Source organism: Anabrus simplex, chromosome 7 (assembly GCF_040414725.1).
Source record: "Anabrus simplex isolate iqAnaSimp1 chromosome 7, ASM4041472v1, whole genome shotgun sequence".
In the NCBI taxonomy this organism is placed as follows: Eukaryota; Metazoa; Arthropoda; class Insecta; order Orthoptera; family Tettigoniidae; genus Anabrus; species Anabrus simplex.
In genome coordinates, this window is record NC_090271.1 from 192,999,154 (window position 1) to 193,071,242 (window position 72,089).

Here is a 72,089-nt window from a genome sequence, read left to right on the forward strand (position 1 = left end):
TAAATCCCGCAACAGGTTGCCTGCGAACGGAAATTAATATATTAAATGGTCAGAGATCCAGCGTTACCGGTGCACGTAGTAATAAAAATATCAACAGCTGGCAATAAACGAGGCTTACAGACAGGCCACGATTTACAAATGGGCGGATTCGCCATTTGTCCAGGGGCGGCGGCCGGCGGATCGAGTAATTATGGCCTGCGTGAATTACGTCTTAAATTCATTACACTCAAATTGCTTCTACTTTCCACAAATTATTCCAATTATTTTATTAGCCTGTATAAAACACTTTAAGTCCGCCTCTGTGGTGTAGTGGTTAGCGTGATTAGCTGCCACCCCCGGAGGCCCGGGTTCGATTCTCGGCTCTGCCACGAAATTTGAAAAGTAGTACGAGGGCAGGAACGGGGTCCACTCAGCCTCGGGAGGTCAACTGAGTAGAGGTGGGTTCGATTCCCACCTCAGCCATCCTGAAAGTGGTTTCCCGTGGTTTCCCACTTCTCCTCCAGGCGAATGCCGGGATGGTACCTAACTTAAGGCCACTGCCGCTTCCTTCCCTCTTCCTTGTCTATCCCTTCCAATCATCCCATCCCTCCCCTGTTCCGCATAGCAGGTGAGGCCGCCTGGGCGAGGTACTGATCATACTCCCCAGTTGTATCCCCGACCAAGAGTCTGAAGCTCTAGGACACTGCCCTTGAGGCGGTAGAGGTGGGATCCCTCGCTAAGTCCGAGGGAAAAACCGAACCTGGAGGGTAAACAGATGATGATGATGATAAAACACTTTAAACTATTCTAATTTTAAAACCTGCATTTAATGTATACATTTACATTTTATGAAAAAATTAAATAACTGCAAACGATAAGAAGGCATTATTTAACTCGTGCGGGTGCTGGGTGGGCAATTGTAGTTGGTGGCTAGGCAACCCTGTTAATCTATACAGCCACTGCCCAGTTTGTCATTGGCTCGTGACAGTTCGTGTGCGTGTTGTTGCTTACATTCGCTCACCGTCAACCTAATAATTTCATCTAGTCAACTCATTGTCTCGTGTAATTATTACATGTTTTCCAGTACTGTATAAAGTCTGTCGCCATGTTAAAATATGAATGTGTAATCGGTTCTGTTATTTATCAGTACGGTAATGGAAGGTCCTGCGTCAAAGTTACTCATATCAGTGCTTACATCAGCTGTTCCATTCTCCGTACACTTGAGTCGCTCTGCACTGACAAGGCTCGCTATTTAAATTTCCGTCCTTGGACACTTCAGGTGAAAAACGTCAGTCTTATCTACGTCCGTAGAGTAAAAAATTGAAACAGTCTACTACTCACTGACTCTTTTCTTACTAACTATGTCGCAAAATAGCTATAGCAGGTACTCAAAACACGCGACGCACGCTCGACTGAACACAATAGCCTCTCACAGCTTTAAAAACCTAGCAGGGAGATAAGGCGAAGCTTTTCGAGGATTCCCCGTTCATTCAGACCTATAAGCAGGCCCCGATTTCAAGTAGTTAGCGCCCTGGGCAAACAATACTTAGCCGCCACCCCCCCCCCCCCGGCTCGTTTTTCTGTCCCCCGAAAAAATTATTTACAAATTTAAGATTACAGTTTTCAAGATTATGACTTTTAAAACAGCACATTATGCAAATAAAGTTAATTCTCATAATTAAATTTATCAAGCTAAATAAAATCAACAGCCAAGTAAGAATCAGGCTGTTTTATTTTTATTTAAAAAGCCGTTGGTTCAGTTTCACAGTTTGTGTGTAAGTAAATAACTTTAGAAATAAGACACATATTAATTATCATTAATTTATTGTAATTTATTTCGATCACATTTAAAAATACAAGTTTTGTTTATAGGCTACTTGTATATAATACTGGCAAAGAAAGCAAAGCAAATTTATCTCCGTACAGGCCATCAAGGCCCTTGGAGGGGTGGAAGGTAAAGGCTTCCACTATCCGTAACCTCGCACTTGATGGGGTAGAGTGTTTAGCTCAACGCCCGGCCGCCTTTGCCCCCAGGAATTAACCTGGTATTCATTTTTGGTGTAGACTGAGTGAACCTCAGGGCTATGTGCACCTCCAGAAGTGGAAATCTCGTTTCTTAAATTTTACGACTTCCTGACGGGGAATCGAACCCACGTCCTTCCGGGCGTACCGAGCACGCCTTTACCGCCTCGGCCAGGCAGCCCCATGTATATAATACTACTTTATATTTAAAAAGTTTACTTGACTTTTTCCTGGCAAACTCTTGAACAATTTATCAAAAATGGTTTTCAAAGTTAAATCTTTTTCAGTGCACATAAAGACTAATGAGCTTAACTTTTCATTAAAAGGAGTTGCCCTCTTGGCATTTTTTACTCTGCTTAAAACTGAAAAATCCCTTTCTGCAGTACAGTTGCTTATTGGTAAGGTCAAAAACATCCTAACTGCAATTTCAAGGTTGGGAAAAGTCATCATCATCATCATCTGTTTACCCTCCAGGTTCGGTTTTTCCCTCGGACTTAGCGAGGGATCCCACCTCTACCGCCTCAAGGGCAGTGTCCTGGAGCTTCAGACTCTTGGTCGGGGATACAACTGGGGAGTATGACCAGTACCTCGCCCAGGCGGCCTCACCTGCTATGCTGAACAGGGGCCTTGTAGAGGGATGGGAAGATTGGAAGGGATAGGCAAGGAAGAGGGAAGGAAGCGGCCGTGGCCTTAAGTGAGGTACCATCCCGGCATTCGCCTGGAGGAGAAGTGGGAAACCACGGAAAACCACTTCCAGGATGGCTGAGGTGGGAATCGAACCCACCTCTACTCAGTTGACCTCCCGAGGCTGAGTGGACCCCGTTCCAGCCCTCGTACCACTTTTCAAATTTCGTGGCAGAGCCGGGGATCGAACCCGGACCTCCGGGGGTGGCAGCTAATCACGCTAACCACTACACCACGGAGGCGGACGTTGGGAAAAGTACTTGATAAATTGTTTTGTTTAATGCAAGAATACACTTTAGGAAAGTTTTCGAATCCCTCGATTTCAACATACATTTGAAAGTTTACACACTCATTTACAAAATCTTGAATGATGTCTTCAGGGTACGGAGAACTAAGTTTCAAAACAGCGTTCTTCACTTCTGATGATTCGGATGAGCAAGTCAGTAGTAGAGGTAACCCTTGAAATCTGGAAGCTACGGCTTCATATGCTTCTTTCCTTGTTGCTAAGTTTCCTATAAGTGTGTACATTATTTTAAGGAACACATTATTTTTTGAAATTTGTTCTTGCATCTAGGTCTCCTTCAATCCCACGTGGTTCATCTTCAGATACGAATGTTCCGTTTTCTACTCTTGAGTAGCTTGGATCCTCACATCCATCTATTTTCAAAGCAGATTGCTCATATATGTCAAACTCGTCCCTTTTCGCAGAGCTAAACAGTTTGCGAGTGAAGGTTTATACGTTTCGGAAAGCAATATTTGAATGTATAAATTTTGTAATGTTCGTATCGAGTGGGAGGAAACAGACACTGTCTCAAAACATTTTTTTTAATAAGGAACATTCAGAACGTACAATGGGCATATCTCTATCAGCTCTCTCTTGGTTTGAATCGTTCTTGAAAGGGAGATCTCAGTGTGTAGTATTTGACAAACAAAATTTTTCTAAGTGGTCTAGTGTGCATTCTGGCGTCCCTCAGGGTTCCGTGTTGGGTCCCGTTTTGTTTTCGCTGTATATAAACGATCTGCATTGTTTTACACTGTACAGAAGGGAAACCTGCGGTGATTCATTCACAATGTATGTAGATACCCGAGTGTTTAATATTTCATTGCCAGTGTTACTTGCGGAATATTAAAACAATACAGTGTCAACCAGCCGCAGGTGATCGCCTTAAAAATCGATAGGGTAATTTCTCTGTCGCATGTTAGTGAGCAGTGAGAAAGCTTAAATTGGATACCGGTACGTAATTTAGTCAGAAGGAGGTCATGATGAACTCTATCAAATGCCTTACTTAAATCGAATAATACCAGAAGCGTTAGTTCCTTTCTGTCCATTGCAAACTTGATATCATCGGTGACTTTGAGAAGTGCCGTCGTAGTGCTATGGGCTGTTCGAAAACCAGACTGAAATGTGTTAAGTATAGAGTATAGAATGAGTATTTAAATACGAAGTGAGTTGTTGGCAAACAATCCTTTCTAATCCTTTACCTAATATTGACAAAATACTGATTGGCCTGAAATCATCAAATTTTTGAGGAGAAGGAACTTTAGGAACAGGTCTTATATTGGCCATTTTCCATACAGCTGGAAATACTCCTGATTGTAAAGAGAAATTATACAGGTGAGCTATAACCGGAGTGATTATATCCAAACAGTTCATTAGGAGGGGATGTGAGATACCATCTGGTCCAACAGCCTTGGTATTCATGCTCTTAAATACCTTGACTATATCCTCTGGGTAGATGTACGAAAAGTGAAAGAGATCATGTTGAGGTTCATTTGTGTTCATGTAACTATGAATAATTTCGGATATTCTGTGAGAATTTTTCACTGGTGAGATCTTTAAGAAATAATCATTTTGCAATTCTGCAGATATGAATGAGGAAGTATGTTGCGAATTTTTCTTAGCAATACCTAGTGATTTTATAGTTCCCCAGAGAGCAGACGGAGTTGTTCTCTTACTGAACAAAGAATGCATGTGTTTGACTTTAGCATCACGGATCGCGAGTTTGGTTTTATTACGCAAGATGCGAAAGGTTTCAAAGTCTTCAGGTTTCCTGGTTTTGATGTGCTTTCTTTTTGCCTTGTCCCGCGCAGAGATTAATTTCTTTATTGTAGACGTTATCCACGGGTTAGGTGGGTGTTTGGCTCGAATTAGTTTTAATGGGGCATGCTTGTCGTACAACGCGGAAATTAAACTATTAAATTTGATGACTTTATCATCGATATTACGCTGAGAAAATACTTCATACCAGGGAGCGGAAATTACGTCTTTTCGAAAATCTTCAGGATTAAAACTACGGAAATCCCTAAATGTGATCCATTTTCTTTCATATTTGGGTGTCGATATAGAGAAGACAGCATATAGCATATCATGTCCAGAAAATCCACTCGCTGGGGTCTGCCCAAATTTAAGAAGGGTATCATTACAATTTGAAGCTATGGTATCGAGATTAGAATGACAATATGCAGTATGGTATGTGTCATCAAATGGTATTCTAGTTAAATTACATGAGTCAAGTGCATCATCGATTACTACAGTTTCCGAGGACCCTGATCCAAAATGCCCATTCATATCACCTGCAAGTATAACATATTTATAATGAAAAACGTAATTATACATCGCCTCTACAAACGAATCCATGAAACCAATTTTGGGAGGACGGTAGATGCATGAAAATAATACTTTACCTATAGGTAATTCAAGTTCTAGGAAAATATACTCTGGCTTACGACAATATTCTGCAGGGGAGGTGTGAACTATTTTACATTTTATATTGCTCCTCACGTACACAGCCACCCCTCCTCCTCTCTTGCCCAATCTCTCGTTTCTATATAGATTAAAGCCAGGAATGTTAATCTCTGAGTCCGGAATGGACCCCTTGAAAAATGTCTCACTTACAGCAATAACGTTAATATTTGAATCAACAAAGCAGTCAAAAAACTCATTGAAATGTACCTTATCAACTAATGACTGAGCATTTAAGTGAATTATTTTCAAATCAGAGGGATAGGTTTCTGATAGATCTTCAATGATTTTGTGAATTTCAGAACACTTAAGTTTAGAAGACATACTTGAATTTGGTCCTAATAAAATTACATACAGTTTTAGATTACCTGAAGCAAAGTAGAGAAGAGAATACTGAATAGAACATACTAATTTAATTTCAGCGAGGAGAGATCTTTTTAAGTTCGACAGTATTTCTCACACGGTGTTTAACACCCCCTTGTAGTACGATAATTGTGCCATCAGAAGTCCACACCTGCTTTTCGCCAAAGATGGAAATTGCCTGTTTCAACAGATGATGTCTGGTAGAGGTAAGATCTTCACGAATAGTCACCTTGGATCCACGTAACAGCCTCTTCGCACGGAAAACTGCCGATCTCTTGGTGTAGGAGACAAATTTACATATGATAGCCCTTGACTTCCCAGACCCAGGGGCACCAACCCTATGCGAGCGGTCAATATCTTCAGCGCTTAAGGGGACTTTCAATTTTTGGGCCACATTGAGCACTAAGTGAGTTGTATCCTCACCAGATTCTTCGGGCAACCCAAAAATTCGAATACTGTTTCGCCTTTGGTATTGTTCAATTTCGTCCATTTTATAATTCAATAAAGACTTTAATTCCAGAATTTCATTTTCGCGAGCTTTTAACTCATTTCTTAAATCCTCATAACTTTAGAATTGAAGTCTATTGTTTCTTTTAGTTCTTCACAAACTTTTTGTGCGAGAACTGTTACCAAGGGTTGAAGGAAGTCGCTATTTTGTAATAAGTTCCCCACTATACCTTGCACCAGGGTCACAATCTTGTCTTCAGTTAAATTAGTGTTACCTGTGATGTAGGAGGGCTCTGTGTTCGGCATATTGGTGTTGCCGCTAGTTGGTGTTGTGAGGGAGAGCTGCTCACTTACAGCTGACGATCGTGAGGCCCGGGTCGAGCCAGATTGAAGGGATTGCGCTGCTTCCTGCGAGGTGGTGGTGGTCCCGTCAGTCTCCGAGGGAGAGCGCTTGCGTTCAGCCGAAGGTAGAGTAGCAGAAGGGTGGAGGGTTGACCGTGTTTGTGAACGCTGTCTGGTAACAGTTGACAAGCGTGATGTGTGAGTCGTAGCTGCTCCCTGACACTGGACAGCTGAAGATCGCGCCACATTTCTTCTGTTTTTCTTACTTCCGGCCATACCTAACCTAACTTCGAAACTTATGGATTTAAAAGAAATAAATGCTATATTTCCACAACGAGATACACTGCCCTAACACATTCACAGGTCACTTTCACTTTACTAAATCAATGCTTGCACACAGGACCGTACTAAGAGTACTATACACCTTCAAAACACCTGGAATTATGAGCCGCAAATTACGCCACCATGACACTTGTGAGGAAGAAGAGGAGGTGGTTCATGCATGGTGGGGAACCGGTCAATTTCATCGTAGGCTTAAGCGACACCTAACATGGGTCTTCCATGAGCGATGGATTGGTCGGGGAGGGTTAAAAATGTGTCTTGTAAGTTCGCCTGACTTCAACCCCTTAGAGTTTTTCTTTGGGGTCATGTAAAGACCATGGTTAATGCGGTCCCCATAAATGATATGGATACACTGCGAGACCTGTGGTGAAATCCGGCAGCAGCTAGCGGTGTTCCAACGATTGCGTGAGTCCGTGTGACATAGGGTGGCAGGCTGTGTTGCAATAGATGGTGACCATATCGAGCACATGTTATGAAGAGTAGCCCATGTTTACCTGACCTTTTTTCTCTTCGTTTGGTAAATACTGAAACCTCTTTCAAGGAAATTCTGTATAGCAGGCTATTTTAAATCTACTGAACTATCGTGTGAGATTTTCTTAATTCACTTGATTTACAACAAAATGTCTGAGTGTCGTTTATATTACAGTATATCATCATCCCCCTTTTGCGCCACACGCTTCAAATGATTCTAAAAGTTTATTCAAAACTGAGAATGTATCTTTCAATGATTACCTCTATTGTCGGTTTGTTAACTTAATTCGCCCGATTCATCATCACGCGTACTTTATATGTTTGATAACAGAAAAGAGAGGAAGAGAAAGAAGGACGGCATTTATTGTACCTCAAAAGAGAAAAAACTAGACCACTTAGGGGAGGGAATATAAGAATGGGCTTTATTAGAATATTAAATGGTTGCCCAGAAAGACATACGAAGGAAAGTGGTACCCGTTTGTGCAATAAAGACGCAGGAGTAAATATTAATAAATATACACATTTTTATAGGAAAGAACATACTTTACACTACTTCTCCACATAATCTCCAAGCAAATTTAGGCATTTGTCATAACGTGGGACGAGTTTTTGTATTTCAGCGTCATAGTCATCCGCTGCCACCGTATTTCTAGATTTCATGTTAATTTTGTACTTTTACACGTATATGTTATCATTTGGCACACTCTTAGGAAAGATAGGATCATGACATTTGGCACGCACATTGACATGTGGCCATGTGATAGAAACATTTTATGATTCTAGCTGTCACATGAGTATCAAATATATGAAGTAGTATGTGACAACTGTACACAACTTCACCCCATTCAATGACTCTAACGCAATCAAACCATAAATATAGGATACTAGCTGATGTACCCGTGCTTCGCTACGGAATTCTACATTGTATACAGCATTCTAGGTTAGGTAGTGTACACGTTGTGAGCAAGATTGTATACCCTAGAAACGCGACGGGGAAGTCACCAAACGTCTTTTCTCATATGAAGACTGGGTTAGGAAATTTTCATTGTAATGATAGGCTCGCTTGCCTACCATCAGTCACTATCAGGTTGGGGAGTTTTCATTATAATTTCAGACACTCACTCTCCACCTGCCTTTTTAAATCCTCAGAAAGACTGTCTTAGTGGTTTTCCCAACTTAAATGAACATAGAAAATTACAATGACGTCAGTAGGAATGGCGCGATTTTAACAGTTCCAGAGCTGGAATGATCAGACCGCAGACACCCGTGATCACTCTTTTTTTTTTATCGGCAAAAGGGGGGGGGGGGTCGAATAGTGGAGATTCCCAGGGCAAGAACTATGTTTCCTAGGAGTATCCGATGAGTCGGAAAATCTCAGTTCACTACACTGGCGGAGATAAAAAAATATCTGACTTGGAGGCAAATTTTTCCTCCAAGCCAGAGGAGAAACCCCATCTTCGCTGCTAATTTGTAATGAAAATTAATGTAGATTTAATAAATGTGAAGAGGAAGAAACTTTTCTTAAGAAACGGCTCTTATCAGGGTTGAATTTTGAGTTATTTATGGAATTGTGTTGCTATAATTTGGAATAGGCTTCAATTGTATTTCTTTTTCCTAGTTGCTTTACGTCGCACGGACACAGATAGGTCTTTTGGCGACGATGGGACAGGGAAGGGCTAGGAGAGGGAAGGAAGCGGCCGTGGCCTTAATGAAGGTACATCCCCAGCATTTGCCTGGTGTGAAAATGGGAAACCACGGAAAACCATTTTCAGGGATGCCGACAGTGAGGTTCGAACCTACTATCTCCCGAATACTGGATACTGGCCGCACTTAAGCGACTGCATCTATCGAGCTCGGTAAATTGTATTTCTAGACCACTTCATACTACTACTACTAAGAAAGCATCTGTCAGTGTGCACACTGCTCATTCAAAACAGCGCGTCATAGTAGGGATGATGAACCAGTGTGCTGCGTTCCAGCATTATCAGGAAATATGTGAACCTGAGGAATGGCATGCTAAAGAACAAAGTTGTCTAACTCCTCAGCTATTTCCCGCCAGTATTCAGGCAGGCTGTTTTAATCGGTACGCAGTAGTAGTCCCATCTATTGGTGTTGAGTGTCAACATAAGAGACAAAGTACATCATAAAAACAATGGCCAATGTAATGTTATTGTTGATCAATGTTTGCGCTTTCGATATTGTAGGCCTTCACATTTAATTTTCTTCCGACTCTGAAGTACCACTCTTATCACAGTCGGTATGGTAAAACTGAATAAAACATAAATGATCGAAAACTGTATTCTCTATAACATTTGTTATGTAGTACTGTACGATAAGACCAATAACATACGCATTTAAAAATTAAATTATAGACGCCTTCCCCTAAACTACCATTTCATCCAGGCTGAATGAAATTATTTCTGGCTTAAACTGTAGTTTCTTATTCCCTGACTCTATGTAACGATATTCATTAAATTCTGTTTACCCATTTTCTCGTGGCTCGGCGTTGATATGGACTTTACAACAAAAATACAAATTCATGAATATCTGTGTTATCATAGCCGGTACGGTAAAAATGTATAAGACATAAACGATCGGAAATTTAATTCTATATAACTTTAGTTATGTAGTATTTATCGATACGACCACTAATAATATAAATATTTGAGAATAAAATGTAAGGCCTTCCCCTAAACTACCATTTCACTCAGCGTGAATAAAATGGTTTATAGCCTAGATTGTAGCGGTTTATCTCCCGACTTTATATACTGATTTTAATTAAATTCTCTTCAGCCGTTTTCTCGTGAAGCGTGTACATACATACATACAGACAGACAGATAGAAATTACGGAAAAGTAAAAAGAGCATTTCCTTGTTATTGAGGACATGGCCGATACAGAAATACCATTATTTTTAATTTCTGAGCAATGTACAGACAAAACTCTTATTTTATATATATAGATAGATAGGTACGAGAAGATGTCATGGGACCAGCCATGTAGAACACTGAACGAGGCGTCTGATGGTGAAGTCCGTTTGTAGATATGTCGTACAGTTTCAAAGCAGTAACTCTCGAAATAAAGGTCTGCACTTCTAGAATGTGTCTGTACATAGACTATTTTGACGATATTTCCGTACAGTTATCCGTTTCAGGTGTAATAATGACCATCTGCATATTTTTAGCTTTGGTGTCGGTGTGTCTGTCTGTTTTTCTGTTTGTTTGTTTGTTTTTCCACCATACTTCATATTTATAATACACCTGTCCTTGGGTCTGTTTTAGGGCAAATATTGTCCGGCTTCATGGCTAAATGGTTAGCATGCTGGCCTTTGGTCGCAGCGGTCCCGGGTTCGATTCCTGGCAGGGTCGGGAATTTTAACCAACATTGGTTGATTTCTCTGGCACGGCGGCTGGGTGTATGTATCATCTTTATCCTCATTTCATCCTCATCATGATGCGCAGGTCGCCTAAGGGTGTCAAATCGAAAGACCTGCACCTCATAGCCGAACATGTCCTCGGACACTCCTGGCACTAAAAGCCATACCGGTACGTCATTTCATTTCATTTCATACAAATATTGTTCGTAAATCCCTGAACTGTCTGGGGGTTTACATGAAACGGAACCGTGATTTTGCACTCCCACAAAACATACACAACCAAACTTAATGGAAATCTACCTGTCTTAATGGAAATTAATTTCTAAACCTTTTTTCTCATTTGCATCATTTCGATACTAGGATTAATAAGGGAGATGTCATTAACTGACCGTTTTTTGGAACAATTTCCACCGGATTTAACTCAAGAGCGGGTGTGTGTTAAGCGTATTCCTTACAACTTTAAAACCAATGAAGATATTTGAATCAATATATTTGGCAGGATTATATTTAGTAGGTTGTAAAGGTCAATAACATTTCATGTTCCCGGAATGGACTGACGGTTTATAGGGAACCGAAATTGTGATTTTACTCTTTAACAATATAATATACAGTACAAGACCAAGCTGATTGGAAATCGAGCCAACTCGATGGAAATCCATTTCTAAACCTTTTTATTTTCATGTGCATTTTGTCGACAGGAGGATTAATAAGGGAGATATCACGAAAGGTCCATTTTGCAGGTTAAATGCAGCGGACAAAGCCCAAAATCTGTTGTACGTGGAGCAGATTCCTTATCTATCCATATACATAAAATCGTAACGACTGAATGACTGTATGTTGACTATTTTAGCAAAATTTTCGTACAGCTACCCGTTTAAGGGGTAATAATGACCTTCTGCATATTTTTTGGTATAGTTTCCTGAAAGTCCTAAATTTTACCCTCCTCGCCCAAAACCAGATTGCGGCATAATCTGCCAGACGAAAAAGAAAACTGAAATTTGCCAAAATTATACGTTTTAGCCTGTAACGGTCGGAAAATTTCAAAGATCTTTTAATTTTTCACTTTTGATCCCCGAAGAATATCGAAATATGGAGGCAATTTTAATGATGGTGCAGACCTTCGGGAAGTCCTATCACATAACGGATGGCACAATCTCCGTTCAATTTGGAGTGATCCACAACCTTGGCCTTATGACTTTTTGTCGTATCTGTATCCCTTTTACGTTTGATTTCTCTATTTGTCGATGTTAAGTATATTTGCACTTATCACATGCATAATTCATACTTTCAGTCACTTACAGGAAATATAGAATCATCAAACTGTACACGAACATTGGCCCATCCAGTAGCCATATGTGAGCCAAATGTTATGTATGTAGCTGTCACATAATTATCCGAAATGTAATGCAATGTGAAATAATCTTACAAACATTTTACCCTATTCAACGTTTCTAACTCAATCTGACCCATGAATAGATGATATTTCATAGGACCAGCCATTTAGGCCGCTAAGTCCGGCATCTAATTGTAGAATCCTTTTGTCGATATGACGTACCGTTTAGCAGCAGTTAATCTGTAATGAAGGTCTGCAATATTGTAAACATGCATGTACTTTCGTATGTCGATCTATATATATTCACTGATGTCGATTTGTAGTGATCGAGAAAGGGTGTGTCTGCTATTGTAATCATTACTCCCCACACCGACTTTGACTGGCAGTAGAAATGGGGTCCTTCTCCAACTCCTGTGTAACTGGCATTGGTAAGGAAGGCCTACCATTGTAATGAATAATTGACTTCTTGAGAAAGCTCTGTAGTTCTCAATTTTCGAACTATCACCAGATTTAAGGATCAGAGATATTTTACTTGTTTCCAAATTTCAGGAAACATTGGCGTCTTTAAAGTGAAATTATATATGGCATATTATAGAACCATTAGCACCTCTGAACATCCTTTAATAATGACAGGTGTTATGTGATCACAATACCAACGATTTAGTTGCCTTAAATTTTATTGCTGCGTCTTTGTACTCATCTTCACGTACAGGACCCATTTGTAAACTGTGAGCAGTAGTCATTGATGCTGACTCGGAGACTATATACGTAGTACAGTCATTAAGTTCTGAGACTGGCCACATTATGGCTCTGGTGCACTATAGCACCTAGGTCGCGCCGTGGTATGGTACCATGTCAGGTATTCTCTCATTCCTGCAAGAGACAGTTGAGTGCATGCAATGTAAGCAGACGTACGGTCGTTGTTGTTGTGACGGTGATTTGAATGCGCCAGTCGGATCTTGACATGTCACTGAGCAACGGGCAAATATCAAGTTCTTACAGAAATTGGGCAAAACCGCTACCAAAACGTTTGAAACGATGCATCAGATTTACGGTAAGGACGCATTGAATCGCAGTGTTGTGTTTAGGTGGCACCGACGTTTTGTGCAAGGACTTGACAATTTGGAAGATGATGTGCGTACTGGTCGTCCACAAACAGTGCGAACGTAGCGGAATATCCAAGAAGTTGCAACGTTGGTGCGTGCTAACCGCTCCCAATCGGTAGACGATTCGCAACAGCAATAGTGGTCAGCCATGGTACTTGCCACAAAATTCTGACGGATGACCTGAACATGCCTCGTGTTACCCAGCACAATGTGCCACGAATCCTGTCGCAAGACCAATGTGATGATCGCATGACGATTTGTAGTGACCTCATCAGTAGTGCTGACGATGATCCGTCGTTTCTCAACTGGATAGTAACTGGAGACGGAACATGGCGTTTCCTTTACGATCCGCAACTGAAACGACAATCCTTCACCTGGAAAACGCCATCATCACCACAAGACAGGTAAAAAGGCAAGGTGATGCTGGAACTTTTTTGATTCAAATGGAATCGTTCACACGGAATTCTTCCCAGACGGTGCAACGGTAAAAAAACCGCTACAAGGAGATCCTTGGCCGTTTACGCGATACAATTCGCCGTAAGCGACCTGGGCTTTGGCGTACAAAGAATTGGCTCTTGCTACACAACAACGCCCTTGCACATGGCACTGTCCTTTTCCAAGAGGAACTTGCAAGGCTACAGGTGACAGTTTTGCCACACCCTCCGTACTCACCTGATCTCGCACCATGCGATTTTTTCTCTTTCCTCGCCTGAAAGTACGCCTACGTGGGCGCAGATTTCAGTCATTCGGAGATGTAATGACGGCCACAAGAGAAACCATACGGGACCTTCCTGCGAACTGCTTTCAGCGGTGCTTCCAGCAACTATACCAACATTGGCAAACGTGCATAGCGGCGAACGGCGACTATTTTGAGGGTGAATGTGGTTCTGTTTAAGTCGTTAATGGCCAACGGCGACTATTTTGATTGAGGATGTGGTTCTGTGTAGGTGTACGCCGTGTGATGCGGCATCGTGTGCAACTTACAGAGTCGTGTGGGTGTCTACACTCCAGGCGACAAGTCTCAGAAATCAATGACTGTACTACGTACTGTACACATGAGTAAATGAATTGTGGGATTGTGAGCGACTGCAGGGTGACTTAAACAATGTAGTGAGATGGACATCAGACAATGGTATGAATGTAAATGGGATGAAAAGTAAAGTTGTAAGTGTCACCAAGAGGAAAAGTCCGCTCAGTTTTAATTGTTGTGTTTATGGGGTGATAGTACTTCATGGGGAACAATGTAAGTAACTAGGTTTAATATCAGGAATGATCTTCATTGGGGTAATCATTTTAAAGAGAATGTTAAGAAAGGTAACACATCTCTTCACATGATCATGAGAGTCTTTAGGGGTTGTAGTAAGGATGTTAAGGGGAGGGCGTATAAATCTCTGGTAAGACCACAGTTAAAGTATGTCTCCAGTGTATGGGACCCTCACCAGGACTACTTGATACGAGAACGGGAAATAATTCAAAGGAAAGCAGCACTATTTGTTCTGGGTGATTTCCAATAAAGGAGTAGTGTTACTAAAATGTTGCAAAATTTGAAGTGAGAAGACTGGGGAGTAAGGAGACGATATGCTCGACTATATGGTATGTTTCGATCAGTCAGTGGTGAGTTGGCGTGGGATTACATAAGTAGAAGTTTGAGCTTGTGTGGAGCTTTTTAAAGTAGGAAAGGTCATCATAATATGAAGATAAAGTTGGAATTCAAGAGGACAGATTTGGGCAAATACTCATTAATGGTACAAGGAGTAAGGGATTGAAATTAATTATCAAGGGAAATGTTCGATTAATTTCCAAGTTTGTTGAAAATAATTAAGAAAATGCAGGGTAGGCAATTATAAATAAATGTAAATATGAGGTATACAATTGAAAGGGAATCTGCCAACTGGGCGACCGCCCTATGTGCAGAACATCGATGATTGATGATGATTGATTCAGTCCTATGAAGTCCATTAACCAGAGATATTAAAGCAAATAAATTTTGAACACCTAGTTTCAAATGCTATTTAATCACAAAACTCCCATCTTCACATGGAGTAAATACTGTGGCGTATCTTAATTAAAGCCATGGTCACTATCTTCTCAGACCTGCTGTATCCCGTTCCAGAGTCTACGAAATCTATTGAACATAAGGAGAACACGTCACAGTACACTCATTTGAAACTCTTTTACTTTAATGCCACAATATTAAAGCGTGTTGAAAGCGGGGTTACGCTCTTTTCCGGGATTACGTCAGATTATTATTTTCAGTTACCAACTCATTAATCGTCGAATATTTGATAATCTGCACCCACTTGAAGCGTTTCCGGGTTTAAAGCCAGTGCTATTATTGTAATTACAAGAGGCCAATGACTTGTTAACTAGATTAAAATCCGTTTTTAGTGATAATAAGCCGCGACAGAACAATAAGAAGCCCGGAAGGCAAGTTAATGACCTGTCACACAGTTAGAAGGTGAGAATTTGTTAGATCAGGAAGAGATGTGATCAGGATATCCGTTTGCGTCTTCTGCTGTGCAACCTAGTTGTCTTATGTCCTCAGCCTTTCAGGTTCGAAAACCGACGAAGTCAGTTAGCTTTTAAGAATGCTTAAAGTGAGAAATCTTTAGAGGTAGAACTGCTGGAACATGAAAGAACCCAGTTTACAGTAGGTTGGATATTTTAATATTCTGCTGTAAAAGGAGAATTTATGTTTCGTGTGAACTATAGTACATACAGCACTATAGTCCCAAAATTCCCACAGGGTGTACTCTAAGACAGGGCAGCTAGTTACAAAAACTTCTCTCAATTTTGCTTAAATCGGGCATTTAGACTTCATTCTATGATGCAAAGAAGACATGCATAATTGAATGCACTAGCTTAAAATTTTTAATTTGCTTACACAGTAGTTTTCAACTGGACCTACTTCCAACTATTTATTAAAAAGCAATCCAGGGTGTCTCTTTCCATTTTCGATCACACTTTTCACCGGAACAAACTCTTCATGTATGTTACAGTAGAGTGGTTTTGCAGCCACATCTTATATATTTCTCCGGCTTAATTTGCTTAACTGGTGAGACATTTCAAGGTATAAACATAAGGCTGGAGAAATAATCAACGGCCAATAGTGACCGCAAAGAAGTGATGGCGGATAATGTTATTCATCATTGTGTCGATAATCACGATTTCGAGAGTAGCCGTAGAGTTAAAACCCACACACAAAAAGACTAAATCAAAAAGAAAAGAAGCCAAAGTAGAGGGTATAAGTGTGGTATGTAGGGACACTATTGCTCTTGCTAAGAACTATGTTTGTTAGTCGTTTAACGCCTCACGAACACATTAAAGGTTTTCGGTGACGCAGAGATGGGGGGAGGGTTAGGAAGGGAAAGGGGGCTGCCTGGCCGAGGTGGTAAAGGCGTACTGGGCTCACCCGGAAGGACGTAGGTTCGATTCCCCTTCACGAAGTCGAAAAATTTAAGAAGTGAGATTTTCACTCCCGGAGGTGCACATGGTCCTGAGGTTCACACACCCTGCACCAAAAATGAGTACCACGTAAATTTCTGGTGGCAAAGTTGGCCGGGCGTAGAGCTAACCACTCTACCCCACCAAGTGCCGAGATTATGGATAGTGGAAGCCTTTACCTTCATGCCTTCATGGCCTGCACGGAAATTACTGCTTTTATTTCTTTAGCGAAGAAGGGAAAGGTAGCAGCCGTGATCTTAATTAAGGACCTGGCACAGCATTTGCCTGGTGTGAAAAAGGGGTAAACCACTTAAAACCATTTTCAGGGCTGTCGCCGGTGGGATTCGAACCTACCATCTACCGAATGGAAACTGAAGGCAACGCGCGTCGAACAACGCGACCAACTTGCTTGGATCTTAAGAATGATATGAAGTACTAGTTGAATGACTATACAGTACATGTGCAAAATATAGTTTCCCTTTTGATTTATTGACATGGAACTTCCTTTCCTTTCTGTAAATCCTCCAAACAACCAACTGTATGGCATGGGCAGTTTAGCTGTAAGGTTTCATGCGTGAGATGGTGGGATCGAACCCCACTGTCTAAAAACCTATTGGTTGTTTACAATGGTTTCTCATTTTCATATTGACCTTTGCCTTAAGGCAATGGTTGCTACATTCAACGTCCGAGCCCTTTCGCATACCACCATCGCCAAAATCCTGTATGAGTCAATGCGACGTTTAACAGCAAAGGATCCTTCCATCGAACTGAAAAATAAATGTATGTATGTATGTATGTTGGGTATTCAGCCCGAAGGCTGGTTTGATCCTCTGCAGCTCTGCCAACAGCTGTCATATAAAGCCTAGGCGTCACTGAAGAGGCGTACTAGGGAAATGAGGAATGAGGTAGTTTCCCGTTGCTTTCCTCACCGAGCCAGCCGTTGCTACTACACATCAGTCTGCCAAGCCCACTGAAATGCATGCATTAACCGACCCTATGAGCGATATTTTAACACCATTCATAACAGGGACTGGCTGCATAAGCAATGGTATTACTAGCATCACTCATACCTCAGTCACTTTCATATTGTCAAAGCCAAGGAAGAGACTGAGACAGGTCAATGAAAGTAACAAAATTGATATAGCCCATACCAGAAGACATAGTGCACTGTAAACACTACATATCGCCAGCAAAGGCATGAAAAATAAATATAAAACAATTTATTAAATAGAACGGAACATGGACTAACTTCTCATGATACGTGGAATAAATAACATTATCACAATTTCATATTCAATTGAAATAAAGTACTTTTCATCGCAAATTAACCAGCAAAACATGAGGCAAATTCACTGTGGGAAATATCCAGTGACTTCACATTGAGTTTGAGAAGCCTTGTGATATTTTGGTAACAATCATGTTCAAGTTTCAGATACGCCACTGTGAAACCATCCAAGTGGAGATGTGAAATGGCAAGAGATGGAAAGGATGATGCAGTAAACCAGTTAATGAGGGAGGCCAATAGCACGACGCCACAAACTTTGCCCCGTACAGAAGGACAAGATGCAGTCATCCGTAGTTAATTAGCCATTTCTTTACTTTTCTTATACCTGTGTTATTAATGTGTCTTACTTCCGGGTACAAATGTGTGTGTGCGTGAATATATGTGTGTGTGTTTGTACGATGCCCAGCCAAATCTACGACACCCAGAGATCTAAAATGTTTAACATAGGTGTTTGGAAGGTGGTCCAAATGCACCTTCAATTTGCATTTTGAATTTTTGCTTTCGTTGGGGAATTATGAAAGAATCGGTGGGAAACGTGTGTTGGCATATGGCAGTCCAACGTGCTGTCATCAGGATAAAACGTAAGGACTCACTATCACTACGCAACGTATATAAGATAGGTAATAGAACCCAATGAGCCATTTTAAGTGCAAGGCCAAAGAAGCCATTTTCTGAGCCATGTTAGGTCTGTGATATCTGGAAAATATTTGTCTGTGTATATGTGTGAGATGCCCGACCAAATCTGAAATTGTTAAAATAAGTGCATATTTAGATGAATTTTTACACCTGCTTTCAGTAATTACTTATGTTGATTTTAATCGGTTTAATTAATTTATTTCATACTTTTGCCCGATCTTCATTTTATTTCACTTATTATCACATTTTAATTGCAACGAGACTGCATATAAACCCTTCAAATTACACGTAAGTGTAAGGCTCTTTATTTACCCCATATTCATGTTATTCACTATCTAATTCATTATCTTAATTCAGAATTATATTTATATGATTGTTCTATAAATATTCTATGCATAATTGAAAACTTAATGGTATGAATTGTTACTGATCTGTCACAATGGACATTAGCGGCAGAGATGTTTCATAGCGAAAGGAAAATACTCATTTCTCAATGTTACACATATTTTACGCGGGGCACTAGAGGGTTAACTAACTCAATCATATTTTATTTAGGGGAAAGAGGTATTGCACTTACGTTCATAAAAACCAGAATACCTTGAAAGACTAGAGATAGGAAGTTCATATTCACAGGACGTGTGCATTAGTATGTTCTAAAGAAATAGTTAGCATTTGAACCATGTCGGCCCTCAGATTCAGGGTCCACATCGATATCTCGGCACACCACTACCGACTGGTAAAATGTGTCTGCGGCTCTCGTTATCGCTATAAAGGGAAGGTGACGGATCAGTGTTACTTGAGCATACGTACAGGATGCCTCAAAGACGTATGCGAAAACCGTACCGTCAAATTAGCGAGTATGAAAGAGGATGCATTATTGAATCCATCCGGGAAATTGCTGCTCGTGTGGGACGAAATGTGTCGACAGTACAACGGGTGTGTAGAGAACGGTTCACAGAAGGCCGTAGAACACGACGAGAAGGGTCTGGTCACACCACCCAGACTATTCCCGAAAACATCCACATCTGATCTGAATGGCATTGCAGGACAGATCTGCGTCCTCCTCGGCTCTGGCAGTGGAACAGTGTAACACATCGTGCACTATCAGGAGTGACCATCCGTCGTCGTTTATTACGGTCTGGGTTAACGGCGCGTCCTCCACTTCTCCGCCTACCTTTGACTAATGTGCATAAACAGGCTAGACTGCAATTGTGTATGGAACGACGTCACTGCGGACAGGAATTGCAGCAGATAGTGTTTTCAGACGAATCCAGGTTTTGTTTGTTTGAAAATGATGGCCGCATTTTGGTTCGCCGCATACAGGGGGAAAAGCATCACATTGACTGCATTCGCACAAAACACACAGCGTCAACTCAAGGGCTTATTGTGTGGGGTGCTATTGAGTACAACCACAAATCAGAGTTGATGCCTGTCCAGGGCACTATGACCAGTTTGACTTACGTGAATGACATTCTGCGACCCGTAGCCATAGTCTTTCTGCACGACACCCCTGACGCCATATTTCAGCAGGACAATGCGCGACCACATGTTGCTGCATGAACACGTGCCTTCTTGTTGTCACAGGATGTCAGAGTGTTGCCCTCACCCGCCCAATCACCGGACTTGTCGCCAATCTAAAATGTGTGGGATATGATGCAACGCCGGGTGCGGCGCTGTTACACAGTGCCAACCACCAAAGATGAACTGTGGAAACAGGTGAATGCAGCATGGATAACTATACCCCAAGACGCAATTCGCGCCTTATACGAGTCGATGCCATCACGCATGAAACAAGTTATCACTGCCCATGGAGGACCCAGTACCTACTAGGGAACAGGACACATGCTGTACCTAGCTGACGGAAATGCTAATCGTTCTTGCAGAACGTACTAATGAACATGCCCTGTGAATATGAACTTCCTATCTCTAGTATTTCAAGACGTTCTGTTTTTAATGAACATGAGTGTATATAAGACAGTTAACGATAAATAATGAATAATGAAGATGTCATGGTGTCATGGCATGGAAAGCCATTTTCGATCCCGGACACGAGGAGCCATTAACAGCCCATTATATCCGGAAGTTATTTTTTCTCTCTCTCTCCCTCTCTCTCTCTCTCTCTCTGTGTGTGTGTATGTGTGTGTGTGTGTGTGTATGCGATGTCGAACCACATCTACGGTACGCAGAGATCTGAAGTTTTTAATATACGTGGTCACAGCATTTCATCGATCACACATGGATGTGTCAATGACCAATTCTTGCTCCGAGAAATGAAGCTCCCAGCGCTATCAACAAGTAACTTTTATATGAATTACCCGATGTTCTACAAATTTACAAGTCTATCGACACAATGCGTTATACAGACGAGTTTCTCACCTACATGACAGAGCTTTTAAACAACTTTCAGTTACCTGGAGTTCCCTCGAACATCCTGAACCGGAAGAGTGTAGCACCAATTATCCTTCTTAAGGATATGAATTCTCCTTCCCTCCGCATTGAAACACGATTCTCAGTCAAAAAACTAATGCCGAATATGACATCATGACTGGATATGCCGCGGAAGAAGTAGTATTCATTCATCGGATTAAAATCATCCCTTCTGATATATCGTTTCGTTTTAGCCATCAGCAGTTCCCTTTTCGTTTGAGTTTCACTATCTGTATTTACATGGCACAAAGACAATAATTTAAATTTGTAGAACTTGATCTTCATAGACCATGCTTCCCCGATGGTGGATTGTTCAATAGTTGAAAAAGCAAATACTTTACACTTCTTAGCTCCAAATGGAAGAACACTTAATATAGTTTATGCGGAAACTCTACAAGGAAAAAAATGTTTGTTTTTATATAATATGGACTTTTATATTGTTTTAATATTATTTGTATCATTCACCAACTCGGTATACTAAGCACTGAAAGTAAAAAATATAATTAAAAAATAATTTACTTCATGCAATTTATGTGAAAAAGATATGTTATAATAAATATCGCATTTATTTTTCCTTTAAATAAATGGTCTTAAAACATATGACAGTTCAATTAAGAAACGCGGGTGAAGACGCGGCTACCTGATAGCATGAAAATAATAGGAATGATCTATGAGAGAGAAGAAGATCTAAACACGCTGAGGCAATGAACTGCGATAGCACAGAAAATGTTCCTTGTACATTAGTGTATATGACGAATAAACGCTAGTATGAAGCTACCTGATAAAACACAGAAACTCGTCTGATCGTATTGTTGTAAATGGGACATCTGCACTCAGGAGCATGTCTGTTCGTACTGCTGTAAATGAGACAACTGCCGGCTTCCATTATAAAGGCAATGAACTGTGAGAACACAGCTCATATACAGTATGTACGTTAATGAGTATTATTTCCACCAACGATATAAGAGTTATACACTGCTAATTTGACGGCCACCAAGCCCGATAGCTCCAGTCGCTTAAGTGCGGCCGGTATCCAGTATTCGGGAGATAGTAGGTTCGAACCCCACTGTCGGCATCCCTGAAGATGGTTTTCCGTAGTTTCCCATTGTTCACACCAAGCAAATCGAGAGCGAGAAAGCTGGCAAAAGTAAGCTTGGAAAATGACGGACTCGGTCAGAAATCTCTGATCGCCAATTCACTCTAGAAAGTCAAGAGTCCCTGGAAAGCGAACCACATTATTCAGCTCTTGCGACAGGCGGCAGATAGGGCTATCACAAAATCGTTATGCTGACAAGAGTGGGCAAATGTAGATCCAGTAACCTTAAATATCTCGGCAAACTATCGCTAGTTAGAAATAGGCCTTGAGATAGTGAAAGTAAAACCTTGGTGCTGTTCACAGTCACTATCAAGGCAGGTTAACGCTAGCAGTTTAAAATATTTATACGCTAGTAAATAACCCCGCCTTCGACAGTCGAAATTATTGTGTGAAAAGCTATTATTGGAAATTAGCATGTTGAAATAATTTAAGAGTACAACTTGCACAGGATTGACAGTCGTAATTACAATGTAAGGAGTATATGGAAATTTTAAATAAGTATGTTATTACATACTATGAATAGAAGTTACACTTTTAATGTTTTATAAGGCATTTGAATAGAATCAGAACAGGTATTACAGAAATTCATTATAAACCATATTGAATGCAGTTGTGAATGTGAGCATTACTTCGACTGATATCCATATCATGCAATACCGAATACTCACCTCTGACCATCTTGATTTACTCTTACAGAAATGATGTATCTGATAAATAAATAAAAATGGTTTTTGAATTTTCTTCAGTGGCTTCTTTAAAAGCAGTGATTTTGACCATTTCAGGATTTTCATCCAGTCCCTCGTGCATACAGCTCATTTCTCATGTCTGCAATTGTCTTTTGAAGTCTAAATATTTGAATTTGAAGATTGTTATTTTGTGCTCTAGGTGAGTGGAACTACTTTAATTAAAGATATCCACTTGAAGTCCAATATCACTTCGATTTTGATGTTAATTGAAATGGTCATCATTCCATTGAAGTGTCGCTAGGTGTTCATCATTATCGCCACCTGCGGAAAGAAGTAGAAGCCTAAATTTTGTTGGCTTCTTTGAATACAAATTAATAGTCATAGACCAATATGCCCATTTGAAGCGATTATTAATATATTCGTGGCTTGTTGCATTGCTGCTTGTTGCTAAGGTTGCAACTTCCTTACGAGGTTTAAATTTTTGGGACTATAGAAACCTCGAATATTGAGAGAAAAACACTTGGTCCGATACAAAGCTTCAAAATCATTAATTTTCTTTGTTCTTATAATCTGAATTGTGAAAATGAAGGCTACATTCGCATCCATCTGCTTTACTTGTAACCACCTTATTAATTCTTTTATTTATTGATTGATATGGCGTGGCTGAGGGTATGAAGCCTGATGTTATGCCAAACCATCTTACATATATTAAATTGTACAAACCACACAGTATTAAGGTCCATAATTACAAAAAATTAATTATGAAATTGAACTTAAATTATAGTTATAAAAATGTGAATTTATGAGGGTTACCGTAAGGAAACATTAAATACTAATTTCTTAATCCAATGTACCATTTACATATCTTTTTTAATTATATTTCTACTATCTATATCTCTACAGTAGCTACTGTCGGAAGGGAATTTCTGGATAGTATGGTTGAAGGTAGAATGAGTTGCCGTAACTTGTCGTACTGTAAATTTGGAAGCTCGTAGTTATACTCTTCGGGGATGACAAATTATTTAAGGTCCGTTCTCAGACAACTTGGTGTATCCGTACAGAGGATGTAGTGAACAAGTGAGACCGAGTTAAGGATTGTTCTCTCTGCAATATATAACTACGGCAGCTGGTCAAGATAGTGACATATACGTGTAACAATACCTGGGCATATTTAATACAAAACGGATGTATTATTATAAGCCCGCTGAAGTCTGGCGTTAAATGTGGTGTTTAGTTTGTTGTAGATTACGTCACCATTATCGAAGATCGGTAGAATTAAGCTCTGCACAAGTAACTTCCTCGTATCTAGTGGAAGGAGATCCCGTAAACAGTTAATGGTCTGCAATGGAAATAACTCTCGTTGGCAAATTTTCGTCGTGGGCTCCGTCCGTTTAAGTACTTACCAAAAATGAGGCCAAGGTTCTTTACAGTTTCATTTATATTATTTATTGGTGTTGCGTGGAATAGGATTGGAGGAATTTTAACACTTTTCAATTTGATATGGTTATTTTTGGATCCTATTATGATTGCTTGCGATTTGAATGGATTGACTTTAAGAGAATTGCTTTTAGTCCAGTCTCTTATACTTTCTAGGCCATCGAATGTCTTCCAGGTTGGTGTTTATATATTGAATGTCATCTGCGTAGAAATGGTATTTAAAATTTTTATATGTTCTGGTAGAACATTTAACTTCACTGAAAAGAGTAGTAGCGTTGGAACACTGCCCTGGAGTACGCCAAATTCAGTTTGTTACCAGAGTGATACTTTCGTACCTTCTGAGACGCACTCCTGCCGCCCGATTAAATACGAGTGCAACCACGTCAGTGTGATTGAAGAAACTTTTTGTGCTTGCAGCTTAGTTAACACTACTTCCCTGCCATTTCTACACAGTTAAATGCTTTACTTAAGTCTGAAAGTACAAGGACAGCCATTTCTCCGTTGTTCATTTATACTTGAATGTCACTTTTTGTAGTGCTGTGGCAATGCCATGGTTAGGCTTAAATCCTGACTGGTATTTGTCGAGTAAATTGTGTTTGTTAAGGTAATTTGTTATCCGGTTATGAACGAACTTTTCTAAAATTTAGTAAGACAAAGAAGTATCCAAATTGGTCGAACGTTTTCGAGTTGTGTTAGATTACCTATTTTTCTTATCGATCGTCTTATGACACGTTGTCATATTTTGGGGAAGATCCCTATCATTAGCGAAATATTTATTATACGTAATTGTTGGGAGAACAATTTCACAGATGCTTTTAATTAATGTGAAATTTATTCCGTCACATCCAGTAGCCTCTGACTTTATGTCATGTAGTTTGTAGATTGTTTCCTTCTTACCTAGGTATAGCCGAAAACAAAACTTTCTCTTAATTATTTTCTAAAAGGCATTTTACGGAATCCTATCACTTTTGGCTTTGAAACACCTAGCCGAGATTTGAAAAATGGCACAAAACAATTGATCATTTCGGAAAATATCCATTAGCACAACATGATTAATTAATTCTCAATTCTATACAAAATATAATTCACACAAACATAAGACAAGAAGTACTGTACGTTTAAATTGCATACAACAATTGACCATTTCGGAAAATATCTATCAATATAAAAAGACTAATTAATTAATTAATTAATTTTCTTAGGTCTATAAAAACTATAACACTTACATATGTAGAAGGGAACGAGTACCTTAAAATATCTATAAGCATAACACATTACGGTAATTAGTTTCACAGTTCTATACAAAATACAACTCGTCCAAACAGAAGAGAACGGGTACGTTTACTATTCGTACGAAATGACTCAGTTTACACACACATAATGAATCAATAACACAACGCAACACCCACACCGACCACGAAGTTTGAACATCTACGACTACACTTTTAGGGTGAGTTGAACAAACATTAGTAGTCACGCTTTCCTGTGTTAAACTAATGGCATAGAGCAGGCAGTATAAGACGATCGAGACGGCGGTTTTGCTTATTTCTTAGTCTACAAGTAATACGCTAAGCTTATATACACAAAAACGTCAAAGGAGGCTGCAGGACTTGGTTCACACTTATGCCACCAGATGACGTTATCGTTGCTATGTGCAACTGAAATAATGACAACTCACCAAATTAGAGACAGTTTGTCGAGAATGAAATAGCACCCGAGTCACATATTACGATGGAAAATCTCGCAACAAAATCTGTTAAATGTCACTCCGAAAATGTTTTGGTAGGAGTTCTATATCGTGGTTATTTATGGAGATACTGCCGTGCAATAACCAGAATGATGAAAATGATTCATTCACATCACTGACAGAGAGTTTTTTCAAGAAGTATTTCAAGTATGATGATGATCAATGCGTTGTTCTTGTTACATATATCTGATGCCTTTTGGAGCATTCCAAGTGCTCCTGTTTTCTCGGTATTTCTGTGGAAGGCAAGAGAACTCAGAATATATGTACTTCGAAGTCATACCTACACCGGGTGGTCCACCAGCCCTTTGAAAACTAGTTTTATGCATCCCAGCGCTTTTACAACAATTCTGAAGTATATCGGTCCCTTTCTCTAAACCGAGGTAATATGACGAGATGTATGTTTACAGGCTAGAAGATAGCAGGGATCGTGAACGCCATTATTACTTCATTATGAGTAACTCGAAACAACCTGTAAAACGAGCACAGAAAAGAAGAACACGTACCTTACAACATGAGGTACACACACACACACACACACATACACAGACCTGTAGCAAGTATTCCATTCGAGCCTCGCAGTAGCTTACATGGCAAGGGTGCGCTGGGAGGTGTGGGCAGTGCTCGAAGATTCGAATTCCATGTAAGTATTTTTTCTACCACCAATTACCAGGGATGGGTAAAGTTGTATACTTGATAGCTTCCACAATTAACTTTACCCTATAAAGGGCCTATAAAAAGTGGCATAGGACATGGAGCTGGGTTGAACGAAGATGAGAAGTTGATAGTCTGTGGTTAGGACTCAGGCAACCAGTTAGCTACGTCGTACATGTTCCAAGCTTTGTAGACCACAGGTAGGGTAAAGTGTGCCCCGTTGGAACGATAACAACATGTAACGGCAAGTAGACATACAGCTACGTAAGCTCTCCTCCCTCGAGAAGAGTCACAACACAACACAACACAACACAACACAACACAACACAACACAACACAACACAACACAACACAAAGCTTATTCACTGCCTCTTGATGTATTATAGCAACGAGTATGTGGATATGTTGCTCATTTATGGAGTAACTAGACGAAATGCATACCAGCCACAAAGCCTGTATCAAGAACGCTATCGGGATAGGCTAGTGACGGACATGATATTTCGGAGCGTGGAAAGACGCCTGCGGGCTACTGCAACCACGGGAAGGATACAGGCTGTTCGAGATTATCCCATGACGTCTGCTTACAGTGAAGAAATTCTCTTGGACGCTATCCGGCATAACCCTCACACTAGCCTAACACGGGCCATTGCACAGGAGACGAACATCAGCCGGGCGACTGTTATGCGGATATTGCATACCCGGTGGTTTCACTCGAACCATCTTGGCTTACACCACAATCTCCGTGGTCTTGATTCCGAAGTCCGCGTAGTGTTCTGTCAATGGACCCTGTCGCATGTGGACACTGATCTTATTTACGGACGAAGCACGGTTCCACAACAGCGGAACAGTTAATCACCATAATATATATTACTGGAGTGCGTAAACCCCATTGGGTACGACAGGCATCTCGTCAGGTAGAGTGGGGCTTGAACGTATGGTGTTGCATCGTGGGTGATCACCTCATTGGTTTCCATTTCTTTGAGGGACCTCTGACGGGAGAACGCAATCTGCGGATTCTCCGAGATGAACTGACACTGTTCTTAGAACCTGTGACACTCCTTGACCGCTGTGGGATGTGGTTTCAACGTGAGAGAGCTCCACCGCACGTGGCGATGGTCGTCTGGAAGTATCTCATTGCGACATATCTTGATAAATGGATAGGAATTGGAGGACCTGTACCCTGATCCACCAGATTCCCCGAACGTACGGCCCTGTTTTACTTATGTGGGGCCATGTAAACCAACTGCTGTATGCACACGAGCTGACCAGTCCTGGTCACCTAAACGAGCATATCACCGAGGCATGCCGATCTGCTACGCCGGAGGTGTTGCATTTCAGCACAAAATAAACCAATCAGTCTGTGGAAACTATTAAATATACAACCTCACCATATCTCAAGCATCTAGCTGGAAAAAACATTAGCCAGAGTGGGATTCGAACCTCCTAACCCTTGGGCATTCTTCACTTTCAGATGTGCGACCACGCTCCTGCCAAGTGAGCTATTGCGAGGTTTGATATGCAACGGACAGTTCCCATCCTATACTATACCTGTTCCTAGTCTGTGTGCGTACCCCTATTTAGGGTAAATGTTCTTTGGATCTGTGCTAGTTCATTAGGATTCATTCGGTGTAGTCGTAATAAACTAATATTGATAATCAAGAATCCTGCTGTTTTCTAGCCCCTAACCACATATGTCGTTACATTACTCCGTTTTAGGCAGGGGGGACGATGTATTTCAGAACTGTAGTAAATACGACGGATAACAAAATACTCGATCGCAAAGGGTGGACAAACCACCCGGTATATCCTCTTTGGTTACGCTGGCATATATAGCTATGTGGGTCACCATGGCGAATGTGGCACAATCACTTCGGTGAAAGAAACGAATTTTTCTTTCAAAAGTATTGAAGTCGTGGTCGTGAGAGGTCCGTTGTAATTTTCGTGTAACGCAGAGTTAACAATCTGGTACCAATTTCATCTGCTGAAACATTCTTTTCTTTCGGTACTGCGCTATGGCCGGTAATTTCTTCATTCGATTCCTAGAGCAGGGGCAGTTTAGTGTCAATATCCTGAAAACGATTTGTTTTAGGGAGTTAAAGCATGTTTTTCGGGGTCCCATAGCGTTGAGGTTTGTTCATTGAAGTGACATGCACCAAGTATTCAACAGAACTTGGGCTAAAAATCCCGTTTTTCGTGAGCATTTCTGTTATTGTCCGTGGTATGATAAATACGCACATGAGATAAACGAACGTTTGTTATTATATAATATTTTGATAGACGTAATGTTAACAAAGATATTTGAGAATAACCTTCCCATAAACACTAACTCCATGTGATAGTACAATCCTGAATTAGTGGACTCCAGATATGTAGTTTGGCTGAAATATGTCCAGCAGTTTTCCAGGTTTAGGAACACAGAGATAGGTAACCAGACAGACAGACTGATACGAAAGTTAAAAGTCCTTTAAATGATCAGTATGACGTATGGAACAAACAATTACAAGAAAACTTCGCTCATATATTGAATGTACAGGCACGTGAGACTTACAAATTTTATGTATGAGAAGATGATAATGATGATGGTGGTGATGAAGAATACTATTATTATCATCAACAACATCATCATACACGTATTATCATAGTTCGCTGTAGTTCAGTTACATTAGGCGGGATTAATTCCCAAGCCGACCGAATTATTATGGATCGTCTGATTTTCTCACAAAATGAATCCTGCAAATCATAATCACTTTCTTAAAAATACTGCGGGTTTCAAAAAACCGCTATCTTCTTCAGTGTCTGTCTGTTAGGTCATCAGCCCAGAGGCTGGTTGGATCCTCAAATAGCACCACCGAAGGTTATGCGGTTATAAGGAAACCCCAAAAACCAATGGCAGCACCAAAATGAGGCGTACTGTAGTATAGAGTAGATATTCTACCACAGGTTTAGGTGACAGAATGTATAATGCGGCTGGTGGGGAAGTTATCCTAGTTCTTGCACGACTCTTTTAACAACAGGATATCTCTGATTTGCAGACAATTTTCCCAATTTATTCTTCTTAATGGATTTAGTTCCTAAAATTGTGTCCCATATAAATGTGGATTCCCGAGTGAAGCATTTGCAAACCAGTTTGTTCCAAATTCAATAAAATTTCATATTATGTCCAATATTTCTTAAGTACTCTTTGCTATATTGTTAGAATTTGAGAAACGACGTTTAAAAGGTGGATCTCTGTAATTTCTTGACAGCGGCGTCGAAATTTCTTCGCTGTTTCTGCCAAGTTGTAGTTGGTTTAGCATCGTTTGAGTGCCTGCATGTTACTTTGGTAGTTCGGTTAATAACTAATGACTTAGATGCTTACGTCCCATAAAAATTTGTAGACGATTATCCAACCACTCCGAAAGGTTATTAGTCCGAAAAAGTCGCTGAAGTAATTATTTGGAAAGGTTATATAGTTCTACTGGATATCGAGGAGGAATCACATGTTGGCGTAACCTTATTCTTCTGCTGCCAATGTGAGTAATTTGGAAATATTCACCGATTGGAATGAATTTCTATGGATCATTCCCGGCAGAGTCGAGAATTTTAGCCATCATTGGTTAATTTCGCTTTCACGGAGGCTGGGTGTATGTCTGCTTCGTCATCATTTCATCCTCATCACGACGCGCAGGACGTCAACTCAAAACACCTACACCTGGCGAACAGAACATGTCCTCGGACACTCCCGCCATTAAAACCTATACGCCATTCATTTCATTTTCTTTCATCATAAGGACAAGTTTTGAAAATGCTAAAAATACTTCCGATTAGGCCACAAAACTAGACCACACATCATTTTCTCCCTATTTTATTGAATATTTCGAGCACATCTGACCACACAACATGGCTGAAATAGATATACATTTGGACCATGTCGTATAGACGATGAAGTGGGGAAACATTAGGCTCACTGAAGATCTCCTTGTTGATTGACTCCTACTACTATCAATACCATCAATCACCCCCATGTGTGTTCAGTTATTCAAAACTGATTAATACAATTTAGAATATCGGTCGTCTTCCATACAAGGTGAACATCACGTCAGAGACATCTATATTCCGTGCATTATAGTTGTTGTTGTTTGAGTCATCAGTCTATAGACTGATTTGGTACAGCTTTCCATGTCACCCTATCCTGTGTACTAACCTTTTCGTTTCTACATAACTAATAGATCCTACATCTGCTCTAATCTGTTTGTCATATTCGTATCTTGGTCTATCCGTCCGTTCTTACCACCTGCACTTCCTCGAAAACCAACTGTACAAGTTCTGGGTGTCTTAAGATATGCCCTATCATTCTATCTCTTCTTCTAACCAACTGTAGAAGTCGTGGGTGTCTTAAGATATGCCCTATCATTCTATCTCTTCTTATAACCAACTGTAGAAGTCCTGGGTGTCTTATGATGTGCCCTATCATTCTATCTCTTCTTCTAACCAACTGTAGAAGTCCTGGGTGTCTTAAGATATGCCCTATCATTCTATCTCTTCTTCTAACCAACTGTAGAAGTCCTGGGTGTCTTAAGATATGCCCTATCATTCTATCTCTTCTTATAACCAACTGTAGAAGTCCTGGGTGTCTTATGATGTGCCCTATCATTCTATCTCTTCTTCTACCCAACTGTAGAAGTCCTGGGTGTCTTAATATGTGCCCTATCATTCTATCTCTTCTTCTAACCAACTGTAGAAGTCCTGGGTGTCTTAATATGTGCCCTATCATTCTATCTCTTCTTCTAACCAACTGTAGAAGTCCTGGATGTCTTATGATGTGCTTTATCATTCTATCTCTTCTTCTAACCAACTGTAGAAGTCCTGGGTGTCTCATGATGTGCCCTATCATTTTATCTCTTCTTATGGTCAAAATTAGCCAAATTGATTTCCTCTCACCATTTGGATACAGTATCTCTTCATTCGTGATTCTATCTGCCCATCTCACCTTCAGCATTCTTCTGTAACACCACATTTTTAAAGCTTCTATTCTCTTTCTTTCTGAGCTAATTATCGTCCATGTTTCACTTCCGTACAATGCCACGCTCCAGACGAATGTTTTCAGAAACATCTTTCTAATTCCTATATCAATGCTCGAGGTGAACAAATTTCTTTCTTAAGAAAGGCCTTCCTTGCATGTGCTAGTCTACATTGTGCGTCCTCCTTACTTCTACCATCATTAGATATTTTGCTGCCCAAGTAACAATACTCATCCACTTCCTTCAAGGTTTCATTTCCTAATCTAATATTCCATGCATCACATGACTTTGTTCAACCGCACTCCATTACTTTTGTTTTGGACTTACATATTTTTCATCTTCTATTCCTTCTCCAAGGCTCTGTCTATATTATTCAGAAATTTCTTTTCAGAATTTTTCAGAGTCAGATAAAATAACAATATCATCAGACAATCGCAGGGTTCTGACTTCCTCTCTTTTCACTTGGATACTCTTTCGAAATTCCTGTTTGATTATCTTTATCGCCTGTTCTATCTAAATACTGAAAAGGACAGGGGACAATCTGCGGCCTTGCCTCACTCCTTTCTGGATTGCTGCCTCTTTTTCAAAGCCCCTTTCTTTAAGAACACCAACATAATTTGTTATCCCCAGCCATTGCATCCTGTGATGCATAAGCAGTAAGCAAGTTAGAACCAATAATTTGATCGTCTATATCGGACAAGTTTTAATTGTAGGAAGGGCATCTCGAAATACACACATATAACTATCACTACAGATTTATTTTTGTATAGATTGTAGGTAATTCTCCTTTCTCGGTATCTGATCCTGATCACCTTCAGAAACTCAAACAGCTTGGTCCAATCAACTATACCGAATGCCTTTTCTAGATCTACGAAAGCCATGTACGAGAACTTGTCTTTCTTAATTCGGTACTCTAAGATCAGACGTAAAGTCAGGATTGCTTCACGTGTTCTCACATTTCTTCTGAAGCCAAATAGATCTTTTCCCAATTCAGTTTCAACTTGTCTTTCCATTCTTCTGTAAATAATAATTGTTAATATTTTGCAGGCGTGAGATACTAAACTAACGTTACGGTAGTTTACACACTTTTCAGCACCGGCTTTATTGGGAATAGGTTTAACAACATTCCTCCGAAAAGCGGATGGCACTTCTCCTGTATCAAACATCTTACACACTAAACGGAATAACCTCTCATGCAGGTTTCTCCTAAGGCAGTCAGTAATTCTGAGGGCATGTAATCAATTCCCGGTGCCTTGCTCCTACTTAGGTCTCTCAAAGCTCTGTCGAATTCCGACCTCAAAATTGAGTCTCCCATGTCATTAGCATCAACAGCCTCTTCTTGTTCCAGAACCCTATCATCTACTTCATTATCATCAACTTCATTACCTTGATACAACTGTTGGATATGTTCCTGTCATCTTTCTGCTTTGTTTTATTTCGTAGAAGTGGCTTTCCATCTGAGCTCTTAATATACATACGCCTAGACTTCCTTTCTCCAAAGGTTACCTTGCTATTCCTGTATGCAGCATCTACCTTCGACCATACAACCTTCGACATCCTTGCACTTCTCCTTCAACCATTCTTCCTTTGCTACCTTGCACTTTCTATCCACTTTATTCTTTAATCGCCTGTATTATTTTCTTCCCCATTCTTTTCTAACATTATTGTATTTTCGTCGTTCATCAATATCTAGTATCTCATCAGTTGTCCACTGATTCTTAGTTAATTTTCCTCCTTCCTAACATTTCTTCAGCAGCACTACTGACTTCATTTTTCATGACTATCCACTCTTCCTCTATTGTGTTTCCTTCAGTCTTTTTATTTAGTCCTTGTGCAACATATTTCTTGAGACAATCCCTCAGACTCTTTTCTTTCAACTTGTCTTGATCTCATCTACTTGCATTCTTTCCTTCCTTCAATTTCTTCAACTTCGGTTGGCATATCATGAACAACAAGTTATGGTTGGAATCCACGTCTGCTCCTGAGAAAGTTTTGCAATCCAATACCTGGTTTCTGAATCTCTGCCTAGTCATAATAAAGTCTGTTTGTTACCTTCCAGAGTCTCCAGGTCTCGTCCACGTATACAGCCGACGTTTTTGACGTTTGAACCAAGAATTTCAAGCACTAAATTATGATAAGCAGAATTCCTCTTTTGTTCCTTTGGCCCAATTCGAATTCTCCTACTGCATTACCTTCTCTTCCTTGGCGCACCACTGCATTCCAGTTTCCCGTCGCAATTAGATTCTCGTCACCTTTTATATGTTGCATTAAATCATCTCTCTTCATATATTCTTTCGATTTCTTCATCATCCTCTGAACTAGTAGGCATACAGATCTGCACTATTGTGGTGGGCATTGGTTTAGTATCTATCTTGACAATAATAATCCTTTCACTATGCAGGTCGTAATAGCTAACCCGCTGCCCTATTTTCTCATTAATTATTAAACCAACTCCCATATTTTCCCTGTTTGATTTTGAGTTGATAATTTTGTAGTCGCGTGACCAAAAATCTTGCTCTTCCTTGCTCTTCCTAACAACTAGATCTAACTTTAGTCTCACCATCCCCATTTTCAGGTTCTTTAACCTACTACAACGATTCGAACTTCTAACATTCCACGGTCTGACTCACAGAATATCAGTTTCCATCTTCCTGATGATTGCCCTCTCTCGTGCAGTCCCAACCCGGAGATCCGAATGGGGGACTATATTACCTCCGGAATATTTTACCCCGGAGGAAGAAATCATAAGTACATCATTCATACCGAGAGAGCTGCATGTCCTCGGGAGTTAGTTACGGCTATATTTTCCCGTTACTTTCAGCCGTGTAGCAGTATCAACATAGCTAAGCCATGTTAAGTTAAATTACAAGACCTTATCAGCCAATCAGCTAGATTGCCGCCGTTGCAACTTCCGAAAGGCTGCACTAGAGTATGAGACTTTAAAAAAAACTGGGAAGCTCTGTGGTCAATCCAATTTTTTGACAGTTCGACACTAATGGCTTTACCATTGTCAGAAGTTAGTATCCTAAGCTCGTTCCGTAACAGTACAAGCAAATCTCGAATATGAAACTCAATACAGGACATAAAAAATGTGCTTGTCTAAATATTTTACTTTCGTTCAGCAAGTCCATGAGGTTTTTTTTTATTTTTCAATTTCAAGTGAAACATACGTTAAATAATGTTGTGACGATCACTGGGTGACCGACCGTTTTAAAACACATTTCTTCTCACTTCAGATTCATTGTACTTGTAACGGAAAGCTCGAATCTGGAATATTTACACATGTAACGTAGTGCATTCATTCTTCTTCTGGTCAAAATTAGCTAAATGGGTTTCCTCTCACCATTTGGATCCAGTATCTCTTCATTCGTGATTCTATCTACCCATCTCACCTTCAGCAATCTTCTGTAACACTACATTTCAAAGGATTCTATTCTCTTTTTCCTGAGGTAGGTATTGTCCATGTTTCACTTCCATACAATGCGACGCTCCAGACGAAGTTCTTAAAAAAGCATCTTTCTAATTTTGCCATTAATGCTTTCACGGCCCGTACTTATAGACATGATGTTGTATAGGCTTTTGGGCTTGTGCCGTGTCAAGAAAATAAGGTGAAATTCTTAACGTTTCGCAGAAACTGTGCCGTCCGCAAAATCTGCTTGAAAAGAACGCTCCCTTGCCCTGACACGATACTGTACCTTTACGGTGAAAGTATCTCTCAGTCCTTTTAGTGAGTTCTTATATAGACTGACCTTACAGTCTCCATCTTCGCAAAAATATCTTCTCAGAACTGATGATAATAATAATAGTATTCATCATCACTGATCAGACAGTTGACGAAATAAATGGCAGTACTCCTTCTCGCCTAGGCGTAGCATAATTTGGTAAGAAACGAAAGCGACAAGTAATTTTTTTAGAGGAAACTTTCCTTCTCTGGATAGTCTCTTTCTTGTCACATTACTTCCAAACCAGCAACACAACTAACTTGTCCGTTGTTGACTGGTTATAGCGGCCTCAGTGACAATCTTGTAGTACCATCATGGATTCTAATCCCCTTCAGCTGTTTCTCATGAGGGTAGCCATGGACCTGGAATGTAAAATAATTGTAGGATCTCACAAAATGAAGGAAATGTTCAAAGCTGGCATGCGTTCCTTTTGGTAGAGCAATTTGAGGTTCTGGTGAATGAACCATGGGATCCAATTAATTTCGGAACAGGAAGATGTGTAGCTTCAGTTGATGTTGAGCTTAACTTTCTAACAAATCTAAGTCTGGCTCAATATCCTATATACTTTTAGAACTTTATGATATTTATCAGTGGTCTCTGATCTGTGTTACCGAGTAGGCCTTCTTTTCTGTTTTTGCTGACCAATCTGTATTTCGTTTGATCACGTATATCTAGTTCGTTGTTCTGCTAACGCCAACATATATTCCTGCGTGGTTTGGTTTTCTGGTCTAATTGAATTTATCTTTCAACCAGTTTTATTGGATCCATCCAACGATGTTACGATCAGCATCATACACAAAATGTCGAGCAATGATCTTCTTAAGTATGTCGGCAGTTAGCCAGGCTTCATACTCTGAAGCAGTCCTGCTGTGATAAAAGGTTAGATAGTAGAGCAGCTGGCTGGCTGTCCCACGGTAGTGGATTTGATTCTGCCTCATTTAGATGGTATTTAAAGAGGAATCGCTCGTCGAAAGCTGCAAATCTCGCGTCGGTAGATCTACCTGTACATAAATGAACTCTTACGGCACGAAATATCTGGCTCGTCGGCGTCTTGGGAAACCTTCGGATGACATACGACATTATTATAAACAGCCTCAGTCGCCTTAAATTTACAATGACGTTCTCTCTGCGAACTGAACCAGACCTGCTATCTGCAGCACTCTCTAAATATCTTCCTAACCCTGTCCGTATACAAACCGGATTCAAGTTCAGAAGCATTTTCAGACGTCGCAGATATGGACTGGAGATTTTTAACTTTGAACAATGATTTTCCTAGAGCAGAGTGATTTCAGTGGCATAGTAAAGAAGGCAACAATTCTCAAAAGCGTCACAATCCACCCCCTGACTCTAAATAAGTTCCAGATAACGCTATGTGACTTAATCAGTGAAATCATAGACTGCGAAGGAAGAAACTGCACGGAAGAATAGTGCTTAATATCATTCAAAGAAAGGCGAGTCCAGGTTTTGGGATTAGCACTGTCACACATACGGAGAAATTAAGGAAGAAAGTAGTACATTTAACAAAGTTGGCGTTAGTTGAAGATACGATAATAACTGCGGACAGCAGGATGGGACGCATATATAAATACCATGTGGATATATTGGAAAAACGAAGTGTCCCTCACTAAACTCTGATCATATGAGTTACGAATTTTCTACAGTGGTAACAGAGGAGAAATTTATCCGTAGGGCATGTTAAGTACTCAGATTAGAAGATGACTTATGGTTTTATTACTTAAATCAAAAGAGGCAACGCTGAGTTAAACATTTAAGCAGAAATCGGAAGTAGAGGAGAAATACAGCAAATATTATACCAAATGCCAGAAAACAATTTACAGTGTGAAATAAAAGGCTACACTGCTTGGCACTATTCAAATATTAACATTTACGGTTAGCACTATTCGAAGAAGATTGCAACCAGGTTCATCTACACTCTACTTACGTCAAAATGTATTCTCTTCTTCTTGAGCAAGTTTGAACGATAGCATTATCTAAATTATATACCAAACGCTGCTTGCCACTTTCCTAACATGAAGGGACTACGCCAGTTCAAGGCAAAGTTAATATTGAACATATGTTGAAGAGTAGGATAAGAAATATGTAATTGCGAAATACCACAGTGTGACATTAGTCCACTCCAATTTATGTGCATTAAATGTATGACCAAGCGGACTGGACGCTAATTTCCGTAGAACAAGGGAATGGTAATTTGTGGCATTGTCAGCTTACAGAACTCAATTGAATCTGTTGACATTGTTCGTATTAGAATGTTCAGACCCTACTTGGCGCACGTGACAGCTGTAAATCTATGTCGTTTAATGCCATTATGGAGTACGTAACACTCCATTCCTATTCTGGATAACCCACCTTATAACCGCTTATATAACGGGATAAAACATGATAACATTATTTTAACGAGCTACAAGCAACATATTTCCGGAGATGCATATGGCCCTGAGGTTCACTCAGCCTACACCAAAAATGAGTACCAAGTTAATTCCTGGGGGCAAAGGCGGCCGGGCGTAGAGCTCACCACTCTACCCCATCACATGTCGCGGTTAACAATGGTGGAAGCCTTTACCTTCCACTCCTCCAAGGGTCTTCATGGCCTGTACGGAGGTGACTTTGCTTTCTTACAAGCAACATTTATATAAAGGAGAAAAAAGCGCTTATATAGTATAATGCAGAGGAGGCTCGTGACTAACAGGAGTATACCATAAATAAAGGCGTACAGCAGTGGTTTCCAAACTTTTCTAACTAGGACTCAGTGTTAAATTTTAGGGTAAGATTTTCCTTTTTCGTAACGCTAACTTGAATTAAAGTTTAAAAAAGACTATATTCGAAACTATTAAACCATGTATGATTGTATCCACGAAATTCTACGATTTCGAAATATGGTTGCTTAAGAGAATAATGGACTCTGTTATGGAGGGTAAGGGAAGTAGAGGGAGACCAAGACGATGATGGTCAGCCACGGTTTCAAATGATATGAAGATATAAAAGATATAGAACTAAAGGAGGCCGCAGAACTTGTTACAAAAATAGAGGATTGTGGCTGTATTTAGTAAATTCACAGAGGCTTGCAGATTCAACGCTTAAAGGCGTAACAGTCTATAACGAAAATGTATGTATGTGCTCTGAACAAAAAAAGCAATAAAATAACAATACAGTACATTTTAATTTCAAAATTATGATCATGGAAAGGTGGTGCTGGTGGTGATTATTGTTTTGATGATGATGCTTGTTGTTTTAAGGGGCCTAACATCGAAGGTTATCGGCCCGATTATTGTTTTAAGAGGAAGTACAACTAGGCAACCATCCTATATATAACACTAATCAGAGAGAAAAAATGGAAGGGGTCCGACACTTCGAAAATGAAGGTTCGGCCAAAGGAAGACAAGGGCCACGAAGGGCGTGAAAATGAAAGACTCCCTAGGCCTCAATACGTAATATCGTCGGGGTCTGAAAAGAACAAGAGTTGACCAAGGGAGGTCGGATAGGATAGATGAAAGTGAGGAGCCTGGCACAAGTAAGTGAAAGCAATACCAGGACTCAGCTGAGGGCCCCGTGTTCGTCAAACCACGCTCCAAAGTTCAGAGCCCCTGTGGCCCCTTTTAGTCGCCTCTTACGACAGGCAGGGGATACCGTGCGTGTTATTCTACTGCCCCCACTAACAGGGGAGTAATCATGGAAAAAATTACCTTCACTCTAGTTTGCAATATATTTAAGACAGCCGAAGAGAAAATATAAAAATACTTGATTTTAACCGAAATTAATATATTCCAGGAATAATTATTCCTAAATCTGTAAATATAGATTTATGAAACAAGGCCACGTTGGTCTCCTAAAACTTAATTCATCTTGATAATCGTAACGGTAGAAATACAGCACGATTAATGGCAACTTATGAGTTCTGCAATTCAGCATTAAACTCCATCGAGGTTCTCTCAGTAAAAAATATTTATATTCACGTCTCTCTATCCCAAATTATCGACAGCTCAAATAACGGTCAATGAACTCAGAGAAATATTATATTTACTGGTATGAAGGGGAATATGTTAACATTTAAATGATGTCGCTCATTATAACTGTTCATCCATAGGACTATTAAATCGATGCATGTTCACTGTTCACTGGACTGCTTGTAAACAAGCTACGATAAATGTGATGTGATCAGAAGTCGTGGTTATGCCGGATGATTCCCATTTTAGCGTACTGCTGTTGTGCCCGGGGAAATATTCAGCAGAAGGGGAAAGGCCTCAGTTCATAAATATAACAGTAATGAATTAATGAGCAAATAAATAAATTTATATATATATAAACAAAGTACTGCAAATAATAATAATAATAATAATAATAATAATAATAATAATAATAATAATAATAATAATAATATATTAAGTTATATGCAGTATATATATTGATAATAATAATAATAGAATAATTTAATGAATGCAATGCTTACTGTTTATGTCAAAAGAATTCGTTCACAGTGCTTTCAGCTTGAAATTGTAGTTAGTACATTAAAATTGTGCAAGTCCTGTGGCTCAGGTGGCAGCGCGTTGGCCTCTCAACGCTGGGTTTCGTGGTTCAAATCCCGGTCACTCCATGTGAGATTTGTGCTGGACAAAGCGGAGGCGGGACAGGTTTTTCTCCGGTTTTCACTGTCATCTTTCATTCCAGTAACACTCTCCACTATAATTTAATTTCATCTGTCAGTCATTAATCATTGCCCCAGAGGAGTCCGACAGGCTTCGGCAGCCGGCACAATTCGTATCCTCGCCGCAGGATGGGGCTTCATTTATTCCATCCCTGACCCGGTCATTGACTGGAAAACAGATTGTAGGTTTTCACATTTAAAATGTAATTCAGTATGTACTGGAGCATTCCACACAGGAGCGGCTTACACACACTTCGCAAGTGCAGAAGTCCTCAGAATGTGCGGGCTGGCTACCCAGGTGCTGCCGATCGGCTTCTTAAGTATACAATTGCGAGCACTGATCTTCTGTTTCGTGATTAGACATTGCTGCCTGTACGTTAATATTGCAGCTGTCATGAATAACGTGTATATTCTTTGAACTTTTTTACAGAACTGAAATGAACACATCAAATGCCTTAGGTTTTAGTTTTCTTCTGATTACTCCATATACTATGTGAACATTGTGTGAAGTTCACTAAAAGTTAAGCTTATTGTGCTTCTGTATACCAGTTTCATTGTCAAATAACCAGGGTTGAGGGTATACGCGAGTATACGCCGTGGCCCTCCACTCATTACAGAATGTCCTCTGATTTCTTGCGTATACCTTCTGCTTTCGTATATTTTCCGTTTTAATTTCGTCATTGCGACAGTGATTTTTAACTCTCCATCTACAGTTGCAATTGCAAACATCGAACGTACAGCTTGATGAATAACATCATCAGTCATCACTGGTCGTTGCTTATATCATCGCCAGAGTTGCTATTACATATCAACTTGCCAAGCCCACTGATATGCACACAGCAACCGATACTATAAGTAGCATCTTCACACCATTCATAACAGTGAATGACGGCATAAGGAATGGCATTATTAGCAGGGTTCATTACTCAGGCACTTTCATAGTGTCAAAGTCATGGATGAGACTGAGACAGTTCAATAAAATTAACAAAATTTGTTCTAGCCCAAAGTAGAAGGTACAGTGCACTGTAAACTCTAGGTCTCGCCAGAAAATGCATAATCAGTGTGCTGTTAAATCAGCGTGCTACTTAAATTTGTCGCTTAGTATATTTTGGCTCGACAATTCTGCTTCGTACATATATCATTATCTATATTATAAAAAACTCGTAAGATTTTTCTCACAAACTAAGAAATGTACACACCAGGGGCGAAACGTTAGGGCCTGTACGGCTTGCGATGCAGACGGGCACAGTTCTTTAACGGGCCCCGCAAACTCCTCGCATTAATAATAATAATAATAATAATAATAATAATAATAATAATAATAATAATAATAATAATAATAATGTTGATAATAGTAATAATAAAAATAATAATAATTGAGTGAATGTCTGGAGTAAATAGTTCCGAAAAGTTTACATAAATTACTGTTATATTTTATGATTTCCACCTAGAGTAGTTAATATTGAATTTATTTTTCTAAATTTAGACTTAGGATGTAATCTTTTAGTTTTAGAGTTTATTAAGTTATATTACTATTATATTATATACACTGTGTTAAGTTTGAATATTAAGTGGATTCAGTATTAAGCCGCATAATGTGGTTAAGTGTAAGAGAGGGCCAAGAGCCCTAACTTCGCCACAAATAAAGACATCAATAAATAAATAAATAAATATCCAGCCTAATATCACTCTGGACGGGTATGGTCAGGGCAGTTTTGTAGAATCTGTACATATATGCAGAAGTTTGTTTTACAGTTTGTACGTACCGGGCAAGTTGACCGTGTGGTTAGCGGCGCGCAGCTGTGAGCTTGCATCCGGGAGATAGTGGGTTCGAACCCCACTGTCGGCAGCCCTGAAGATGGTTTTCCGTGGTCTCCCATTTTCACACCAGGCAAATACTGGGGCTGTACCTTAATTAAGACCACGGCCACCTCCTTCCAACTCCTAGGCCTTTCCTCTACCATCGTTACCATAAGACCTATGTGTGTCGGTGCGACGTAAAGCTAGTTGTAAAAAATGTACAATTTGTACGTAGAGAAATTGCCAGCTAGTAGCAGTTGTTTTAGCACAGTTGTAAACAATGGTTCCTCTCGCCGTCTATCGTAACACCGCGATACTCTCCTCGCGAAAGACCTGCACCAAATTTTTAAAAATAATTACAGCCATGAAAATAGATACCAGAATATCATGGTTTAGTTAGAAAATGATATATTCTTGGTGTGCAGTGCTTCTAAGATCATATTATGCACAACGTTTGCTGAATATTAAACTTTATCACATTTATTCGACAACAACGTATAACGCTAATAAGAAGTAGATGTAGTAACACTCATTCAATTCAGTTTCGTACGAGCTCTCTTTGCGTGAGGGCTTATCAGTTGTGCTGTTTGTTATTTTCCAAACTTTATTTGAATAGTTTTTGGTTTTTATTTTATTCGTATATTTTTTCTGTTTTGTAATCGAATAAATTATTCTATCTAAGATATTGGTATTTATTGTAAAATAAAGCCAAATTTAAGTAAGAACAACTAAGTGGTGAATGGTTCAGCAGCTTAGCCGTTTAACCACGGAGGCAGTCAAATAAAACATATTAAACTTATTTTTAAAAACTTACAATGTTTATATAGTTTGACAATATATGGCATAGTATCTACCTGCTGTAATTAAATTGATATTAGTTATTCGTAGGTTTTACACTTTATTTGAGGGGCTTTTATTTATTTTGGCAGGTGGGCCTGTATCACATTCATTATGCCCCTGGTAGACACATATGATTTCATAAGGAAGGATAAAATGATAAAGAACATTTTTTTTTTGCTAGGGGCTTTAGGTCGCACCGACACAGATAGGTCTTATGGCGACGATGGGATAGGAAAGGCCTAGGAGTTGGAAGGAAGCGGCCGTGGCCTTAATTAAGGTACAACCCCAGCATTTGCCTGGTGTGAAAATGGGAAACCACGGAAAACCATCTTCAGGGCTGCCGATAGTGGGATTCGAAACTACTATCCCCCGGATACAAGCTCACAGCCGCGCGCCTCTACGCGCACGGCCAACTCGCCCGATAAAGAACAATAATTCCGTGAAAACAGGCGACTTGTAGACATGATATGAGCTATTGGGCTTTTGCCGTGTCATTAAAACAAGGCGAAATTCTTAACGTTTCACAAAGAACTTTGTTTCATGTCTCCACAAGAAAATCTCGAGGAAGTCTTCCTCGTGAACTGTCGAGGTCTTCTTTTCTGCAGAAGCGGAACAAAGTTCTTTGTGGAACGTAAATAATTTCAACCTGTTTTCTTGGCACGTCAAACACCCAAAAGTTCAGCCTACATCATGTCTGCAATTACGGCCCGTGAAGGTATCAGTGTGAAACACAGGCGATGTTTCTTATATGGAACTCTTTGCTTGAAATCAGGTTTGTGATACTAATGTTAATCCTCAAAATCCGCCGACCTTCATCGGGATCGAACTCACTATTTTAAGAAGAGAAGAGCAAACTCTGGGTCGACTGCGCCACTGAATTCGGATGACTCAGCAAAACAGCGCTTGGCTATAAAGTGGTTTGCAGACATTTTAATTCAAGGCCATGTCATGTGTGCCTTATTACAAGTTGTATACCGGCTCCGTGGTGTAAAGGCGTTGTGTTCCTCTCTTACCTGTATATCCCGAGTTCGATTCCCGGCCACATCCAGGTTTTTTTTACCTAAATCTGAGGACTGGTTCGAAGTACACTTAGCTTACGTGATTAAAATTGAGGAGCTATCTGACGATAGGCAGCAACCGGGAGGGTTCGTCGTGCCTACCACAAGTCACGTGGTAATCTTCACGCCTTCTGGTTGAGCAGCGGTCGCTCGGAAGGCCAAGGCTCTTCGGGGCTCTTGTACCATGGGGTTTGGCTTTTTCATAAGTTTACATTACTTTATTTCCGCAATGTACATTACGAGTAATAATATAAAAGATACTAGCCGCACAAACAAAACAGAATTAATCGCCAAACTATTCCAAGCACAACATAAGACCTTACAATCCGATATCACAGAAAAACAAATATTAATTACTTAGATACATTATTTGATTTTTACACATAATTCATTACATGACACCTACCTACTTGCATATTCTCTCTCTCTCTTTCTGCCTTTGTAGCCTTATTGTAGCCAAGTGTGAATAAATTAAATTCTCATCCACTCACATAAAATTGCGCAAACTTAGACACACACATGCGCGCGCGTACACGCACAAACACACAGAGAGAGAGAGAGACATTATAATCTCTCTATATAAAATCCCTATTCTGCTGTCATCCACAGAGATAATGAGAAAAGGCAACGTTTCCGCACCTGAAACTAACACCAGATTTAGGTTGCTATCACTCCTTTACAACGAAAATATAATGAACCTCTCACAACCACTAATTATGCATTTTTAAAAGAAAAATACGTTTATTTGAGAAAAGTGATTGTGCCATATTCGTCATGTTGACGTGCACATCATCATCTGTTGGAATAAAGCCGAACTATGTCCATCCACAGTTGATTTTACCCGGAAGGTACGTAGCCTTCAATATGATGCTTGTAGAAACTTCATTCAAGTGAACAAAGAGAGATGGCGACACATACTCCAGTGAATTTGCTCACTGAAGCCAAATTTTGTGCCCGTCACTACATCAGCAGTACCATCATTGCCAGCCAATGAGAACAGAATAAGATAGAGAACACGTCACCAATGTACTGCCACCATGGTCACCATATTACTCGAGCCAAGACATTATAACCGTTTTCTCTCTATTATTGATCAATTTACGAAGTAAATACAAATATAAGAGTTACGTATTATGATATAACATGGGAAGTGTAACTGTCTTAGATAGATACAAATATTAACATGTTCATTCCTATTTTCCGATTATGTTTTACACTCTAATATTTACTGTTGAAGACAGGCTTATATACCGGCACATAATAAATTTTAATCTCAGACTAATTGTTGGTAAGTTAGGCTGACACAAAATAAATTGTTACATAAACCGTTAATTGTGTTAAAACGAGTGGATAGCTCTTGGATGTAGTTTTACTCAAGAAATCCTTGTTTGTCATTAGATTTGTCGGAACTGAGCTCACAATGTATGATTTCGAAGACCATGAAGTAAATGAATATAACAACTTTTACACACAACAAGATTTTTCGAGTTTTATTACGCAAACAATGAGAAAATAACTTCGCATTCGTACATCTTCTCCACTACATGGAAAAAGCGTAAACTCATGGATATGATTTTGGACGTATAAGTTTAGAGAGCGAGTGCAGACATTTTGGTCATTCCTCACTTAGAAACCTCTTACGAGATTCAGGGGGCACTCCACCACAACGGGAGTTCCAGAGTTCCCATGAATCAAAATAAAAATATTGTTATATCCACAAAATAATTGTCAGCCTCATAAATTGTGAGAAGATGAAAAACATTCTAGATCTCTTAAATATAAACTAATCTAATTTTTATTATAATTAGCCAGCCCTGTAGTGTAGAGGAAGCGGGTGTTTCCTTTATCCCAGGGCCCTGGGTTCGTTTTCCGCATGGGTGGTTTGTCAATTGAATTCCATGAAGGGTTTTTAACCAGCTAAATATTTCAATTCCTGTAGGAAAACAGCAATAATTATAGTTGCTGAAGTGAAAAAAGCTCATTTATCCAGTTCAAGGATTTTAATTCCGGCCTAAGGAGTAGAACGGAGTTCGCTTGATGCGAGATTTTCTCAAAGTCTCAGTTACAGGAAGAAAGAGTACAGTCAGAAAATTACGCTACTGACCTAGTTATTATACATAGACGATCTGGTTGCCATGGTTACAGTGGTATAGGGAAGTTAACGACACTCATTCCAGGTACACCCCCAACCCAAATACATGTCCATGCTAAAGCTTTCTTCAGCTTATAACTAGTACTTACGGTGTCGATGGAGTTAATTTGGTTCGTTTCACATATTGGCCTGGAGTATAATGTCAGTTACCCTTTCTGATATGTAACTTCCCAGAGGAAAACTCTACACTAGATCCAATGGAATTCGAACTTGGCCAGCTGCTGAACCACTGTGTGAATCACACCCCCATTTCCAGACACATTTATCCTACCTGGTAAGTCACTAAATTTAAGTGACGGAACTTTAAACTAACTCTATAGACAGGTCATTTCGGATAGGTAGCACCTACGGTTATTCTTCAAGGAATTTACTATTACGTCTATAGTTTCATTTCATATTCTAATTAATGTTTTTTATTGTGGATGGATCTCTGTATATTGAAGATCCTGTGGGTAGACGATGATGGGGTACTTCGTCGTAACGGGAAATCATGTGAAATCTTAACCCTGGCAAAAGGCCAAGGTCAAGTGATGCAGGAAGTAATAATTTAATGATATGATGTCTTATAGAAATTAAATGAATATGGTTACTTGGGTAGAAAAATAACCAACGTTGGCATAAGGAAGGAGGGCCAAAAGTAAAGATTAGAACAAGGAAGACCTATCTTAAGAAAATAATTTCGCTACCTTAGATATACATATTAGGTAGATTTTTGAAAACTAGCTTGTGGATCTTGACGTTGAATGGAAGTGAAATCCGGACAATAAGTACGCAAAAAGAAATATAATAGAAGTTTTTGAAATGTGACCTTACGGAAAACATTCTATCGACATTAAAATGTGCTTGAGTGTTCGAAATTTCACGTGTTTGTACATTGGGCAAACGTACGAACGTATACTCTCAAAATCTAATAGCCTGCCATAATGAATTTCATCCCCATAACTTCCTGAAGTAAATCAATTTCAAAAAGCACTTGTACTCACGAAATATGATTAATAAGAACTGGTGGAATTATGCATGATTTTTAGTAATATCACGAGAATCACTGTCAAGTTTGTGATAAATAGTTGTCAGACGTTTAATGATTTCAGAAGAATAAACTGAGATGCATGGTTTCACTTCACACACGAAGGGTGCAGGGAAAGAAAGAGCTATGTCACATTTTTAAAATTTTGAGTAAATGGCATTTAAACAGTTTAACTCTGCTTACCAACTGTATTTTCTAAAGTGAATATCAGTTATAGCTATTCCCTACTAGCTATATATAAACATTTTAAACTTATATCTGGTGTGAAAACAACATTCTATGTTCGGAAAAATACATTTTTCTCTCCTAACTACACTACAGAAGGGGAAAGAACGGGGCTATTCATACAGAGGGTATGTGGTAAAAATGGTGCCCAATCCATTATTTGACAATTTTTCAGTTTTATTTAAAGTAATTTATATACGTGCTTTTTGGTTAACTAGGCCCATGTTTCTGTCACACTCCATGTAACTGTTACCTTGAATAGGGAATGCTACTTTCATTGAATCAAATCTCTTCTCAAAATGAATAAGATAGTAAAGAAATAGAAAGACAGTGTGATTCTTATTTTGTCCTGTGCAAGAGTCACAGAATATTTGAATGTCTCTAATTTTCATGGGCAGATGATTATAAAAATAATCATGCAATAACGAACAAACGTCATCACTGCCTTTCTTTCCTTCAACTTCTGTATAGAGATAAAACTGACTTTCACCACAGGATAGTCTATGAATGTTGAATACATAAAGAGACAGCTGTCTCTTGTAATAAGCATCATTAGTTGGTGTGTTAGGGATAGGCAGATTTCTACCATAATCAATACAAATTGCTTCTTTTACGCTTGAACGTTTACAACTTATCCGCGCTTTCCGTTTTCTGGCATAGAACGTGTCAGCCCTTGTAAAATGGACCCTATTTCCAACTGAAAGTCTTATTTCATCAGAAATTTGGGCAGCTCTAGCAAAGTTCCCACAGTTTGCTTTTTCTTTCTCTAAAGCGGCGACCTTTGCTTTGTATTCATCGCAGGTAGAACAAGTATCCATTCGTGGGTATCCGAAACTGATATTGAATTCATTGTTGAATACTGAACGGTAAATTTCATACGAAAGCTGGATCGTAGGATACTTAGTTTTAAACATACCATACATTCTCTTAATATTGAGATCTTCAGCTAAGTATGCTTTTTTAGTGTCTCGTATACCATAGTGACTGTTTCTTGAGGGAAATGGTTTTATATGTTCACGAACAGCACCTAAACCTTCTTCCGGAATCTTCCACGACCGATTGGAATGCTTTCATCTCATGTTCTTTGGACTTACACAGGTGATTTTAAGACCTCTTACCAGCCGCACGACCCTCTTTTTACCAATGCCATGAATTGCAGTGAAAGATTTACGGTATACATCGTAATCATTCGTTACACCGGCACATCCCCTCTCTCTGTACTTGTATGTGGCTTGTTTGGCAGTACTTGCTTGACCCTCCAAGTTTCTAGGCCGTCGACGAGCGACTGGTAAAACAGAAACGAATCCGTTATAGGTATGAATCTTGGATGTCCCTGCTTAGCATGAGATTAAAATTCCTTAAAATGGTTTTCCTGTTTTCCTCACTAACCACATCAAAACATTTCATCTTACAATTGCAGTTCTGCCCCATTACACGACTACGTAGGTTAAGTTTGGTCCTGACCTCTGACATTCTTCCACGACGTCTCCTTTTCTTAGTTACCTGGTGCTGATCATCCTGATTAATTGAAGAATCTGATAGTTCACTTAAGTCACACATATTGAAGCATTAATGAACACTTTCTTGCTGAATGATTCACAGAGCACTTCTAGAACAAAATCATACACATGAACTAACCTCCAAATGGTACACTGGAGGGAAATAATAATTAATATGATAACTTAAAGGTTCAAAACTACTGTTTAAGAGCCCGTTTATTCCCTGACTTACTGGACATGACCCCTTCTTTCCCAGTGCACTGTTTCTTGTTTTTGCTGTATTTGTGGACCTAGCTCCTTCTTTCCAAATCCACCTGATGTATTGTTTAGGACCGGGAATAAACATCTCATTCACATTAAAAAATAAAAAATATAAAAAATGGACTTAGCCCTTTCTTTCCCTGCACCCTTCATATGTAAGTATACTAACAGATATTGTATGAGTTGATAATACAGAATTAGTATATGTGTCCGTGTTCTGGAGTAGATTTTTGGCTCACTAATTTAGCAGTTGTACTAAGGCTTTGCATGTTAAACTTTTCATGGATAAACACACAGTACGTTCGGTTCTACAAAATAAACTGCCACTATTCTACAGTCTGTTTATTTTTCCAGCTCGAGAATGTATATTTTATTTCTCCGTGTTGCTTCAGTTTACTTTGTCCTTTTTTCACCTTTCCTGTTCATTTTCTGTTTGTTCACTCCTTTCTCCCCATGATGGTAATAGGACATTTATTATCCAAATTGATGCTTCAATCGTGCATAGGAATTAAATGCTTCCATCTAAATGTATGGGGCTTATAGCTGTAATTTTCACTTTAGTTCTTCAACATTTGTCAAGAAGCTTATCGACCAGTGAAGGTGTCTCTAGCGTTGATTTACTATCGATAGTTTTGCCGTTACCACCCCTGTGAATAAAAAGATCCGGTTGACATGGCTTGAAATGGCTTGACACCAAAATCCTAATACTAATATAAATAGTCCGTTATTGGACATTTAAATTTTCCAGCTAACTCATTCCTGGTTGCCAGCGTTTCGCCCCCGTGTGCTAGGCTAGGCTCGTCAGTTGGTACCTAGCACACCTACCAAGACGCTGGCTAGTGCATACTGTGGAGGCCACTGCGTAGGCTAATTGTAGCCACCGGCAGTGCCAATGCACTATGAGAGACTTTGTCTCATTATTAAAAATTGATGACTGCTTGGCCATCAGATGATATAGATGTTGATTCCCATATGGAATCTGAAATATTTGTTCCGAATGAGTAAATTTATAATACCAATATAAATGGTCCGTTATTGGACATTATCAATTTTCCAGCTAACTCATTCCTGGTTGCCAGCGTTTCGCCCCCGTGTGCTAGGCTGGGCTCATCAGTTGGTACCTAGCACACCTACCAAGACGCTGACTAGTGCATACTGTGGAGGCCACTGCGTAGGCTAATTGTAGCCACCCGCAGTGCCAATGCACTATGAGAGACTTTGTCTCATTATTAAAAATTGATGCCTGCTTGGCCATCAGATGATATACAGTAGATGTTGATTCCCATATGGAATTAGCTGGAAAATTTATAATGTCCAATAACGGACCATTTATATTGGTATTATAAATTTACTCATTTGGAACAAATATTTCAGATTCCATATGGGAATCAACATCTATATCATCAACCAAAATCCTATCCTAATAATAATAATAATAATAATAATAATAATAATAATAATAATAATAATAATAATAATAATAATAATAATAATAATTGAGCCTGAGTTAAGCCTCCCTGCTTATTTAAAACTCTCGCCGAACTTCTACTGTGATGTTATGTGTTCTACTAACTGAGCTATTATATTGCAGAAGTTTTATTTGTAGGGTCCCTTTACTATCGATACCCAGTGTTCAGAAACTCTAAGTACTATATATATACGTTGCTGTACGTCGCAACGGCACATGCAGGTCTGGCGACGATGAAGCAATGGGACATGAAAGGGCTAGCAGTGAGAAGGATGCAGCCGTGGCATTAATTAAGGTACAGTCCCAGCATTTGCCCGGTTTGAAAATGGAAAACCATGGAAAATCATCTTCTGGGCTGCTGACAGTGTGTTTCGAACCCACTATCTCCCGAACAGTGGAATCTGGCCGCACCTAACTACTATCGAGAAAGTTTTTGATTTGATGTTGGTTACTTAATCTGATTTCATTAGTTTTTCTGTTACCACGTTTGCCGAATAAAATGATCTGCTTGACATGGCTTTACACCAAAATTCTATCCCCCAGTCATAATTACTGTTATTTATTTCCTTATGGAAATCTCTGCCGGTCATGTACATAACGATACCTTAAAGCACACTAGTTCTATGTCCACTTTTAACAAGTTGTGGGAAATCGCAAAACAAAATTTGAAATTGATAGTTCGTTATAATCCATTGTTTCTATATGCTATTGCGCTGATTTTTTATAAAGCATAATGCATCTGAGCCGTAATTCTAAAGAACTTAAGTGAAAATTCTCAATATTTTCTTATTCTAATGTGTTTTTTGCACTTAAGTCGGGACATAGCACAACTGAGCACTAACAAGTATACCATTTTTGGACATAGTACAAACAGTTTTATTATGAGTCACAAAGGCGTAAACAAGATATTTTCAATAAAAAGAATATTTTAAACATAAGGAAAACATTTATGACATTTTAGCACTTTGAATACAATAAAATGTATACTGGAATATCAAATGTAAAGAGACACAGAACAGAAAGGCCACCACTGGAATATTCTTGGAACATTCCAATCATCCTTGCCCGCTGTCGGTGCCCATACAGCTTCATCACAGACATTTTTGTCCGGCTCCATGGCTAAATGGTTAGCGTGCTGGCCTTTGGTCACAGGGGCCCCGGGTTCGATTCCCGGCAGGGTCGGGAATTTTAACCTTAATTGGTTAATTTCGCTGGCACGAGGGCTGGGTGTATGTGTCGTCTTCATCATCATTTCATCCTCATCACTATGCGCAGGTTGCCTGCCGGTGTCAAATCAAAAGACCTGCCTCTGGCGAGCCCAACTTGTCCTCGGACACTCCCGGCACTAATAGCCGTACGCCATTTTTTTTTTTTTTTTTTTTTTATACAGACATCCTTTGCAGAAGGCAAATTGTTGACGAGGCCCTTGTAATCAGATGGGATTACACCATTCTTCACTAGATTCAACAAATCTTTCTTTTTCTGAATTGATATGTGCTGAGCACTGTATTTTACTTTCAGAGAAATGTTTACCCAATCAGTTGTACAAGGATTCACCACAAGCTCATGGAAATCGTCCTTCACACCATACTTGAAGTGAATTGTCGAACAATTTTCTTGGAAACGAAACCACTTTACGTGAAGCCAATTACCTTTCTCATTCATAGAAACTCTTGTTCGATTCTTCATGACTTGTTTTGTCAGCTGTTCTAAGTCGTACACGCTGTTGTAGCTCCGTTGAATGACAGTGTAAGGCCGAGGCTTCTTTCTGGCCATTTCGATTACAAGTTTATACTCGTGAGGAGTATAAATAGTTTTGTGTTTTCGACATTTCTCTATTGCGGCATGAATTGAGTCATCCTCAAGGTAGCTATGGCCACTCTCCATAAATTTCAAGTATATGGTTTTCAACTTAGGGTGCATTTTGGTATTCATTGCGTAGAGCAAAGCAGAAATTGCGTTTTGGTTCCTGTTCTTCCCACCACATGTATCACCATACAGGACTAATGCTTAACTTCCAGATACAATTGATTAATGTAACTCAGCAGGCAGCTGCCAATTTCTACACTCCCTTTCCAACCATGGGTCTCATCCCACAAGTAACAGGTTCCATTCTTGAATGAATCATAAACTGTAAAGTTTAAAACTGAGTTTTCTCAGTGAATTTGGCATTCCCCTGCAAAGGGTATTTGGAGTATCGCTTGCAGGTCAATACTTCCACACACAAACTTTGGATTGTCAGCCGCAGTTTTGGTATGTTCTTCCTTCATTTCTCGTATTTGAAGCTTACGAGTGATGTGGTCCAAACAGTCCGAGTTGGTGGTAGTTGTCTTGGTGCGTTCTGCCTCGGAGCACTTCGAGCATTGATCCTTCTTCGGTTTGAAAATGGCTAAGGGTGGTTCGAACTTATTGAAAATCGCCCCGAATACAGATTCTGACACCTGAGGGCGATTCGCATCCTTGCTGTACAGGTAAGGTAAGGTTCGTATGTTTATGTCCGGTGCCAAGTAGAGACGATTGCGCTTCTTTCTACAGTAGTGAGCAGGAACTTTCGGAAACGAGTTAATGAAGGCACGAACGTGGCGAACAACTCGTTCTGGAGTTGCATTTGGAGCTGGTCGTCCAGCCCTCCGATCTCGCCCTAAGTAGGATGCGTGAGGGCTCTTATACTGCAAAGCTGCGTTCCCCTTGTCCTAGTACATCTATAGCAGTGGCATTATTTTGAGAGTTAGTTTGGACTTTATCAGAGGTGTTATTTTTACGTTCCTCTTCTTCCAACTCATCCAAACACCTGCACAATTGATCTGCCTCTGCACTCATTTCTAATCATATGCAAAATAAATACATTAGTACAGCCTTCAGTACAAATACGAGGTTTTGATTGTTTTGGTAGATAAAGAATGAATTTAATTAGATGACTACTTACCGCTGTAGTATAACAGCTATCAAAGCAGTCTCCACAGTCAATATTGACACCATGTCACTCATTCACGATTAACACCTACAGCTGTTATGCGAGCCAGAACAATCTTCTGTACAGGACCGCCAAAACAACACGTACCAAGGCCAGTAATGAATCAAGAACAAGATCTACGTCCATTCTTGTTTCGTGAAGTAAATGCACACGGATACTATGTCCGGACATAGCACAATTGAGCACGTCAGACCTGACAACAAAGAAGATATCAGGACATAGTACTTGTGTGCGCTTGTAAAGAAGACAGGGTAGGACATAGTAATTTTAGATTCCTCGAATTTTCTCGTATTTCCCACTTGATATGGACAAAGAACAACTGTGCATTCAATGCCGTTTCTCATGACTAATCTGGTGGTACCAATATGTCGATATCCGAAAAAAGTGGACATAGCACTTGTGTGCTTTAAGGTATCGATAAGGAGTGAGTTTTCTGAGACTAATGTCTTGCGGCGGTGGATCACTGAGTGTCCTACCTTAAGGAGAGATCTCCTGGGAGAAGATGCTGGAGGTGGGGGACCGGCAAACTCGCATGAGGAGGCAATTTTAACAAAGTATGGCAGAATATTAAACATGTGAACTATCTGCGTGTAAACATAGGGAAGATTCCTACGTACCCCCTTAACATGCAACTGCCAGCTTCCGGCTTCTTTAATTTTATTTTAGGCTTTTTAAGTTTCTAAATTAAATGAAAAGTAGACTTCTTTGTTGCCACTCATCGGACTTTAAAGTTTAGTTCCCTTACGAGAACTTGTAAAATATCAGGAAGCAAAAGTGGTTGCGTCCGCCTCTGTGGTATAGTGATTAGCTGCCACCTCCGGACGCTCGTGTTCGATTCCCGGCTCTGCCACGAAACTTGAAAAAGTGGTACGAGGACTGGAACGGGGTCCACTCAGCATCGGGAGGTCAAATGAGTAGAGGCAGGTTCGATTCCCACCTCAGCCATCCTGGAAGTGCCTTTCCGTGGCTTCACACTTCTCCTCCAGGCAAATGCCGGGATGATACATAATTTAAAGGCCAAGGCCGCTTCCTTCCCTCTTCCTTGTATATCCCTTCCAATATTCCCATCCCCCCGCAAGGCCCCTGTTCAGCATAGCAGGTGAGGCCGCCTGGGCGAGGTACTGGTCATTCTCCCCAGTTGTATCCCCGACCCAATGTCTCAAGCTCCAGGACACTGTCTTTGGGGCGGTAGAGGTGGGATCCCTCGCTGAGTCCGAGGGAAAAGCCAATCCTGGAGGGTAAGCAGATACCGAATAAAAATAAGAAGAAGAAGAAGAAGAAGAAGAAGAAGAAGAAGAAGAAGAAGAAGAAAAGTGGTTGCCCTCGCAACTTGCTTCTAATTTAATTTTGGGTGATTAAAATTTCCAACCTGCTATATTTACTACTCGTCTTTCGACTTTAAATTGTCTTTTATTTAGTCACTTTAGCCTCTGTGTCATCGGACCTTACGCCTACTTAGGTATTAGTAGTTAACTTAAATTTTGGGAGTGCTTGGGTTTCCGTATCCATTTAATTTTGATTTACGGCCCGTTCTGAAGTAAGCTTATTTCTTTTATTTATTTCATGGTCGTGTAGTACGTGTCTTCTGTCTCTGTGTTATTATGGATCTTCCGATCCCTTTTACGTGTGCCTCCCCATATGATTAGAGTAACGAAGATATTAAGGGCCGAGGCGGTAAAGGCGTGCTCGGTTCGCGGGGAAGGACGTGGGTTCGAATCCCCGTCAACTAGTCGTAAAATTTAAGAAACGAGATTTCCACTTAAGAGGTGCATATGGCCCTGAGGTTCACTCAGCCTAAACCAAAAATGAGTACCAGGTGAATTCCTGGGGGCAAAGGCGGCCGGGCGTAGAGCTAACCACTCTACCCCATCACGCGCCGAGGTTAACAATGGTGGAAGCCTTAACCTTCCACTCCTCCAAGGGCCTTCATGGCCTGTACGGAGGTGACTTTGCTTTGCTTTTTTTAAACAAAGTATAATTGTTTCTTCTGGTATTTATGTAATCCACTGGTTCACGTATGGGCAACTTGTAGACTATTTAAATTGAGCTCCAGTGTTCGACCCCCGTGTTTGGTTAAACTTTCGATAAGTCAAGGATTTCTTCGCTGATATGTACGTTCCCGGATTTATAAAGGAGCCCCATTTCTCAAAGGTAAAATTCTGAAGACCTGCGGGTCAAATGTTTTGACTGTTCCACTTGAAATGTGAGTTGCATTTAACGCGATTTGCAAAGTTTCTTTTTTCTGAGCTTATGAGTTCCTGGTATTGTGAAGATTTCTGAGTTTACGAGCTGCTGATATTGTATGGTTTTCTGAATTTACGAGATTCCCAAATGTAAGTTCTCGATCTTCTAAGCTCTTTTGGTGAAGATTGTTACGGAGTTTTCCGTGGTAGTTAGAGGTGAAAGAAGGTGCGGGGTGGTGAATAGGTCTCAGGCTACGAAATTAAAGTGAATTTAAAATTTAACAAGGTTATATATTTTTTTAAATCAAGAAATAACAAATATTGCAGGTACAGAGTAGCAAGGCAACAAAAGTACAATTACAGTATTTACAGGATTTGGGCTTCGAGCCCCGCGATCACAATCCTTGAGCAATCAGCTCAGTTTTACCCCAAACACAAGTGTCAACAGAGAGGGGAGAACCCCATTCATACCTAGGAGCACTTGCTCCAAAATACACAGTAAGGCCTCCTTGAGGCGCGCAGAAAACAAAATTTTCGGGAAAAGAGCAACTTGCTCTCAAAATTCAGGCCTGTCAAAGGCCACACCTAATTCTACTTTCAAGCTGTCCTCTCAGGACATATACACAGGGGTAAAATACCCAACCTACTGAGGTCTGTTAAATGACAAGAAGGTTAATTACATGACCTCTAAATCAACAATTTGAGAGGAGGCGATTTGCACTCCTAATGTATTTGTTCCAAAACCTAATTTGGCTCTAGGCCACTGATGCAAGGGCTAATCCCATACTAAAGAGGTGACTTTAGAAATTGACAAATTTACATAATGTTAAGGAAGAATAGGTTGAGAAAACAAGTTCACCTCAAAACAATATGAGTGGGAGCTCGAGAGGGTTAAGCACTCTCTATCCCAATATGTAGTTAAAAAGATAGAATAGATACAAGTTCCTTTACATTTAAGGAAGGTTACATAATGGAAAAACTTCGGACCCGCCCCGAGAGTTAAACTGCTGAGCAAGCAAGAAAAGAAGTAATTAATCGGCCATTACCTGGTTGTTGACTGCCGCCGAAGAAAGAGGCGCTTCCCGCCTCCTGCTATGTACTTTACACACGAAAAGATGGAACAGAAGTGGCCCGGAGACCCTAAAATCACCAGTTTATATACTCTCGCGGAAAGTTCGAGGCGTTAGGGGAATGAGAACACCCTCCCACAAACTCTTTATTGGGTAGGATACAGCAACATATTCAAGTTGGGGGAAAATACATCCGATTGGTCAGAAATTAATAAAAGAAATTCGGAATTGGCTAAATACAAAACAAGGGGAAAGAGAGGGGTATACAGCCAACTTAAACAATAACAGAAAGAAATTTAACAAGAAACAAACTTTTGAAATAAAAATTTCTCCAAAAAAATAGTTCTTTCACGTCGCACTAGGGTGCACCATTGTAGTTTTTCAGTAGTGTCCTCTAGAAGAGAAAGTTCACACTTCTTACTACAAGCAAAACAAAAATACGTCGAAAATGACACAGTTCAAAAACTCCAAAATTTCCAGGTAGTGACATCTTCTGATAAAGTAGAAAATTAATACCGTAGATAAAGTTCAGACTTCCTCCAGCAGAGGAGTTTCAAGTGGCGCACCTTTTTAAACTAGCGGCGTGGAGGTGTACCGCCCGGTACAAAGATGATATGGTATTTTCAGTTGTGTTTTAGTTTACAATATCCTAATACATGAAAAGGTAGAAATAAAGTTTAACCTTGGTTTTTGTTAGCAATATTCAAGGTTTGGTTAGTGCTTTGTCCAACTATTCACCCCACATGCTTCCTTCCCTCTGCGAACCACGGAAAACTCGGCAACAATAACAACAACAACAACAACAACAATAATAATAATGAAAATAATACACAAGTTACACAGAACGGATTGCATATGATCACAGTGCCCGCATTCATAGTATAAAATATTCTTCCTTCTTCTTGCAGGATTTAGATTGAACTTCCTGTAACATAAGCCTGTACATTTTCTTAGCATGTCGAATGGTTTGTCAGAAATTCCACTTTTATAGTGTTAAAGGAGCACTTAGAGAAAGCAGGCCAGGACAGTCGCACTTCGAGGGCTGTACAGCTGGGTGGTATCCATTAACGATACGTCAAAAACTGGTGTAGAAACCAAGGGGAAGAATGGAAAATGACAGAGAGGGTGATCGGTGGTAAGTTGTTATTGGACTCTTCTCTATTGTTACCAAGAGTGCGCAGAATAACTGTCTGATTTCTACGCGACGCCTCAGTAATTGCTAGTTATAAAGTAACAGATTCCAAAATAACACTTTATCTCTTAGTATCCTGTGAATAAAATATTAATGTGTTCTTTGTAACAATGAATGAAATTATGTAATGTTGGATTAAGCTTTGATGAGAAAACTTTCTCTGGAAAATATCAATTTTTAGTAAAATAGTGTAATTCTGATTTCTAACAAACTCACACAATTTGTATATTTAAGATTAAATCAAATAATTGCCAATTCTTGTGGTAGACTTCGTAGTTAATGTATGCTTACTAAGGAGAGTTGCGATATTGTCGACGTGAATCTAGACGAAATTTTCGATTTAGAACTATAACGGATCCAAGGGAGTTTGTGCAGGTGAAAGTTTCAAAATTGTCCGCAGCTCCTGAGGCAGCACTCGGAAGCTGATTTATGAGGTTCCTATAATGTATAGAATTTACCATCGAATATACTATTTATAAATACATCTATATATATAAAATAAGAGTTTTGTCTGTACATTGCTCCGAATTTAAAAAGGATGGTATTTCTGTATCGGTCGTGTCCACAGTAACAAGGAAACTCACTTTTTAATGTTCCGTAATGTCTGTCTGTCTGTCTGTCTGTCTGTCTGTCTGTCTGTCTGTCTGTCTGTCTGTCTGTCTGTCTGTCTGTCTGTCTGTCTGTCTGTCTGTCTGTCTGTACACGCATCACTACACAACGGCTTAAGAGAATTGAATGAAAATCGGTATGCAAAGTCGGGGAATAAGTCGCCACAATCTAGACCATACATCATTTTAATCACGCTGAGAGAAATAGTAGTTTAGGGGAAGGCCTAGAAATTAAGTTTCAAATATTTATGTTATTAGTGGTCCTATCTTAATGAAAATCAATATGCAAAATCTGGAAATAAGTCGCCACACTGTAGGCTGTATGTAACTGTATAAGGAAAAGCCTAATATCTGTGTCTTTAATATTTATATTATTAGCGTTCCGGTCGATAAATACTACATAACTAAAGTTAAAGAATATTAAATTTCTGATCATTTATGCCTTATACATCTTTACCGTACTGGCTATGATAACACAGATATTCATGAATTTGGATTTTTGCTGCTTAAGACCATATCAGCCCCGGGTCAGGAGAAAATGGATGAACAAAATTTAATGAAAGTCGGTATGTAAAGTCAGGGAATAAGGAACTACTTTCTACGCTATACATAATTTTGTAAGACGCCTTAATAGCACAGAGCCGTAAGAAAACTAAATTTGAAGGCCTGAAATATAGAAAGCTCCTAAAATTGATCAACAATAACATTACATTGACCACTGTTTGTTGTGATGTGCTTTGTACCTTCTGTTGCCACTCATCTCCGCTAGATGGGATTACTGTTGCGTACCGAGTATTCTTTATAATTTGCTTTACGTCACACCGACACAGATAGGTCTTGTGGTTACAATGGGATAGGAAAGGTATAGGAGTGGGAAGGAAGCGACCCTGGCCTTAATTAAGGTACATTCCCAGCATTTGCCTGGTGCAAAAATGGGGAAACCACGGAAATCTATCTTCAGGACTGCCGACAATGTAGTTCGAACCCACCATTTCCCGGATGCCAGCTCACAGCTGCGCGCCCCTTACCGCACGGCCAACTCGCCCGGTCGTACCGAGTATAACAGCCTGCCGGAATATTGGCGGGAAGTAGCTGGGGAGTTAGATAACTTTCTTCTTTAGTATGCCATTCCTCTGGTACATAAATTTTCTGATACTACTGGTAGGTAACACATTGGTTCATCATAGCATTCGAGCTCTTCAATCCCCACTCTGTGGCACTGATTGGAATGAGCAGTGTGCACACTTACATCGATAATGGCAGCGGTGTTTTCATGGCAATCTACGGCCTGGTCATTCCAGCACTGAGATTTTGGACTGTTTAATCGGCCCCGTAGCGCTGTTCGTTAAAGTGAGAAAATGTGCGGTTTTTCATTTGATCGAGTATTTTATATGATAACAATGATTTTAATCGTTACATTCCTACTGTCGTTTTTGTAATGACCTATGTTGACTTCAGTTAGGAAACCACAAAGACAGTCTTTCTGAGAATCCCGTAACGAAGCACGGGTACATCAGCTACACTGAAAGTCAACTCAAGTACTTAGAAAAAGTATCCTTCCGCATGTGAGCATGTACCCTGTTCCCCCTTCCGGTCTCCGTTCTCCATCTTCGCCACAACCAATTTATTATTAATATCGTGCGCCTTTCTGATAAGTACTTCATTATCAAATAGTGTGGCATCAAAAGGAATCACTTCCTTTCACATACCTGTACTTTGATTACGTACCATACCTATTTATTCCTTTATCGACCATGAAAACCCACAGATTACTGACGAATACCGAGGCAAGAGATGCAAGGTTTATTTTTATTTCACAATGCAATTTGTGCGAGTCACATGGGGACTTACAACATGAGTATACAATTCCTCTCTCGTACAACGACTGTCAGTGGCAGTTTCTCACAGTTCAACAAGTTGAAAACCCACCTATGACTGGGATTACGTCCGACTCGTTGGCTGAATGGTCAGCGTACTGGCCTTCGGTTCAGAGGGTCCCGGGTTCGATTCCCGGCCGGGTCGTGGATTTTAACCTTCATTGGTTAATTCCAGTGGCCCGGGGGCTGGGTGTTTGCGCTGTCCCCAACACCCCTGCAACTCACACACCACACACATCACTATACTCCACCACAATAACACGCAGTTACCTACACATGGCAGATGCCGCCCACTCTCATCGGAGGGTCTGCCTTACAAGGGCTGCACTCGGCTAGAAATAGCCGCACGAAATTATTATACTGGGATTGCAAGATACAGTGTTTCCAAGAATGTTGTAAATATTGTGGTCTCTTCTTTCGGAAGGTAAAAACGAACTCATGATCCCCTCATGACAACATTTATGCAGATGGAGTTCAATTACAAAAATGAAGTACACATTATTATTATTATTATTATTATTATTATTATTATTATTATTATTATTATTATTATTATTATTATTATTATTATTATTATTATTATTATTATTTCGATTACGCTAAAGATCCTATACCCATACCGTGTTACGGCCCTTCCTGTTTTACGTACGGCGAGTGCATAGTTCGAACTGAGCTGACACATAGGCCTACTGACGAACAGTTAAACCAACAAACGTTTTCTGCCACACAAATCTGACATGCAGCTTAGCTGATTTACGTTTCCTTTCACTTTCCTTATCGCCTTGATTGCTTGTCTACATAATTCAGACACTTTTAAAACAAAATTTTCAGCGACTTTAGGGAGACATATCATCAGAAACACTCACGACATATATAAACAACCACAGGTCAGCATATACTATATGGTACCAGAAGAAAACATACGAATTCCTTTAAATTCCGCGCGAGCCGTGTAAACACTGCACATAGAAACGCCGGTCAGCTGGGAGTTTTTTTCACCACTACTTTCACAGACCGCAGCGGATTCTCAGTGGTGGTGGTGGTGGTGGTGATTACTGTTTTAATAGGAAGTACAACTAGGCAACCATCATCTATATAACACTAATCAGAGAGAAAAATGGAAGGGGTCGACACTTCGAAAAATGAAGGTATCGGCCAAAGGAAGACAAGGGCCACGAAGGGCATGAAAATGAAAGACTCCCTAGGCCTCCATACGTAATACCGTCGGGGTCTGAAAAGAACAAGAGTTGACCAAGAGAGGTCGGATAGAGCAGATGAAAGTTAGGAGCCTGGCGCAAGTAAGTAGAAGCAATGCCAGGACTCAGCTAAGGGCCCCGTAGTCGCCAACCCACGCTCCAAAGTCCAGAGCCCCTGTGGCCTCTTTTAGTCGCCTCTTACGACAGGCAAGGGATGCCGTGGATGTTATTCTACCGCCCCCACCCACAGGGGGAGCGGATTCTCATCTCGTAGTCTACTGTAAACGTTCATAATTATTTGTTTAAATTTCCTATTTAATCCCTCCCCGCCCCTCCCACACACACTTTTATTAGCTTTAAAGTGAGAGACTCAAGAGTGACAGCTTCACCCACGTGTTGCTTACGGCTGGCAGCCATTATCAATATTGAGCATGCTATTGCAGCCAGTACTGCCAACAGTTTTCTTGGATCCGTCTTCAACGCCGTATAAATCATGCCAACTAAACAGCAATGGAATGAAACCGAACAAAGCTTAAAAGTACGCAATGCAATAAGATATCAAACTCATGTTAAATAATTATTTATTTTGCTACATAGACCACCGAGAACAATAACTTTTCACAGCCATCTACGTATGAAATGTAAGAGTTGGTAACGAACCCCAATAATATGCAACTTGTGAAATATTTTCCATATTTTTACAGAACCAAATTTTTTGATTGGCCAAGTCAGTTCACAAGAATATCTAACCAAACTGAGGGAAGCTCTTGACTGCGGCAACAAGCAACAAATATAGGAACTGTTTACCGCTGCGGAAGCCTCTTCACTGACCAGAAGTCTGGCTAACATCAAAGGGACCGCTTAGGTCTTGAGTTGACTCTCAGTATAGTGTTTATATATATCCCGTAGACTTGAATATGACTTTTGATCAGTGTATCCCCTCGGTAATAACTTATGGGTCTTATGGGTAAGAGGCCTGGACGCTGAAGAATTTGTCAAAAAAAAAAAAAAAAAAAAAACATAGAAAGTCTCAAAGAGGCAAGGAAAGACCAATCCTGGGTTACTCGCGAAAAGATGAACGGATGATGTACGCTCTGTTACTAAGGCTACTGACACCATTCAAAGGTTGGCAGCACTGAAATGGCAATGCGCTTAATATGTGGCACGTAGAAAGGACTGTTGATGGAAGGAACTTGTTCTTGAGTGGAGCCCTAGAGAATATCAGAGGCCGAAAAGAAGACTACCGGACAGATGAGACAAGGACTTTCGGAAAACAATAGGGGAGTTTGAAGGCATAGAATTGCCCAAGACCCCAGTGCCTGGACAGAACTACAGTGCTGTATTACATAATTACCTCACTCATATATTTAGGAGGCTGCATCATATAATGTCTGAGTTGCCTGATGATGATGATGATGATAATCTATGAAAACTCTACACATGATTCACACAGAGTATATGGCTGTTGATCTGGGTCACTTTGAAATTGTTATAGTGTCATGTGTTAGATAATAATTTGATAACAGAGACAACGTGATATGAACCAGTTCCATTGTAAAGCACCCAAAAAAACGTCTGTTACACGCTCGTGTGTACAATAGTAAAATAAAACCTCGACAATAAACTTCTCGAGCTTGCACACAGTCTTTGTTCAAACTTTATATGTTGCGTCTCCCTTCTGGAACATTGAATATTTTCTTCGAACCCACTTTACATTTCATCCTTTGCACTACTCGAACATTTCACGAAATAAGACGGCTCACAAAATGTTTTTAGGTCTATCTTGCTAGTTAATAATAATAATAATTTAATTACTGTATATTTATGCATGGTCATAGGACTATTCTATATTTTTTCTTTATGTCCTAGAGAATATCAGAGGACGAAAAGAAGACAACTTACTCTTACACTAAATCTAAGTTATATCTTCAAAGAACATACAATTTCAACAGTTCAATGCAAAACAATTTTGTATTTGTAATACTCAAAGGTACCAAACACTTAATATTGGAATTAACTTGGAAATATCAATGGTTGCAGGTATAGTACACTGCTCGTACGATGGAATTGGAAAGGCCTAGGATTGGGAAGCAGCTGTGGCCGTAACTAAGGTACAGCCCCAACATTTGCCTGGTGTTAAATTGGGAAGCCATCTTCAGGGCTGCCGACAGTGGGGCTCGAACCCACTATCTATCGGGGGCAAGTTCACAGGTGCACACTCCTAACCGCATGGCCAACTCGCTCGGTAGTCATAAGACAAAGTGATGCTCGACAAAGTGCAAATTTACAACTTACTCTTACACTAAATCTAAATTATATCTTCAAAGCACATAAAATTTCATCAGTTCAATGGAAAACAATTTTGTACTTGTAATACTCAAAGGTACCAAAGACTTAATATTGGAATTAACTTGGAAATATCAATGGTTGCAAGTATAGTACACTGCTCGTAAGTTTCACAGGCTTTAAACTATCGTTGAGTAAAATATCCAAGCACTGTGGTCGTTCTTGATTAATTACAAGAATGTTTGCAAAGCCTAATTTCGCATTATCGTCTTAACTTTTGCACACTTTGCTTTTTGATTTTTCTTAACGTGGCTAGCGTGAGCGGAAGCAGATGTCGACGGCGATCGTGCATCCACTAAATTCACATCTTATTCTTTATTTGTTCGGTAGTCAGTAACACCAAGCAAGGATCAGCACTGAATGAATCACTTTCATGGGATCAATTTTTACGATAGTGAATCAGCCACATACGTATGATTATGACAATTCCTGTATCCCTTGTTAGTGAAATGCAAGGTGGAATCAAAAATAAAATCTTTTCCCATACAGGTCAAATAGTACCTTGGAGAAGAGGAAGCTAAAGGCCTCTACTTTCCGTAACTTAAGACGACTTCCGCTCATTTTACATCTGTAATGGTGTTAGTGATTCCAGTGTACGTGCAGAAAGTGATAGAAACCCATGGAACATCCAACATTCGACACCTTAGTTTGTGTCCGGACATCCAAGGAAATGGTCAAGTTTTATCGTCACCTAAAGCTAAATATGTTGGGGAATTTAACCCGCCGTTGTACTCTATAATGGAAGACTTCCACGCTGACAACCAAATGGAAATTTAAGAAAAATCTTTCTGTTATCTTAATCTGTCTTTTGTAAATATCAGTGATTTCTATTTATGTTTATGTTCACTGTCCTCAGTGTTGCCATTTTTATTTATTTTTATTTTTGTTGTCATCATAACAATCATATAGAAATGTTACTAACATAATTACAATAGTGCCACGTTATAAAGGCACAAGGAGAACTTATCATTTTTCATTATATATATTTTATCAAGACAGTATGCGCTAAGTTCGTGATATCTTTTCTATTATTATTATTATTATTATTATTATTATTATTATTATTATTATTGGTGTCGAATGTTTATTGTGTATCAGAAGTGCCAAGAATAAGGTACAAGTATCATTTATTGTTTTACCGACACATAAATAATTACCGGTAATCAATCATTGTCATATCAAAGTAAGAATATCAAGAATCAACAAGGGTGTGCAAGCAGAAAGTAATTATTTATAGTGAAGGAGACATGTACTATGTAAACTACCAAATGTAAGTTTGCAAAATGTATTTTTCTGACAGTAAAACAATCTAGATTTTAAATAAACCTTGGACCAGGTGGAATAAAGGCAATAGATCTTTGCCCAGATGTTTTTGCTTTAATTAACCTGTTACTCATATTTTTATTAATATTGAGTGAACTTCAGTGGATTATGTGCCTCTACAAGAATGGGAACCTCATTCCTATTTTACGACTTTCTGGCGGAGAATCCAGCTCACGTTCCGAGTGAACCAAGCACGCCTTTACCACCCCGGCTAAACCGACACTGTCTATGGCTATACTACTAATTATTATTATTATGATTATTATTATTATTATAAATAATAAGGATAAAAATAATAATAACAATAACAGTTCCAGGGTTTTTCTTTCTGTTCTAGGAAAATTTTCATTCCGAACTAAAGCTCGACGAACAATAGGGGTCATGACCCTCGTAAGGTGTGTGTACTAGAGGCCAACAACTCGTGTCATAATTAAAGAGAAGTCTGAACAAATCACGCAACTGTCTTCCCCAGTAACCGAAGTTTCTTAACTTCGCGGAGCGAACGTCTCAGGTAATATATTGTTTCAATATTCGAAACATTTAAAGTTCAATGCCCTTAACTCACGTACAACAAACTTTGTACTTCCGTATCCAACTAATTTACAATTTAATCGGGTGGTTAGTCCTGTCGTATTAATTCAAAATCTGAGGGTAAACCTCTAATACGATGAGCAGTGGATTTAAACTCAATTTATGATTTCGCTTGCTGTCTGCAGAAGTGAACAATTGAAAGGACTGCCTGTCATAATAATGTTGTCCATTATGGAAACTGCGAGTAACGTAAGTTAATCTTATAATACAGAAGGCCGTAAATACCATCCTTTACCGATGCCTGGTTACATATTTCATGAAAAGTAATTTATTTACTTGCACTTATTTCTGTTAATTTCCCTGTACTGCTCCTTGAGTGAAGGATAGCGTAGAGGCTTCCGATTCGTATGTCTCCGGGTTCTATTCCCAGCCGGGCAGGGGATTTTAATGGCGTTTGCTTCATTCGCATAAATCTAGGACTAGATATTTGTGATCGTCATAATACACATCATCATTAAAACACTGCACATCACACTATTAACCACCACAGAAACACGTAATAATTAATAAATCCCTCCACACATGTCTGGCGTCAGTAAAGGCACTCGGCCATAAAACTCAACTTAATCCAGATTAGTGCCTATCCCAGACAAATTCCAGGAAGGAACGAAAATTCTTTTAAATCTCACCCTTTCTTATTATTATTATTATTTTCCGTGGTTTCCCATTTTCACACCAGGCAAATGCTGGGGCTGTACCTTAATTAAGGCCACGGCCGCTTCCTTCCAGCCCCTAAGCCTTTCCTATCCCATCGTCGCCATAAGACCTATCTGTGTCGGTGCGACGTAAAGCCCCTAGCAAAAAATATTATTATTATTATTATTATTATTATTATTATTATTATTATTATTATTATTATTATTATTATTATTATTATTATTATTATTATTATTAGCCAACGGCCGTAGCCGTGTTGAAACACCGGATCCCGTGAGATCTCCAAAGTTAAGCAACATTGGGCGTGGTCAGGAGTTGGATGGGTTGCCACGCGCTGTTGGTGGGGGGTAAGGGAATGGAGGAGCGGAAAGGAACTGGCCACCCTACCGCATGTGAACTCCGGCTCAGGAACATCTCTGCGGAGGTTCGGACCTGCCTTCGGGCAGAATAAACCTTACCTTACCTTTTTGTTATTATTATTATAGTTATTATTATTATTATTATTATTATTATTATTATTATTATTATTATTATTATTATTATTATTATTATTTGATGATGCCGATTATGGTACAACTAGACAACTAATAAGTGGAAAAACAGAAGAGTTCTAACGTTAGATGAATGCAGATATTGTCAAGAAAAAAGGGCCGCGAAATGCGAGCAGATAAAAATACACCACATATTTTGCATATTGAGTATAATCGGGGTCAGAAGAGGACAAGAGTTTGACAAGGAAGGTCCAAGAGAGGAGTGAATGATGTTGTTATTTGTTTTAAACTTCCATGTTGTTGTTTACGGTCGGCAGAGGTGCCGAGGGGCCGGAACATTCCTACAGAGTCTCATCTGAAAGAAATTGAGTCCAAATGGAGCAAATTTGAAAACGTGCACACTTCATTACTCCTTTTCGCCATTTCTACCTCTCTGACTACGGAGAATAATACATCCATGAATGTGATTGCCGAGTACGTACGAAATAGAAATTGGTATAATTACATATAAAGGTAACTCGACAACTCCGCCGCGTTGCTTGTGAAAGACTCGAACAGAATATTCACTTTATTTCATGTGATCCTTATTGTTGTTGACCTAGGTGAAAACCTCTGATCCATATCTTAAATTAGTCAAAATATATTTGGAATTGAAAAAAAAAGGCGGGTCCCATTGTATAATTGAAACTGCTTTATCAATTAATTCATGTGTGCTATTGTAATATTTAATTAATTTTTCGGCACATTTTAGGGCTTTACTTTGTGTTTGAACAAGATTTGTATTTCTTTTTCTCTCGCAGGAATTTTGCTGTCGGTATTACAGTTCTTTTCTTTCTCCTCAGCAGCACTTAGAATGTTTCCATCACCTCTTATTAAGAGAACTACAAGTTCTTTACAATATGATGATTTCTTTTTCTTTTTTTGAATTTGTTTTACGTCGCACTGACACTGATAAATCTTATGGGGACCATGGGATAGGAAAAGCCTAAGAGTGGGAAAGAAGCGATAGTATCCTTAATTAAGGTACAGCCCCAGCATTTTCCTGGTGTGAAAAAGGGGAAAGCACGGAAAACCACAGTCAGGACTGCCGACCGTGGGGTTCGAACCCATTATCTCCAGAATGCAAGGTTATTGCTACGTGACCCAAGCCGCTTGCCCACTTGCTCGGTACATGATAACTTATTAGTAACACAGGTGAAAAACATGGTCAAAATGCAAGTTAGCCTAAATAGGTGGTCTGTTAAGACAAGCGCTCACGTTTCAAAGCTTGTCATCTTCACAGGTTTTACTGTAAATACTGCCCGCCTGCTGGCCATGGTCGTTAAGGAGCTGAAGTCTAAACGGTCTGACACCGTGGTTTGCCTGTTCAAGTCCCATTGGTCGAGAAAGATTCTCCATCAGAATGTTGGCCATCAGGGTAGGGGAGGTGATGGAATACAATTTCTAACCACTAGATTACGTGCCAAAAGCCTGGATTAAATTCCAAATATTTCTGAAGTCCTCATATGGAGTGAGAGCATATGACGCTGTTGATAGTGATTCGTTCGTCGGAAGGAGACGTAAAGCTCTGAGCAGACTCGTTGGTGTTATTTGACAGTCGTAAGCTACGTGCTAATATTGTCTGCATCACCTGATTTTGTTCGACTGCATTCCATTACCTTCATTTTGGGCTTATTTATCTTCATCTTGCACTTCTTATCACATCATCATCCCCCGACAAGACGCGCAGGTGGCCTATGGGTGTCAAATATAAGGACTTGCACCAGGCGAGCCGAACATGCCCTTGGACACTCCCGGCACTAAAATCCATGTGTTGTTGATGGGACATCAGTCCATAGACAGGTTTGATGCAGTCCTCCATGCCACCCTATCCAGTGCTAACCTTTCCATTTCCACGTAACTATTACATCGTGCATCTGCTCTAATCTGCTTATCATTTTCACACCTTGGTCTACTCCTACCGTTCTTACCATCTACACATCCTTCAGAAACTAACTGAACAAGACCTGGATGTTTAAAGACGTGTCCTATCATTCTGTCTCCTCTTCTCGTCAAATTTACCTAAATCGATGTCCTCTCACCAATTCGATTTAGTATCTATTCATTTGTCAATCGATCTATCCACCTCACCTTCAGCATTCTTCCATAACAGCACATTTCAAAAGTTTCTATTCTCTTTCTTTCTGAGCTAGGTATAATCCATGTTTCACTTCCATACAATGCCACGCTCCAGATGAAAGTCTTCAAAAACATCTATCTAATTTCTACATTAATGTTCGAGATGAGATTTTTTTTTTCTTAACAGGCCTTCCTTGCTTTGCTAGTCTGCAGTTTATGTCCTCCTTACTTCTGCCATCGTTAGTAATTTTACTACGCTACCCAAGGAACAATATCTATCTACTTTCTTTAAGACTTCATTTCCTGATCTAATAATGCCTGCATCACCTGATTTAGTTCGGCTGTGCTCCATTAATCTTGTTTTGGACTTATTTGTTTTCATCTTGTACTTCTTACCTAATCTTCCGTCCATACCATTCAGGAATTTCTCTAGATATTCTGCAGTATGCCTTTGCTGGCGAGATGTAGCGTTTACAGTGCACTATGTCTTCTGGTATGGGCTATATCAAATTTGTTACTTTCATTGACCTGTCACAGTCTCATCATTAGCTTTGACAATATGAAAGTGACTGAGGTATGAGTGATGGTAGTAATACCATTGCTTACGCAGCCAGTCCCTGTTATGAATGGTGTGAAAATATCGCTCATAGGGTCGGTTGGTGCATGCATTTCGGTGGGCTTGGCAGACTGATATGTAATAGCAACGGCTGGCTCAGTGAGGATAGCAAAGGGAAACTACCTCACTCCTCACTTCCCTAGTACGCCTCTTCAGTGACGCCTAGGCTATTTATGACAGCTGTTGGCGGAGCTGCAGAGGATCAAACCAGCCTTCGGGCTGAAAACACAACATTCTGCAGTATCAGATAAAATAACGATATCATCGGCAAATCTCAGGGTTTTGATTTCCTCCCCTTTTATTGTGACTCCCTTTCCAAATTTCTCTTTGATTTCCTTTAGGGCCTGTTGCTAGTTGACTGATGGGAGCAGACGTGTTTGTGCAGCGATTGGTATTTGCTCTTCAGCTTGGCGAGCAGCAACCGGGACATCGGCAAGTAGGGGTTTGTGGAGTACGTGTTGGAATGCGCACCTGCAGCAGGCAGTTACGCGGGAAGTGTCATATCGTCGGCATCCATTACCACATTACTTGTTATAGGAGGCTTGGAGTTAAACCCGGACACTGTTCAACCAGCTTCAGAAGAGGTAGTGAACGTGAACGTGAAGTGTGTGGGATGTCAGAGGAACTAAAGATCTGGTTCCAAGTGTGATACGTGTGGAATGTGGTGTCATTTTAAATGTGGTAAGCTACAGGACCTGGACGGAGATAAGGAAAGGGTGGCATGTAGCAAGTGTTTCATGAATGGGAATGTGACTAGCGAGAAAGCAAACACTGACGAATTACAATGGGAATTACATGAAACAATTATCATCATTGCGGACTTCCAAAGGAAGTTACAGGAAGTGTATGTGAGAAATGTAGGCATTCATTCATCTGTGGAGAATATTAAACCTGTAAATTGTGTGGTAATAGGCTATTCTATCGCACGGCATGTAGGACAGGAAAATAAACCAATGAAACTGATGTACTTGCCGGAAATTCGTCCGGAACAGTTGAGCAGGGAAGTAGAGGATGGATGCGGTGAGAATAAAGTAGTAATTCTCCACGTAGGAAATAATGATTTGAAAGGGGAACGGACTGAATACATAAGAGAGACATTTATGATGTAGTGAACTCAACTAAGAAAATGTTTCCGAAGGCAAACGTTGTAGTTAGTGGCGTACTAAGAAGACCACATGCATCATGGAAGAAGATTGGCCGGTTGAACGAAGAGCTTCAGTGGGTGGCCGAAAGTTCCAGATAACTCTTTGTAGACGGCAACAGTTGGATCGACGACCGGGACTTCAGCAGGGATGGATGTCACCTGAACCAGCGAAGAGTGGTGAGACTAGTTTAAATCTTTTCGAGGGTTACCGAGTCCTTTTCCACCCAATCGGATGACAGTGCAGAATGGACAGCCGAATGACGATCCACGACGGGAGCAGATTCGATTTAGCTACAGCGATAACGGATATTGTGAGAGGCAGAGATACCGGATGGGGTGTCCGGCTCCATGGGTAAATGGTTAGCGTGCTGACCTTTGGTGATAGGGGTCCCGGGTTCGAATTTTAACCTTCATTGGTTAATTTCAATGGCACGGGGGCTGGGTGTATGTATCTTCTTCATCATCATTTCATCCTCATCACAACGCGCAGGTCGCCTACGGGAGTCAAGTCAAAAGACCTGCACCTGACGAGCCGAACATGTCCGCGGACACTCCCGGCACTAGAAGCCGTACACCATAACTGTGGGAATGGTAATCGGATAATATATATAATTCAGAACTATTCAGGTAAAAATGTCTGACGTTTAGTCGGGATAGACTGTCGAATGGAGGGGGTAATTTCCATTAGTGTTAAGTCGGAGCTAAGCGGTACGTTTGGTTCTCGATGATTGGGAAATAACTAGGGTGAAGGTAAATAATGCACCCAGTAAACAAAATATAGTCATTATTGGAGCTTATCGCCCGCCGAAATCAGGTTTAAACACGATCACTCGTCTTTCAGAACTGACTTGTGCAAATATAAGCTACGGAATTTAAACCTACTGTCAGTAAACTGGGCTAGGTCAACGACGGGGGGAATCTATCGCAGGAAGCATTTAAGTTATTAGTGTGGAATAATGGCTTTTCCCAAGTCGTTACAAAGAGCACACGTAAACGAGCACTTTTAGATGTTTTTCTAGTCAGACCGGATGACATATCTTCTGACGTAATTCAGGGGATTAGTGACCACAATGCAGTGGTACTCGATCATTCTCGGGAAACTTGTATTACGAGGCATGTGGCAATTTCTAAGACTATTTGGTGCTATGCGAGGGGAGACTCCATAGGTTTTCAAAACTACAGTATTTGAGGTTGTGCTATACTAATTGGTTAAAGGAGGGCAAGGGGATGAAAGATCTTTGGAAATTTCAAAAACTGTCATAAATACTGGACTGAATAAATACTGAACCATTTAGGTCCATATTGAGGGATACCTACCTTCCTTACCTATCAGCAAAGTTCATGAGATCTGTCTCTTGGGTCGTATCGGGTTCTT